Here is a 72089-nt window from a genome sequence, read left to right on the forward strand (position 1 = left end):
CGAGCACTTTCAATTAGGCTAACAATATACTTTTTTGACCGTCACATTATTACGACTCCACGGCTGAAGGACGAGGATGTTTGGTATGACGGGGATTCGAACCCGCGACTCTCGGATTACGAGTCGAGCGCTCTAACCACCCGGTCATGCCGGACCTCCAATAGATTGTGGTCTATGATTAATTAATCTAAAGAAAACTCAAACTCACTGTTTATAAGAAATCAAAATAATTAACCCCTAGCATTTTGTAAGTGAAAAACTATTCATAAACTCGATATTTTGCCTTGAGGCTTGTTGAAAAGGGTGACATATTTAAGACCACAATTTTTTATTGTGATGATAAAAAGTAGCCTCCTGAGGAAGACATAATATGAATCAAATACCACAAACAGATCAAAAGGTTTTATGAAATTGTTGGAATCTGTTTATCCCTATGTCAAGGGTGATAACATTGAAAAAAGGACATTTGCTAAAAGGCTAAAATGTTGGGAATAAAATTTTCAATGTACAAATTGATTTTTTGTTTGTGTGGAATTAAGTACAAACCTACACAATGGGGTATCTGTGCTCTGTCCACCAAGGGTATCGAAACCTGGTTTTTAGCAATTTATTATTTGTTGTTTTTTTTATTTTGTGTAAAGCTACACAAGAGCTATCTGCATTAGCCGTTCCTTATTTAGCAATATTAGACTAAATGGAAGACAGCTAGTTATCACCATCCACCAGTAACTCGTGGACTACTCTTTTACCAACGAATAGAAATTACCATTGGATTAATCAGTACTTTATAACGCCCTCACGGCTGAAAAAGTGAGCAGGTTTGGTGAGACAGGGGTTCAAATCCGTAACCCTCAGATTGCGAGTCGAGCGCTTTAGCCATCTGGCCATACCGGGTCATTTTAGCGTTGTAAGTCCACAGACATACATAACATTGTAGCACTGGGGTGCAGTAAAAATCGAATCGACACACGCGTAAAATAGAAAAGAAAAGAAAACCTTGTGGTATGATAAAATTCCCTACTATAACATTATGCACTATGAGCAGTTTTCAAAAACTATTATTTTACGAAAAATGTTGAATTTCATCATATTTATTATGGCAAAATACCACAATAAGTTTACAGATAATCCTTTTGAAAACATTTGCTTCATGCATTTAATGATTAATTTTATTAGTAACTAAACATGGCCTACCAAGCAGAATGGCATAAGTTTAAACAGTCATTTAAGTTTCAACTAGAAATTAAGTTACAATGACCATTGTTATTGACGAACAAACATTTTTAACTTAATTAGCTCTGAAATCAACTTCTAATTTTAGTTGGCGTTTAGATATATTTGGTTTTCCCTTTAAGTTTTAAAGCAATTACACTTTTCTTTTCAGAAGGCTACAGCTTTCACATTTTTGTGTTCCAACTTTTCTAAAAAAAAGAAAATTATCCCATTGGTACCATTGGTGAAATAATATAATTTGTTGAATTAAGTATCAATTATTAAGTTTTATTTTACATAGCTACTGTTTCGTTGTTTTCCTTGTCACTAATTTGCCGATCGATCTGCTTTCAAACCTATTAATTTCATTACATTTTGCTTTACTTTAATATATTTCGGAAAGTTTTTTTAAGCAGGCTTAAAAAGTAAAGTAAGGAATTTTACAATTGTATTCCTCTTAAGAAATAGAGAACTAGCAAGTTTATATAGCAATTAAATGAGTAATATGAAATTAATTGTACAACATACAAGTAATGGTTTGAGGTATAACATTTTGGAACTGTCTCCAGATTATAGTTTGAAATAGTAAAAGAAATGAAATATATTAATATATATTAAGTACTTTAAAAGCGTTCTTTAGATCTATGTTTCTCAACCACTATCCGTCACAACCATCTTATTGGTTATTGGAATTCATGAAAACAAAGAAACAAAAACTGGCAGAACCTTCATATATGAATTATAATGATTTTTTTTTTACTTGTATTTTAATAAATGCACAATAATGTTTATTTGAACATAATACTTAAAACTTGTACTGTATTAAATTATACCGAAAACATCTATTTAGGATGTTAACTTAAATGGAAAGAGCGATATACGAAAACACTTTAACTAAACACATTTATGAATAATTATTTACTTAAACATGGTGTCGTATTAGTATTGCTGCAAAACACTTTTTACACTTTGAGACACTACATGTGCTATAAGAGTGACAATAAAAATTATTGGACGATTACTACTGTTGATTCGCCAACTTTCTTGTAATCCTTAAGCTTAAAACAAATGAGAACAATTAGTAATATCACAAAGACAAATACTTAAGTCTTAAAATATCAATTTAAGTTATCTCAAATAGTAATAATTCACTGTTTAATAAAAGATTTTTGAAAAGTACTGTCAAGTTTGAATGTTAAGATTAATCCATGAGTACAAACAGGTATGGAACTATATCATACGACAGTCCTTATATTTAACAGATAATGCAAAAATCATAAAAAATTGGGTGAACACTTTGAATCATGTCAATATTGTCTTTACTTGAATATGTAAAAAAGACTGTGGTTGAGTAATTATGGTTAATTCAATTTCATTATTATTAAATAATAATACTATTGTACAATGTGTCGCGTTTATAAAGTTTGATTTAATCTTACCAAAAGTTATTTAGAACATCCGTTATTGGTTAAAATAAAACGATTTTTATATAATTGTCTTAAGTATACTATCGTTCTCATATTATGGTTTCATGTTCTGTTATTTTAACTGGAATTTCTTGAATTTATATACCTTTAATACATTTCCTACTATAAAATTTAAGGTTAGCACAGTAAGTTTTTTTTAAGTTTTCAAACTAAATCACGTCTTCCATATATCTTGTAAGATATAGATAGGGTGTCGATCTGGAAACTGTATTATGATTTCGATTCATGAGGAAAGTCCATAGATTGGTTATTGTATTCAATTGCGTGTAAATCTATTTTCTAACGCATATATAACCATACCTATTGTAGTCACATCGTATAGAATGGACATTAATAGATATTTTCTTATGGATGATGTAAATGATAAATAATGTATTTCTTTCACGGTAACATTTTAATCTTTTATTATAATGACAATTTATGAAGGTATTTGTTTATGTTAATTACATGTTTGATAGGGGGGTAAATTGAAACTAATGTACCATATTGTATTAATGTTTTTTTCATATTTCAAACACGAGTACATTAATTGAACACAATAATATTTGTCGCAGAATCACAAAACAGTTTCATATGATCTATATTAGGTGGTTTTGAACCCAAAACACTGAGAATAATATAAAAAAGAAATTTTCGAAAATTAGTGACTAAGTAATAATCAAAAACGAGTTAACCTTTCATTAGGACATTATGTTGTTGTACATTCTACACTCTGCTCACAGGTTGATGTTTAATTCTAAACACATACTACATACGGAAAATAGAAATTATAATTTTCTTAAATCGATACATATATATCGATGCTTTTAACTAATGTTTGGTTTTTCATTACCATGTATTCTGGGTCTAAGCTGAACTCGGTTGACACAGAAGTTCGTTCTTGTGGCTGCAGCTTGTATAAAATTCCATTAAGACTTTCATTTAGATTAAGAATGTATAGAGAATTAAGATAATATATGACATTGCTCCAAACATGACGAAGAATATAATTGTTTCCTAACTTTTAGTAAAACTCATTAGATCAGATATCATTATCTATTACGTCGTCTATATGTATCTATCAATTTTTACGAATTATATGATTAGATGAAGAAAAGATTAAATAAATCCCTCTGGTGCATATCATCTAAGCCACTCTACTTACAATTATTTCATCTTCAATACGCAATACAGAACATTTACTCGGTAAGATTACATTTAGTGTTCCATGCGCCAAAATACTAAATTAAACAACAACATTTCTACAAGTCAAAGTGTATAAACATCGAAACTGAAAATAAATAAGCTAGTATATAGATTTAATTTTCTTTTGCTGTTTTAATTATCCCGCGATTGGAGTTTCAGGAGTTAATGAAGGTATTATCAATTTTTGAGTCGTAAGCTGAAAAGCAGACGTTTTCATGGAAATGTTATTACAAGTCTTCATTTTAATTTTCTCAGAATAGCTGAATTATTAAAGTTAAAAATAATCTTTACTCAACGTCAAACTTAATTTTGGTTTGTCAACAAATGAGTATCTTGAGTTTTATAAATTACTTTCATGAGTTTTACTGGTTCTATGAATTTGCCTAGTTTTTATTTCTTTTTTTTTACAAATTAGAATAATTTTGAAAAAAAGAAGTCGTTAGTGAGCTAGGATCAGTGAATTTTGAATTAATTTGGTTTTATTATTTTTTATATTTAGAAATTAGAATTGAATACCAGACAATAACTAGATTTAGTAAGGTTGTATACTAAAAGAGTAGGTATAAGCTTTTAATTTAGATTTTAGTAGCGTAACGTTGGACTAGACTTAGTAACGTTCTTCAGGCTTAGTTATAATTCCGCTTGCTGTGAGATTATAAGAAAAATTAAATACATTGCTTTATTTAATAAATACAGTCTAAGAGCTACTTACCTGTGAATCTTAGGCTTAACAGTATTAACAACAGGTTGTCATATTATACAGTGTATATTTTAATAGTATAAATAATATGATGGTTAAGATTATGCTAAGACTAAGAGAATACTGTTGCTTTACACAAGGACTTAAATCATTTAGTGAACTGTGCAAATGAATAGCAAACGGGTTTTAACTATAATAAATGCAAAACATTGTATGTGGGTTATAAAAATTTGGATTGGAATAACTGAGATTACCATGAAAGAAAAGGCATTGTTGAAAAGGATTCAGAAGAGAGTTACTAAAACAGTACATGGGATGAAGAGGATGTCATATGAGGAGAGATTAAGATCCCAAAAAATAGTTGTTTTTAAATAAAGAGTTGTGGGGTACCTGATTGAAGTGTTTAAGATTGTGAAAAGAGGTGATAATGCTTATGCATCAACATGTTTCATACATAACAACGAGAATTATCTAACTAGCAGAAATAGATATAGATTTAGACAAGGTAGAAGCCGTCTTCAGCTGACACAATTTTATTTTTAAATAGGGTGGTTGGTCTGTTGAATGGAGTAGATGCCTTCGGATGGGAGTGGTATTGCTTTTAATGTTGCATAATAGAAAATAGACCTCACATATTTAATGTACCTGAAACATCATGTCTTATGTTTGATAATTTTTCCCGTTACTCAGAGGGATGACTGAGTAAATAATACTTAAAATAATTTTAATATGAACATCAGCAAGTCTCATGACAACCACAACAAATATAAAACCGTAAGTGAGTGGCATTTATTAAAACTTCCTTTTTAATATTGCTTGGCGTTTCATTGGTAATGTGATTCCGTCAGAAATGACGGACATATTCCTTGTTCTTAAAGGAATTTAGAAACAAATTTAGGCACCAGGAGAATCCATAAAGTTTATTTGTTAGGTTTTGGAATTTCACGCAATGTTACTCGAGGAATATTTGCGCTAGTCATCCCGTACTTAAAACCAATAGATTAGATATAGGGTAATTAGTCAACACCACCCACCGACTATTCTTGAACAACAAAAGTGGAGTTGACTGCATACTATAAAGTCCTCAAAGGTGAATAATCGATCCATAAAGAGACTTGCAACAAGTTGATCCCAGTAGTAGTAAACAGAGTGTGGCGTCGTGTAACGTGTGAGAATCTACGAATACGAAGGCCAATAACAATAGCCGTCTACGTGATCCAGATAACGCTATGCAACATAATTAAAAAGGATCTCGTTCTGGAATTGATGCCAATGGGATACAAGTTCACCAAAATAAGACAACCTATAATATTTCACGTTACGTTTTGTAGGAAGGTTTTCATCTTCGATGGTACTCTAATAAGCTGATTGATATAAATCACATTTTTTATCATTATAATAAACATTATTAACAGTATTCGTTTTGAGATTATAGATATATCAAATAAAATTCTAACATAAACAAAAGCATCAGAAGTTTTTACTCGAAGTTAAAAAACAAAATATAACTCTCAATTTTCACATATTAATCATGGAACTGGCACTGCATGCAATAACCAAAAAAATCTTGGAAATGTACTTGAGTATCGCAAATATGTGTGTTTGTGCATTTTCCTTATAGCAAAGCCACATCGGGCTACCTACTCAGCCCACCGAGGGGAATCGAGCCCCTGATTTTAGCGTTGTAAATCCGGAGACATATCGCTGTACTAGCGGGGGACATCGCAAATATACTCTGGGTTATATCATTTGAAAATATAAACTTGTAAATTGAACTATATTATTTCGTAAAAGACATATTCTTATAAGTATATTTTGTTCTAATAAGAATTTGTTTTGTTTGTTTTTGTTTTGAATTTCGCTCAAAACTACTCGAGGGCTATTGCGCTATCCGTCCCTAATTTAGCAGTGTAAAACTATAGGGAAGGCAGCTAGTTATCACCACCTACCTCCAACTCTTGGGCTACCAATGAATAGTGGGATTAACTGTAACATTATAACGCCCCCACTGCTGAAAGGGCGAGCATGTTTAGTATGACGGGAATTCGAACCCACGACCCTTAGATTAGGAGTCGGACGCCTTATCCACCTGACCATCCCGAGATTTAGTATGAGAAATAAGTGTAAGTATAACTGAAACGATGGGTTGCAAAAATTGTAGGTTATAATAATTGAGCATTGTTTTCCTTGTTTTTTTTTGTAATTAAACCACAAGTTACACAAATATCTATCTTTGATTGTGCCTGCCACAGATATCGAAACTCAGTTTTTAATTTTATAAGCTTTCAGACACCAAGTACTGTTTAGTGAAAATTGTTTGAAAAGTGAATAACTCTTTGCTCTTGTTTATTTTTCTTGAAGATTTGTTTTGATAAATTGTGATACACGAACACGCAGATACACATATATACGCGTTGAAGTGTACGTATAATCTTTAGACTGATAAATACTAATTATAATAGACAGGCTTAAACAGATAGAAAAACAAGAAGTTTGAATATATTGAGAAATGTTCTTATGAAAATCGATATGATATCCTCAGCCTGTTTAAATTCTATATGTTACTAAACTCAAGGTATTTCTGGTAATTACAGACGTCACTAATTCATGAAGGGAAAAAGGTTCTTTAGATTTATCAATGATATTACAAATTAAATTTAATGCACCCCTAAACCTGCGAACTGCAGCCATTAATGTACAAGTTTAGTATACGGTACCTCGAATAGCGTATATTTTTCCAAAAGAATTTGTATTTAAATAAATAAAAAAGAACATGATGCAATATTAAGTCAAAGTCTAAAACATAAGTATAAAATAATTTTAAACTTTGTACATTTTAAACCAAAATATTTTAAGGTAAAAGTAATTAAAATATGATATTATGAAGACAAATAAGTTGTTTATTATTCTTTGCACACTTTTATATACTTTGAAATAATTTTTCTGCCTACGGTGGACATTGATTGAAAGAATGTACACATTTGCGAAGTATTATAACGAGGTTGAATGAATCTGAATAAGTGGGTGTTTATCTTTATGTACGTATGTGGATGTGATCGCGTTTGTACATGAATATGCACATTCACTGTGGACATTTGTTTATATGCGAAGTACGTATTAGATGGAAAAGGCATTTATTATTTCAACGTTCTTCTGAGATATAACTCCTAAAGTGAGAATGTTATTTGAAAAAAAAAAAGAGTCCGAGAAAATGTTGTAGCTTTAAAATTGTGAGTAAGGTATAGAGGAAGGAAAAACAAGTGCTATGTAACACGTGACGAGAACATGCTGATTCCTTGTTGTTACCTGTCACTTGTATAACAAATCAAGTTTTTCAAATTGCAGTAAAAACCCCTGTGAAACGCCAGTCTATTTATTGTTGTTGTAAGTACGATCACGGTAACCGGCGTACAGATAAATAATTTTCTTCTATTATAAAGCGGGAAGTGTAAGTGAAATGAAACAGTTTGTGTAACCTTTATGAATTTACAATTTGAAGACTTTGATAAAATTCTCTTATTGCTCATTTAACAGTAACATTTGAACAACTATATTTTGGTGAATACATGTGCACAATACTATAGATATAGAGGTGTAACAAGATTTATTTTGTTATTAAACTGGAGGCCAAATGTTGCAACACAAAACCTGCTTGCCTGGCATGGTTAGGTTGTTAAGGCACTTGATTCATAATCTGAGTGTCGCAGGTTCAAATCCTCGTCACATCAAACATGTTCGCCCTTTAGGCTGTGGGAGAGTTATAATGTTACGGTCAATCCCACTATTCGTTGATAAAAGAGCAACCCAAGATAGTGGTAGATAGTGATGACTAGCTGCGTTACATTTAGTCTTACACTGCTAAATTAGGGACAGCTAACTCGAATAGTCGTCGTGTTGGTTGGTGCGAAATTCAAAACAAACGAACAAAGTTTACTTAGGTCAGCACCCTACCGCTAAATAGAAACAGTCTCGTGATGGTAACCTAAAGGTTTATAACGAAAGTTATGGTAACAATTTACGTTGATAAGTGTTATATCCTCATAATATGGCTATCACAGTAGGTTTTTATATTTACCAGCATGTGACAAAAAGACTATTATAGTCGTTAGAAGCAAAATATGTGTGAGGGGGATTAAAAACTGGAAGTGAATTTGGTTTCTAAGAAATACGCTTACGTAAAATGGAGTGGTTCGAAAGCTTGCTTCTTTATATATATTCACAGTTTAAGTAATGCGTTAGGATGTTCTGTTGTAATATGGTTCAAGGTATCTGATGACATCGTTATCATATACAACCAACGTAATAGCAAAAATAATGTTTTAAGATTTTAATCTGTCTTGTCGGAGTATCCATCAGTTGGGTGGGTGAAATAAAACCACGTTTAGAACAAAGGACAGGAAATTGTGCTTTTATTTCTTCTTAACATAAAACTCATTAAAGTGTAATGCAAATACATAAAGTTAGCAATGCTGACAAAGTATCTTGTAGCACTGTGTCAGTTTGATGCTAATTTATCAAGAAATGTGGAAACTTATAAGGGTGTGCGTGTGAGTGTGTTTTCTTACAGCAAAGCCACATTGGGCTATCTGCTAAATCAACTGAGGGGAATCGAATCCATGATTTTAGTGTTGTAAACCTGTAGACCTGTACAAACAATAATACAATTTATAATAACGGTTATTAAAAAAAACTGATTTATATACAAAAGGTTTTTTTCAAAATTACAAATTATACCGAGTCTTCTATTTCGTCTGGAACTGAATATTTTATCGCCAGTTCAGGTTCACGATGAGCAAATTAATTCTCAGTTGATATTGTTACACCACGCTTAAGCTAGCTTGTTGTTTTTTCTTGGCTGACCTCCACGTTTTGCAAGCTGATTTTTTACCGACGAAGATATTTAATGTTCTTGTAAAAATAATAACGGCCGAACTTAATTTTACGAAGTTGAACGGCTCGTAATGTTCGAGATATATGAACGTTCCTGGTCAACTTTTGTAGTTTTCCGATTAATAAGCGTTAACCACCATTATAGCTTTCGATGCTTATAGTGTACCGACTGTAGCAACTAAACAATATATTCTATAACTATCTCTCGGCTGGCTTTTATACCAATTAGGCGAGATTCTTGAACTGTCAGCAATATTCGAAGATACGCTAGTATTTTCATGAAACACATTGTTGATTATTATTCTCAAGAATGTTCTACAAATTTAGAGAACAGGCGGGATTTGCGCGATATACATCCAACAATATTATTTCATATGCATCAAACTGAAAAAATGCAGCTAATAAAATAAATGTATAGCAGTAAATCCGTCACAAGTGTATAATAAACATTTGTGCGTTTAAGATAACTCAAATACGAATTGCCCTGCAAACATCAATACATTTTGGTTTATTTGTTTGTTCTGTTTACAGTTGTTAGAAACACATACGAAACGTTTTTAATTCTAAGCACAATCTACAGAGTGAGTTATTTGTGGTGTACACACAGTAGTGATTGAACGCTCAATTTTATCATTATAAGTCCTCAAAATTACCATTGATACATCGAAGAACAATAGAAGAAGATATAGTTTCATTATGTTTAGAAGATACGTTATATTTTGAAGGCATCTAGTTTGTTATTTACAATAACAATATAGTAAACTCTAAATAACCAAGAAGTTGTTTATTTTTTGTTTTGTTTTTAATTTCGCACAAAGCTACTCGAGGGCTATCTGTGCTAGCCGTCCCTAATTTAGTAGTGTAAGACTAGAGGGAAGGCAGCTAATCATCACCACCCACCGCCAACTCTTGGGTTACTCTTTTACCAACGAATAGTGGGATTGACCATCACATTATAATGCTTCCACGGCTGACAGGGCGAGCATGTTTGGCGCGACGGGGAAAATAACCAAATAAAAGAGTTATATGACAAACATATGAATTTGCCTTATCTCGGTATACGAAAGAGTTTTGCGAATTGATTATAACTCATAAACGGCTAATGATGTAATAAGATAGATCAACACTCCATAACTGAATCAGAATTTTAATATCTGCACATATCTGCCCTATTAAAATTCTAATATTGGGACACTCCGAAAATAAAGTTTCATGTTAACTGAATATAGTAAGAAATTTAGCAGGACGCTTGAATTTTTCAAAAATTGCCTGTCGTTAAGTGTTAGAAACCGTTTAGTATTTTTAGTGACTTATGTTAGAGTTATTAGTATACTTAACAGCTTTATAGCGTTTAATAAAGTTTAATGAAACACGTAAGTTAATTTTGTGAAGAAAATAATTGGATAGCACACGAAACTCGGGTGATTTTTTTTCTAAGTGAAATGATACAATCGTGCAAGGATGTTTAGCGTAAAGTTTCTCGACTTTTAGATTGAACTCTAACATTGTGCAATATAAAGTTACTATGCAATTCTCATAAACTCGAAATATTTATGGAGAATCATAAAATATCTAAAGATGTTCTAATTTTATGATATAACAGTTCTAATAGTAACATAATTCTTCATACTTTTGTTTTCAAATATGAATGTAATTTAAAGATTTAAACGTTTAATTTTATCTAAGAAAGTAGGCTCAGAAACCGAACATTAGTTCTTTAAAAATATATATATGTATGTTTGAAGGATTTTCTTTGTTTAGTAATTATTTACACTTATCTCTTAAATAATCTCAAGAGATTTAGTTGTATTTTCCTATTGATTTGTGTCATGTTCATATAATTTTAAAGTTTTCAATAGTATCGTATAGTACATCAGTTAGGATAACAACCACATGAAATTAAGCGTTTAACTAACTAATGAAGCTTTCGACTCGTAATCTGAGGGTAGCGGTTCGAATCTACGTCACACCAAACATACTCGCCCGTTCAGCCGGTGGGGCGTTATAATCCCACTATTCGTTGATAAAAGAATAAATAGCCCAAGAGATGACGATGAGTGGTGATAACTACTTGCTTTCTCTCTAGTCTTACATTGCTAAATTAGGGGCGGCTAGCTCAGATAACCCTCGTGTAGCTTTTAGCGAAATACAAAAAAAAAACAAATAAACTAATTAATTTAGTGCTAACACACACAATTTGATTCTTGGTGGGGTATGTTTTTTTAAGTTGCAAGAGTGTTCAATTAGCTAAAGTATGTTTAAGGTAACTGTTAATTATGTTGTATATGAGCAACTTGATTGTGTTGGAAGATTTGTTAAAACCATCAAAAATCTATTATTTTTCTAAATAAAGCAAACGTCATAGAATTCAAACATAGAATCCAAAAATATGTAAAATAAAAGCCTCTGTTACTAGATTTTTTCTTAACGTTATAAAACGATTAGGCCCAACCCTAAAAAAAAAGTTTCAAAATCTCAGTACACTGCCCGACAAATAAAGTCAAGAGGTATTTCAAAAACATGTTTACAATCTAAAGATATGTCTTGTCTCAGCGATGTTTATCACCTTCCATGTATTATCTGCCATCATAAGTACACAGCAGAAACTGAAATAACCCTACTTAAAAGAATAGGAGAAAATAATGACATTGTTTATTAACAGCGTGAGAGAAGTGCAGTTGTATACCATTTTAACTAAACATGGGTAAGTAACAGCGGACTTGAAACCACTATTCTACATACAAATCCTCACCAAAGATACTAAGTACATTGACAGAAAGTTCTAAAAGCTCTTTTCATCGACCAGAAATAGAACTTTTGTTAACAACATGTTGCAGTTAACTATTTCAACAATAAGCTTTACCATTTAGTAGTTCTCCACTAGTACAGCGGTAAGTCTACGGATTTAGAATACTAAAACCAGCGGTTCGATTTCCCTCGGTGGATTCAGCAGATATCCAAATGTGGCTTTGTTATAAGAAAACAAACCACTTAGTATGTGAAAAGCACCTTGTACAAATACATATTACAGATTTGTATATGCAAAAACGGCTCGTTTTCTCAGCCCAAACGAGCCGTTTTTGCATATACATTTCTCAACAAGTGGGTTTCTCGTCATCACTGATTATATTACAGATTTGAAAATGATTTATTATTTAAACCGGTTCATGCTTTGTACTGTCAGTTTTGGTTTGTGATTTAGCGAACCCTCCTGAAGAAGCTGTAAAGCGAAACTTTGAATGAAATGAAAACAAGATTTTGGAGTTATAAGGTCGTTTCTTTTTTGGTATTAATATGTCTTCTATATACCAATATGCACGACAGTAATGAAAAATTCTAGCTTATAAAGTGTGCGTCTGCACACTTCAGCTTAGTTTCTTGGAACCATATTTTTAAAGAAGGTTCGTAAACATTTCAAGAAAAGATCATTTACCCTGAATTTCATTTTAATTACACAATATAATTATAACATCGTACAAAATTATAACATTTAAAATAAGAGTGTATCTAATTGGACAATATGGACTTATTAACATAAACGAATCACATGTTTTGTCACTTAATGATAGTAGATCATTTCATTCAATGAAACATGTAAAACATGTTTTTAACATTATGCAATTAATGTCATTGTGAACATGAGAACTTTGGTGTCGTTATATTTATTGAATGTGGAAATTGTCTAAACTAAAGTAATTGTAGATCATATATGATCAAATGTTTTATGCTTTTGATATATTGCTGAAATAGAGTGTGTTTGTTTCTATGCTATTTATTATCATAAATAATTTACATTAATGTAGGTAAATTTATAGCGCACAGTCAAAATCCGGTAACAAATATCATATTCCGCTTCATCCAAACAAATTGGCGGAAAATAGCAGTACTATTACTATCGATCGAGTTGATACATTTTACTTACTTTTATTTATCCGGAAACTCCAAAAACTCATTTGCTTAAAGAAGGAAAGAGAACATTCACTGGTCATTATTGAACAAGAAAACATATAACTAGGCAACATACTATTTAAACCGCTTTCGTTACACTCAATAAACTTGAAATTTAACTAACGTAAACTTTCCGACGCAACTGATAAGTGTTGAATAAAGAAACTTCAAAGTAAATAAAGGGAGTAGAATATTCTAGAAAAATAAAAATCAGCCGACTGAATCATCGGCTTATTCTTATTTTACGAATATGAAATGCAAAAACAAAAGCTTTATGCGTGTAAAATCCCCAATAATATATCAAACAAATTATAAATAACAATATTTCTGAAGTGATCCTGAGAAATGCTTAGCTTTTCAATATATGCGACATCTTTGAGTAACATACTTTATCATTGTTGTGTTTCATTAGATATTTCAACAGCATGAAAAACAACAAAACAAAATCACATTTCGATATTAATAACAATATCAAATCACAGATAGCAATAATTCACTAATATTATAAAACTTGTGGATTGATATTTCTTCCCTGCTTAGATCACGAGAAAACATCTCATGCCATCATAAATGTGCATAAACTTTTGCACGTTAATAATGTATGTACATTAACGCTGGAAAACTAGCGTCAATTTCTTAATATATACATATTTACCAAAATAAACAAGATTAGCTTGAAGGTGAGTTAGCGTCTTATTGTAACTAAAAATGTATATAAATACTAAAAAAACAAAAGGAATAGTAATTGTATGATAGACGACAACAAAAAATAATACGCTATCTCACAATTTAAACATACAAACACATGTACATAAAATAAAATTATGTAATTTATATCCCATTTACATCCCAAACCAATATTTGCTAATGGAAAATTTTAAATTAATAATAATGCAGTCTCAGTTGCAAAAATCGTCTAGAGGCTATCGCTATAAAATACAGGGTGTAGACGCAAGTAGCAGAATATTTGTATTGATAAATAAGGTGTAGATATATACATATTTAGCAATATTACAATAAAACATATAGTTGAGAAGGTTCGCTCAAAAACATCATCTATGAAACTCCGTGTTCCTACAACGATACATAGATTGGAGAAACGGGAAGAAATAGCGACAAGAATAAAAGAACATAAAGATAACACAAGCCTCATGAAAACACAAAATTCAGCCATTGCAAAGCACTCCATGTTAACTGGACACAGAATAAACTGGGAGAGAAATAGAATAATCGACACAGACAAATTCTGGAAGACAAGAAAAATCAAAGAATAATTTTATATTAACACTGTGAAAGCTTCACTAAATAGTGATTCCGGATCCCACCTCACTTCATCACCTTAATCAGGTCAAATCAAATTACTAGAAAACTTCCACGTAAAAGTAAGTAACCTTCCATGAACGGGGACAAAGAGGAACAACAACGTTCCTGACCGCCCCTGTTGGAGAGATAATTCCTCAGACTTCTTTCTCTCTAAACTAAACCCCTGCCAATAATCAGTGATGACGAGAAAACCCACTTGTAGAGAAAAATATATATGTAAAAACGGCTGGTTTGGGTTGAGAAAATTTATTATGTAGAGGGGTGAACAACGTTTCGACCTTCTTCGGTCATCGTCAGGTTCACAAAGAAAGAAAGAAGTAACTGACCGATAGCTAACCACATGTTTGAAGGGGGTTGTGTAACTGAGTGTAGGAATGTAGAGGGCGTGCTTAGATGTTTGATTATATTTATTAATATAGGTATAAAGGTGTTTCTTTGTACTGGTTTATAAATTTTCTCAACTCAAATCAGCCGTTTTTACATACATATTAAACCCCTGCCAAGTTCAAAGCAAAAACACACACACTGACCTGAAGACTTTCGAAACGTCGTCCTCTACACTTGTGTCACCACAATAGCAGTTGCTATCAATTCTACAAAGTTCATTATAATTTATACTTATATAACCTACAATGCAATATAGCTGAACATAAAAAAGCAAGATATAATCTCTGTAGCTAGATGTAGTTGATAAAAAGAGGGATAAAAGGTTTCATAGACTGATTTACTTTAATCACATTTAAAATAATTTCAAATGCCGCGGCTATTAAAATTTCCCTTTTGTTTATGCGAAGAACAAATTATCACATTATTATAAAATAAGAAAATGTATATATTTGGTGACATGAAAGATAAGATGTAAGATAGCCCTGTGTAGCTTTGAGTGAAATTCAAAAACAAAACAAACAAAAACAAGCTAGCGCAGATAATCCTCGTGTAGCTTTGCGCAAAGTTCAAAACAAACAATATATATATATTTAGAGAATTAACTTCAGGCGTTAGTATTTGTACAAAGATATAATATAACTGCGGCAGTGAGAACCTTATATGTGCCTATGAAGCAGGTAGCTAACTTTTCTGCCAAGTGAATTGTACATTTGTATCAATATATGATAAATTCGTTCATTGTAAACTATTGATAAAATATTCAGTTCCAGATCAAAATGAGACTCAATATTGTTTTTAATTTTATAAAATATTTGTTTATAATTCATTATTTGTAATAAGCAGTTGTAATAAACGTTATTATAAATTATATTGTTGTTTGTACATTAAAATATGTTTGTGTTAAGAAAGTTTTGAATATACATTTTGATGGCAAACCTAGTAAATTAAATATATATCAATATTTAATTAACTTCTAAATTAAAATTAAAAATTTCAGCTATTTTTAATTGTAATACTTTAACATACATAGCATACTAAATTGGAAAGTCGTCCAAGATAATTTATAATACATAACACAGTAAACTAATTTATAAGATCTTGGACGTGGTCCAAATCATCATTCAAAAATATCCGACCTTCTAAGTTCAAAACTGTATTATATATCAGATTGGTCAAGAGGTGACGGAGCTATGAGCTAAAACTTATACTTGAAAAAATCAACAACAACAAAGAAACAAAGTCAGAGTCATTATGCCGTTGCTAAAAAGACGAAGTAGTTGCGTTCAATGGCATTTGGATGCAAAAATACGTAAAATAAAAATCGATAATGTAAGCAGTATTATAATTCAGTAGATCCTATATTATTCACGAATGTTTTTATTGGTAGTGAGTAAAATACAATACAAAACACCACACAATTGTGTTTTAACTTGTATTTTAACTTCTTGTCCATAACTACTGATTATGGATTTAAGAAAATCCTTGTTGTTGTGTATCTCAGTTACAATGGTGAACCGAATGACAAAGTGGGATTCGTATTTCTTCTTAGTACTATATTAAACGCCTTGTATATTGAACAATCCAGAACAATACTACATATTCTTTAAAACCTATATAAATATAGATCACCAAGATAAAGAAAAAAATTGCACATAATGTAGACTGCTCAAAATTAAAATTCAGCTCATAAATAAAATAAAAAGTCTATAATGGACTTCAAACATTATATATATATATACTTATTTGCTTAATGGCTATTAAATCCGACTTGGTGTAGACAGTACTATTTTGGAAAAGCTGTCGTTCCTAGCTATAGATTATGTGTCCTTGCTCGACTCTTCTACAGCGTGATATCACAACACTCGTACGTGTAAATAGTAATTTAAAAATATACGCGCACTTTTAATGCTAATAACGTAATATGTATAAATAAAATAGATTTTACGACTATTTTCATAACGTACATTAAAGCAAATCTACTTAAAAAGGAAGTAATATTTTCTCCGAAAACAAAGAACACATTCAGTTTATATCGAAGATGTTTTCTAAAAACGTTTATAGCATTTTTTCATAACTAGATGGCGCCTCATCAGAATAAATCTCAATCATTGGATTGAATTGTTTGGAATTAAGCACATTGCTCACGTTGAAACATCTTGGCGTTTCCCAATACATGGATTATTATATGAACATAAAAATCACTTAATACGCTCAGTTTTCAGTGATTTTTCTCAAATAACATACACTTTTGCTTTAGAAAATACAATGAGAAATTTTTATTTTAAATTCTTGAAATAATCGTTTTTCGTTCTTCCGACGATTAACAGAGATTTTTTATCATTTCTAGTGAAATGCACAAGTACGTTTGTTTAGGTATACTAAACTATATCTTGTACAGACATGATAAATGTGTTTGTAAATTTTTAAACACATTTAACAAGCGTTTGTGTCAGTACAAGTCTTAATAAATCAACTTTATCAATTAAATGCAACGATGTACGTCGTATTTAGAGGTATATTAAAACGTTATGACACATATCAACGTAGGCACGTGTTTTCATGCTACTAGTTATTCATTTTGAATAATCTTTGTTGATGCATCTATGACAATATCTGTCTTACTACAAGTGAATACTTTACGTGAAAAAGAAAATCTGATAACGATAGAAGCATTTGATATTGCACAACACTAAAAAGCAAAGAAACATATAAAGGTTTGTACTTTCGTGACATATTATAATCTCACTCAACACATTTATGCCACATGTTTTATCTTGTTTGAAATTAGATGTTTAAAGAATGAACGAAAATATAATCTTAAAATGATCTTTCATCAGTTCATTTCAATAATATTGCTTTTTCAAGGTTTAAAATTGCATATTTATAATAATCAAGAAAACAAAAGGTAGATGCTTAGGTTTTAAACAAATAACTGAAACTTATTACTGAAACGAATTGTCCACAAAGAACCAAGAATATGTGCGTACTTATTAAAGTTAAAAGATTCGTTTACATTTTATTCATACAGAAACTGATGTTCCCAGCCTTTGTTTGAGTTATAAACTTAAAACAATTTGGGGTGGATGCTATGATCAATAACACAAATATCTTAACATTCACACAATATATTTTTAACATAAAACATTATCACAGTATTCATATGACTTCAAAAAAAGCTTTATATGAGCTTTAACAACTGAATATTTATATACAGCACTGTGCAAAAGTGTTATATCTCAGGCTACTTTCAGAGAATAATTGGAGACAGATCATATGTGAAATATCAAACAAAAGTTTATTAATCTTCATATTTATCACAACAGAAACGTGGTAAAAGTGTTTGAGTTTAGCAAATAATTAATATTTTATGTGTCTCCCTTTTTTCTTTAATAACAGCAAACGGTTTTAAGGCATTGTTACAACATATTTAATCAAAGTGCCTTTTAAGATTCTACTCTAAATGTCTCTAACACACTCCCATAAAATGTATTTGAAAATAAAGATTGGTTTGTCAAGTTTTGATTCAGCAAATCCCAGATTTACTCAATACGGGGCTCCGTGGGGCCGTTGCATCATTTCAATAGCTACAGCTTCTTCTTTCTTAGCTTAGCAATTTCTGTATAGGTTGGATGAGTATTTGGGGTCATTATATTCTTGATAGTAGAATCCTTTAACAATAATGTGCAAACCATTGAGTATAACATGACGGATCGGTATATGGTGTTACTTGTACTGGTCCATTATTTCATTTATTTTGCAAATATCTCCTGTCACCTCAGCAGAAAAATACTCCCAAACCGTCACACAGCCAAATCCATGCTTCATCTTTCGAGTTTCTTCTTCTGGACATGTTGCTTATCTACACTTTCAACTATTAACTGCTAGATGATGAAGTATTCCATTACTGTGGAGTCTTCTTGATACTGTAGATCTAAACATCTTTCTGCCATTTGGTACATGGTTGTTTATCTCATGCTTCAGATAAGTGGCAATCTTCCTTCTGTCCCGAAGACTGCATAAACGAAGATACTTGACATCAGTACTATTCAGTTTAGGTGTTCTGTCTCCTCCTTTCCTATTTTGAAATTTACTTGCCTCAATCTGACGATCTAGAGTGCATTTGACGAGTTATTTGGGAAGCATTTAAAGTCTGCAGCAATTTGTTGGAGAATCCAACCAGCATCACGTAAAGTTTTATGCGCTGTTTAACACTATATAACTATATAACATATACTAGTACCATATGCTAGCTCCTATCCATATAGTTAAGACCCTGCATGGGGTGCCATGATACTTATTACAGAACCTAAGTTCGTTCAGTATGTTAATTCAAGCAGAACCTTTATGACATACTTTTGGTACAAGCATATGGGAATTTTAAATAATGCTAAATATTTTCACCCTGGCTCATTAAATTGTCAACAGGGATCAATGAGGTATTACCACAGTGTTGAAATTTACATTATGTAATAGCATGGAATAATTTGCCCTATAAAATGGAATAATGATCATATATTCTCTTGTCCTAATACTTTTGCACATTATTGTACTTAAAACATGGTATACACTGTGTGATGGTAAGATGGTAAGGGTGACTTTGACACGTGAACTTTCAACTTCGCCCCGTAAGACTCTTATGTGGCCAATGATCGTTAATTAATTAATCGCATAAAACACTGTGGAAGAACATTAAAAGATGGCCGTTAAAAGAAGATAAAGCACTGCTATCGCCATTGATTTACCTGCTACGTCTTCTCACAAAGAAGTAGAAAGTTGGTACAACTTCATATCAGCCTCATGATGACTGTTTCAGTGGAAACTTCAGCTAATTTTATGTAATGTTTCAATAACGGCGGCCATATTTTCACTACAATCCTCCATACAGAGTGCTAAAGCACTCTCTGAGATATATATATAGCATATATTTGTGTGCCCTCTCTCAACACTGTATGTATCTTGTGTCACAGAAACTATAATTAAGTTATATTACTTCGAAGGAAGATGTGGCGCCATCTATTAATGTTATTAAAGATAACTTATGTCAAAAACAGTAAGAGCTCAATGGGACATTAATGGTTTGTTTGTTTTTAATTTTCGGGGAAAGCTACACGAAGGCTATCTGCACTAGCCGTCCCTAATTTAGCAGTGTAAAACTAGAGGGAAGGCAACTAATCATCACCACCCACAATCAACTCTTGAGCTACTGTTTTTACTAACAAATAGTTGGATTGACCGTCACTTTATAAGTCCTCCATAGCTGAAAGGTAGAGCATGTTTGGTGTGACGAGAATTCGAACCCGCGATTCTCAGGTTACGAGTCAAGCGCCCTAACCACCTGACCATAGTAATAATGGAGGAAGGAAGGGTTGTGAAATCCCTTAACATCTCTCTTCATGCAAATTAACATCCGACATAGGTGGTTAAGATTGGCCTAGTGACGTAGTAGAAGTTAAATAACTGACAAACAGACATACAGACTTTAAAGTATACACACACACACACATATATATGGCCAGTTGGTTAAGGCACTCGACTCGTAATCCGAGGGTTGCGGGTTTGAATCCCGGTCGCACCAAACATGCTCGCCCTTTCAGTCGTGGGGGCATGATAATGTGACGGTTAATTACACTATTCGTTGGTAAAAGAGTAGCCCAAGAGTTGGTGGTGGGTGGTGATGACTAGCTGCCTTCCCTCCAGCCTTACACTGCTAAATTAGGGACGACTAGCGTAGATAGCCCTGGAGTAGCTTTGCGCGAAATTAAAAACAACAACAACAACAAATACATCAAGTATTCTTCGTTTAAATGTAGAAGGCTAATAACACTTTATAAAAATGAGTAACAAGCGATAATGCAGTAGCTTTTTGTTGTACGTGCGAGGAATGGCGTCAAAGGAGACATATGTGGTGTGTATAAATGATTGGTTCACTGGATATTCCTAAACATTCAACAGGAGTGCTGCTAAAGAATGTTATATGGCTGAAAATTATGTCACAGAATTGACCAAGAAAAAGGAAATATTTAAATAGTGGGACCTTTTAACAAGATGTAACGTTTCTGTGAAAGAATCCTTCAGTGGGTCCAGCATGGCCAGGTGGTTAAGGCACTCAACTCGTAATTCAAGGGTTGCGGGTTCGAATCCCCGTAACACTAAACATACTCTCTCTTTCAGCCGTTGGACGCTGTAATGTTTCGATTAGTCCCATTATACGTTGGTGAAAGAGTAGCTCAAGAGATAGTAGTGCACCATAATTCGACCAAGGGTAAGTGGAAAAAGACTGACACTTCAAAATATTAAAAATAAACCTTACATTTCGAACTCACCAAATTTAATAATGCATTTACTTTTCAAAGTGGTGTCTGAATAATCATTGTTGTAAGAAAGTTACACCATTGAAAATTAGATTTTACTAAAAAAAATCTGTTCATAAATGATACTTAAAATGATGAATATATACCTCAAGATCATATTTCTTTACTTCCTTTACATAAACTGAAATATGAAAAATAGTATGATATAACCAGTTTTATCAAAGGACTATGAAGCGAATCCTAAAAATAGCTTAGTCAGTTATCTCACATGACAATGATTTCACTGTATCTACGTCATACATTTATACACATGATTCTAACGACATATCATCAAATCTCTCTCTCCCTTCTTGATGACGAGTAACCCACTTGAAATAAAAACGTATCTCAGAAAGGCTGGTATGGGTATTATTGATAAACAGAGAAGACTTTCCCAGGTCATATTCAGGTTAAGAAAGAGAATTTGCAGCTGACTGTTGGCGGACACATGTATTAAGGACGAAAGTATAATTCTTTCCACGGAACACGAGTTACACACTGTATCAAGTTAATACAAAAATGTAGAACTCTATAACCTGTACACTTTCAAAAAGTAGATTTTTTTTCGTCAGGAACAAACTAAGTTTCGTATGTTCGTGTGAAACTAAGTTACTTATCCTGTGAGCTTTTTTAGCAGCCATTTGAGGTGAAGGAAACAAGTTGATAACATTTGTTAACTGATTACATTGAGTGCTAGTTTATGCTACACTTTTCAATGAGCGGAGAGTTTTAATAAACGTTCATGGTAATGTAAGTAGGTTAAATACTCTTTGAAAGCAGTAAACTAACAAAAGCGCCAGCTAACAATTTGGTTTTGTTTGGATTACGAAAACATAGAACAACAAATTGCGCTCTTCAAATCATTGAAGTCAAGAAGTACTTAATGAAATGTTAACTACTGGAAATAGAATCAAGATTATAATTGTTACTTTCGTTTTTATTGTTATAAGAATTACTGATTAAATAGGAAAAATTTTGTCTGTTTATATAACACGATACACAGTGTTGACAGCTCTTCAACTGACGTGGCAATGGTGTACTTTTCTGCTTTATATTTTAGAATACAGTTTAATTCAAAAGAAATACAGTCATATAAAATATAAAATATTTCAAGATATTTTGTGTATTCACGCGTGTTTGTTTGTTTTGAATTTCGTGCAAAGTTACACGAGGCCTATCTGCTTTAGATGTCCTTAATTTAGCAGTTTAAGTCTAAAGGGAAGGTAGCTAGTCATCCTCACTCACTGTAAACTCTTAGGCTATTCTTGTACCAACGAGTAATGGAATTGACCGTCACATTATAATGCCCCTAAGGCTGAAAGGACGAACATGTTGGGCGTGATGGGGGTTTAAACTCTCGATCTTCAGATTTCGAGTCAAGTGCTTTAACCACCTGGCGACGCTTGTTTCAGTGAAGTTTACTAATATATACCTTATGAATTTAAGTTCATCACAATGTTAACGTAAAAACTAATAAATCAAATGCTTCAGATAAATTATATTAATTAAGACACTTGTAAATCAGGCGTGGCCAGGTGGTTAAAGCACTTGACTCGAAATCTGAAGATCGAGAGTTTAAATCCCCGTCACGCCTGTTTCAGTGAAGTTTACTAATATATACCTTATGAATTTAAGTTCATCACAATGTTAACGTAGAAACTAATAAATCAAATGTTGCTGATAAATTATATTAATTAAGACACTTGTAAATCAGAATAAAGTATATGTACAAATAACACTAACAAATGATTTATACATTTCAAAATTATAGAACTTTTTACAGCTGTCCGCTAAACTTCATAGAAACTATTTATCTTGTATTTATACAATTGGCTTTCAATCAGTTTTATTTTTCATTATCCCCACCTCCCAACCGAAGGTTCAGCGACAAATACATTTATTGATTACTTAATGCTAATTTGTCTCATAGTTTAATGATTAATATTTCTGTAGCTGTATGAAAAAAAGGAAAAAATGACTTATATTTAAAAAAAATTAACAGCATACACTCTTATATCAGTAATAACGCTAAAGAGGAAGCTGAGACAAAACTAAAATGTAAAAAGCAAATTTCTAACATTTTTAAAGCAGTATTGAACGTATTTAAAATAATGGTTCATTCTGAAAATGAATTATAGCTTTCATCAAGTTATGAACCTGTTGCTTCTACTTGAAAAAATTCATTTAAATGCTACTTCTGCTAAATAACAAATTATAACAATTGTAAGTTACGCCTTTTAATTCTGACTTCCTATATAGATATGTATATAACGCATAATAAGATAAAACAGAACTACAATATACCAGATAATGTATATATGTGATTTTTTTTTTTTTACTATCTATGTGTCAAAAATAAAATGAATGTGATTTTCAATAAAGATTAATCGCAACAATGTTAAACGTTTATAACAAAATACTTCGTTTAAGGATGCAGGATAACGTATTCTAGAACTTAATAGATTGGTTTGTTTTGAATTTCGTGCAAAGCTTCGCGAGGGTTATCTCCGCTAGCCGGCCGTCCCTATTTTAGCAGTGTAAGACCAAAGGGAAGGCAGCTAGTCATCATTACCTACCGCCAACTCTTGGGCTACTGTTTTACCAACGAATAGTGTGATTGACTGTCACATTTTAACGTCTCTACGATTGAAAGGCAAAAAAGTTTGTTGTGACGGGGATTCAAACCCGCGACTCTCGGATCGCGAGTCGAGTGCCTTAACCACCTGGTCATACCGGGCCTAACTTAATAGAGATAGTATAAAAAATCTTGTTTGGAATATTCACTTGATAAGCTACAATTCCCTTCTGAATCAATTGGTAAACTTTGAGATCCGTCCCTCGCTGAGACAACGGTATATCTACGGATTTATGACACTAAAATGATGGGCTCGATTCCCCTGGTGGACATAGCAAATAGCCTGATGTAGCTTAGCTATAAAAAATACACACACACACTTTGGGATTTATATTTTTGTAAAGTCGATGAAGTTTTAATCAATCGTTATCAAAGGAACTGATACGACCACCTAGTAACTAATTAGCTAGGTTTTAACTTTGAAATAGTTTTACCATATTTTCGGATGGGAATCCGAGAAGAACTCTTTCTGTGTAGGTAGTAGCCGAAATTAGATCATTGATATTCTTGGTTAAAACATTGTGCATTATCCTGTAGACTGGAAAATGTCCATTAGTAGATTTATTTGGTTAAGGCGAAAAATATTAGAGGGTTGCTGGTCACTCAGACCTGGAGTTATCAGTGTAAGTTGACTGCTAGTTATTGCACACTGCTTACACGATTCAAGAAATTGACTAAATATGAACAAACTATTCCAAACTGTAGAACTTAAGAGTATGTTTCTTGCGAAAATTGCCTTATTAGTGTTGCTAACTCCTTTACCAGCAATGAAATAAAATGTTTTGAGTATTGTAAGAGGAGGAGTCAAGTGTCATATAGATAATCTAATAATTCTTTGTTTATTGAAGTTTGTTTCAAAGACGATCGCAAAGTGTTGTTGTTACTGCTTCTTCTTAAACATTATGTTCGGTAGTGGTTTAGAATAAATTTTAACAGTCCTTCACCACGACGTTAAACAATTGTATCGGAAAGCTACGTCTTATGTTGTTTCTTGAAATACCATATTAAACTGTGTGCATTATAATCGAAATTTCAACGTTTTTTTGTACTTTGATTGCTTACCTTATGGGTGAAATTTAATCTTCTACAAAATTTATTATATATATATTTATTTAATAGTATTCAGAAAAAAAAACATTCATACACACTAATCCATATATTTGTGGTACTTTCTATATATTTTATCATAAAGTCATTGAAAAATAGTATACATTTTATAGAGATGCAAACTAAGCAAATAATAAATATAACAAAGTTCCAATACATAAAATCACATGTATAATGAAAGACCCCCGCTAGTACGGCGGTATGTCTCCGGATTTATAACGCTAAAATCAGGCGTTCGATTCCCCTCGGTGGGCTCAGCAGATAGCCCGATGTGGCTTTGCTATACGAAAACAAACACACACACACACACAGTATAACGAAATGTCTAACATTAATATACTGATAATAACTTTATAATAACGAAAATGACAACAGCAATTTACGTGCTGAGTTACACGAAATAAATTTTAAGTAAACGCTAATTTCACTTTGTATTTTTCACTGGCTTTATTGTGTTTTATTAAGTCCATTTAGGGTACGACAGCTACATTGGAACTATGTTATTAGCATATGGAATACTGCTCAAATTCTTTAAAGCATGTTTATTTCTTTGTGCCACTGTTTCTTAGTATGCACGCCCTTCTTTGATAAACCTTAATTATTTCTGTATTTTGTAGGTTGTTCTCTGGCCGCTACTGATCAGTGAACTTTCTCTTTCAAGTGTGAAACACGGTTGGCTGAGTGTAATTTTTGTGTATTTGTGTGAGGTATTTTAATACTAGCTAAGTGTACTTAAAAGTCAAGTAGGGGAAAATTCAAGCTTTTTAATTTATATTAATGAAGTATACAATGATAAATAGAAAAATAAGAATAAAAGAATCCTAAAACATATTGTAATGTTGCTGACTCAGCGCGACTATTGTCACTTGGACTTCCCGTGTTAGTACGGCGAGCTTGCTAAGATTCTGGTGGTATTTTTGTCACCCCTGTTCAAAGATTTAACTTAATTCTACATGTTCTTCAGGTTCAAAAAAAACTGTATTATCGAACAACCTCAGTTTACAAATTTATTCAAAAATTATGAATTTTCATAACTGTGAAGTTCATTTTCAATAAAAAGCATAATCACTTAAAAAGTTTGTGACAAACAAACAAAGATCTTTTTTAGTTATATTTATATTAAATATATTTATATTTGTAAGTTAGATTATATTTATAGGTTTTATTTTATGTGCAGTAACAGTTCAATTTCGCTCTTTCAAAAACCTTTATAGTGTTCTTACCTTACCAGCAGCATTACAGTTGCTTAAGATATTGTTCTTGATAGTGGAAAATGAATTTCTTCTGATAGGCGCATGTTATGCATGTGATTCCACATAAGATACAAAAATATTTAGGACATTTAAACTCACACGTAAAATCTGGGCTCCTAAATATAAACATTTAAAGCTCAAAAACTTTTAATCTGTATCCTCATTTCAGCTTGGGGGTACACTTAGTGGTAAAACGTATGTAGTTAATTTTTGATTTAAATTAGGAATTTTTTACACGTTTGTAGTAATAACAACGTAATTTTATGGTTAATAAAATTTCCGTGTGTTTGTTTGGGAATAGTTATACCGTTTGAATGAGCATAAATAATATGTTACAATACTTATTGGGAAAAATTAGTTAATTTTAAAGTTTTGTAAGGTTATTATGCAAAAAAGTTATACATGTGCTGGTTTGTTTCCAGCAAAGTTACTCTTGGCCTATCTGCTCCAGCCGTCCCTAATTTGGTAGTGTAAGAATAGAGAGAAGGCAGCTCGTCATCACCACCGACCCCCAACTTTTGGGCTACTCTTTTACCAACAAATAGTTAGATTAACCATCATATTATAATGCCCTCACAGTTGGGAGAGAGAACATGTGGGGTGTGTCGGGGGATTCGAAGTGCCATAACCACTTGGCCATAGCGGCCCTTAATGTTTATGCTCAGTGTAATTATTGTCTTTATGAGGCATTTCTTAAATCGAACTGGTGCAAAATTATTAAAGATAAATTATAAACACGTGAAGTATTTTTCTTTTTATGAAATATTCCATATTAAAGTTTATCTTTTATGATACGATGTCAGGAAATGGAAGCTGGTGATCTTGCTAATGTTCGACTATAAATTTAATATCAATTATTCTAATAGTTTAAAACATCATTCTCGTTTTAGCATGTTTAAAAATCGTGAAAGTATCATCTTTATCATGTCGATCATGCCGATCGGTGACTAAGAATAACATTCATTAAGCTCATTTCATGGAATAAACAAGTTAGCGGGTCAGGGTTAACTACAGTCATACTATCTGTTTAGAGAAAACGTATTATTGTCGCATCGACATTATGATTCTGTGGTGCCCAAATACACACATTTCTGAGTTACATGCTTAGAAAATATCACTTATTTATTTTAATTTTGATATAAAATTTATATCATATTTTTAAAATTTATAATATACTCGAACCTTATGGATATATTCATAACCAAAACTAGTACAGTAAACCTTATTTTCAAAATGCAGACATTGAATTTTCTGAGAAAACTCAAAACTGTTTGCCAGTGTATCCAGCTTTGCTTTATAATTTCAGAAACTGAATAGGAAATTCACTAACCTCAAGGTTATATGTGCCTTATTAACAAAGCTTAGGTGGATAACTTTCCTATCTTCCTTATGAAGTGTGAGAACTCCACATGTGACACCAGCATGAGAATTTGTTCATCTAATTTTATTCACATCATGTTTGTTTTTTTTCTTTAGTTTAAAATTATCTCTGTGATTTAGCTTATCTAGTTTTAGTTGGATATGTGTTAAACTTCACATAGTTAGTTTAATTATTAAATTAACGTTTTATTCATTTGCTTAGTAAATATTATTGAAAATAACCACACTCTTTCATTTGTCTGATTTAATTGTTTCTTTAATTTTATCTTTAATGTTTTGTGGCTCAACATTATTTTTTTCTTATAGTTAGTGGCTTTACTTTCAAATATTACTATTAAATGTTATTAAAGAAATGCAATTTATTAGAATGTTCATATTTTGTTGAGAAATCTGTTGCAGCTGTTATATAAAGATCTTGTAAGAGTTAAGGCTAATCTGCTCAAATAACAATTCACTTTGTCTCAGAAGAGAACTGTTACACTATTTCTGTTTTAATAGAAACTATAGAAGCAAAGCACCATTTTTTTTCGGTTCGTTACATTAGCATTTTTACGGCTTGGGCATGTAGAGGCGACGACTTGTATTTTAAAGATCGAGGATTCGAAACCTCATAACACTAAATATTTTCGTCCTTTCATCTGTGGGGACGTTATAATAGGATAATCAATCCTACTATTTGTTGGTAAAAGAGTAGCTCAAGAGTTAGTGGGTGATGCTGATGATTAGCTGCCTTTATTCTAGTTTTACAATGCTAAACTATGGACGGCTAGCTCAGATAGCTCTCGTGTAGTTCTGTGCGAAACTCTAAACAAACAAACAATTAGTATTTTAATTATATTATTTCATTACTTTGGTTTGTTTGTTTTGTAACTAAGCACAAAGATACGCCATGGGCTATCTATAAGGTTTTCATCAAGTATAGAAATCCGGTTTCTAATGCTATACGACTTCCTATTGTGCCACTGGGAGGCATTATAATGTGGCGTAACAAAGGATTATTATGGAAATTGTTTTTTTTTTATTTTAATTCTCACTGACAATAATTAAGTTAAAGAGCATTTTATCTTATACTGAGAAATGTGAGGTTTATTTATCCAGAAAACCTTGATACGCTTATGTATTACGATTCTCCAAGGATTTATGCAGTTTTTTTTAAATTTCTGATTAATAAAATATTAATTCCTGGTCCAGAAATTCCTAGTCTAGCTTATATTACATTTTCTTTTTATTCTTTGTGATTTAAGAGAAATAAATGAACGAAGCGAATATTTAATTATATTTTTTCTATAGGATATTGTTTTCAATTTCTAGGAAGTTGTTAATATCGCTAAAATTATATTTGTTCAGTAATTTGAAAAAGACAATTCGAAAAGTGTTTAATATATGTTTGATAGTTACTGGTGTAGAGGTATCGGGAATGGAGTAATTAAAGATGTATATGTAATACATATCTTACAACAGTTGCAACGCAAGTTCGTGATAATTATCCTGTCTGTAAGTTATGGTATTTTAGGTATAATTAATTTAAAACATATACTTATCATTTAAGAAATCTGATCCCTCACTTACTTGCCCACTTGAAATTTTGTATAGAAAATGGTTGTACTTTGTACTTACGTACAAAAGAAAATGGATTTGACTTACTTGTCCCGTAAGCAGTAGTATTGCTATGAATTTCGTGTCTAAGAAATATATGTATATATACGTGACATGCGAATATCGAGCTCATTTTTTATTTTGTGCAAGACAAAAATAAAAGTATATGTTAACATGTAACTAACTATCTTTCATTGATTGATCTTGTCCCATTACATTATCACAAATAACTTACGCCCGCCTGTTGGTGTGCTATTGTGTAAGCAAAGTGAAACTATCATGTTATTTATTCTTATAAATGAAGGAAAAACAATCGTGTAATCTCTTGATCAAATTAATCCACGTGAAGGTAACGTGATTTATGTCACATGATTCAATCAATCGTTAAGACACAACTTTGTGTCATTACCTTTTAATCCTGCTTTGAGTGTAATATATTGTAGAATACAAATGATTATTGACATTTTGCAGTTTGTTGACTATTGCTTGGCGAAATGAGTATTTTCAAAACAGACAATAGCGACATTGTTAGTTTATTTATTTGAAGCAATCGTGCAGTTTTGCAATTAGTTGTTTTCAAATTATCGAAATCCTGTTTATGTATGACGTTATAAGGGTAATAGTTTATACCGAATTATCTGTCACGAAATATATTAGTAAAAAACCACAGAATAAATCATGTTGAAGATGTGGAAATATGAGTGCATCGCAAGTTTTACATGTGAGAAATTAACAGAGAATGCTTGAGTGTTTTGGTGTACCAGCTACTCATGTCAGCAATTTCAGATTAACTAGTGTTTTTGATTAACTCATTTGATAAATCAGAACGAAGATTGTCTAGAAACAGATTCACATGACTAAACACGAGATTAGGAATATTTATAAACTTATTTCAGAACAATAAACGAAAAGTTTTAAACGTGTTGGAGGTGTGTTAAGAACATGAAAATAATATGTTCCATAAAAATTAAATTAGACATACATAAAAAAACAACAACTCAGGACTCTATGTTGAAGGCGTGTGACAAGAAACGTAAAATTATCAGTAGTGTCTAAATATTCAATTTTTAAAATGTTTCCTTACGTTTCTGAGAGTCACGTCGATCACTGTCAAAGTTTCCAACAATTGTATAACGTTCATCAAGTTATACTATTAGCTATTGTGCGTAATTATAAACTTATATAACAATAAATTTATGTGTATAGTTATAAGTCTACATCATTAGAGTGTGACTATTTTGGAGTCTCAATGGAGTAATGATAAATTAGAGATGTAATAAGGATAACCACTTGACTGCTTTAAGATATTGAGAAATCTTTTTAATCTCTTAAAGAAATGTCCTCAGGTCACTACTATCAAGTTAACGTAACACAATAAGTCTCTATACGCACACACACACATACATATATTATATAGACCAACAACAAGAAAAGTAAAATTATTTGTTTGTAATTAAAACAATTCACCATTTTGCTGTTTGGGATATAAGAACAAACATTTAGAGACTTATAATTAATTATTAAAAGTTGCTTTTTAAATTATAGTCAATATTTAGATTAAACGTACGAATTACCAATGTCAATGAAATAGCAAGGTCTATAATTCGTAATTAATAACATATTTTAATAAGATCAATGAAAATAAGTTATCTCAAGTTTATTAATATATGCTGACACAAAACTTTTGACATCACGTCTGGGTAAAAGGTTCAAAGTCATTGTTTGTAACACAATGGAGGACGGCAGAAAATCTTGGCAGTTGATATTTGTTTCTTTTATCTTAATATTTTTTGTTCAAGATAATTGTTGAATTAATAGCCAATCAGGAAGAATGTTGTTCGTTTTTATCAGCATCATCATATATTTGCTAACTTTATACAATAGTAGACCAGTTCCATGGGGTGACAAAACTTTAAGAGTGGTGCTTATGTACATGTACAAACTGAGGGTTTGGCCATGAATCTTTCTGCGCTTATACTCACTTTTCATGCTGACGTGGTAAGTTCCTTACATGGTTATAGTGTACAACATAACATAATAATATTAATTTAACAAGTGGCTTTTTGATTTGTTGGAATAAAGCTTCATAAATTATAAAACATGAATGTCGCAAAATTCAATAACATATCGTAATTTTGAGCAATAACGTTATTTACAAGACTATTTTTAAATGACAGCATAGTACAATAAAAAAAGTCAAGAAGTAACTGAGATAAACAATATCCTGTTTAAGCAGCATGTTTTAACATTATTACTCTACTTTGCGACAGTGAATATCGTAATTTTAAAGTGAAACATGTAAGGGGTATATAACAATATTTAAATAAGAATCGGTTTAATTATACTTGAAAATCACTAATACCGGACTACAGCATATTGCAAATGTATATGTTTAAGCTAAACGCTGCAAAATACAAGATTAAATAATATCTCGATGAAGAAATCAAGTTTTTGGACATTATTATAAGCAAAACAGCATAAAAATATATTACACCTGTAAATCAGCGTTTGTAAGATATCTATGAAAGCTATAAACACAATAAATGCTTGCTTATTCCCGTAGATGTATATTTTATTATTCCAATATTATGTTACTATTGTAGAATACTCCAGTATTTCCCAGCTTAGCTTGTCCAAAGTTAAATTAATAATACAATGTTTGTTTTGGAATATCGCGCAAGGCTACTCGAGGGCTATTTGCGATAGCCGTCCCTAATTTTGCAGTGTAAGTCTAGAGGGAAGACAGCTAGTCATCATCACCCACCGCCAACTCTTGGGCTACTTTTTTACCAACGAATAGTGGGATTGACCGTCACATTATAACGCCTCCACGGCTGAAAGGGCAAGCATGTTTGGTGCGAGTGGGATGCGAACTCGCGACCCTCAGATTACGAATCGTACGCTTTAACCCACCTGGCCTTAATAATAAAATGTTCTAGTATTAAACCACACATTATTGGGTGCATTCCTACTGCCTAGTTCAGAGTCTTTGCTTGTTTGAACGCAATGATAAATCGAAACCAGGATTTTAAGGCTCTAAGTTAGTAAAATGACATCTGAACTTAAGAGAACTTCCACTTCATATTTCCAGAAACTTAACCACTCTCCGAGAAGGTGAATATTTGATTTTTCTTTTTGCTAGTTTTGTTTTATTAAACTATCATTTTTAAATCCCTGGTTTGCGAATTGATGTGACCGAATTCGGGAAACTTGACAGGTTACAAACAGTTGTTATTGTTTTTGAATTTCAAGACAGAACCAAAAAATGGTGTTTTAGTTGTAAGATCAGATATCGCGGAGTTTAGAGAATTGCTGGACTGTGTGCTTCTGGAAGAAAATTGAAAAAATGTATTCATTTTGGGGTACCTTGATTGGTGAAATAAAAATACTTACGAATATGAGATCCTAATTGATGTAAAATAGCGATTAACCTATTGTTTGATAATGTATATTAATTTTTCTTGGTGGTGATGCTCCGCTTGTGGGTTTTTTTCTATTACAAATTTATAAGATTTCTTGTTATTGTTTCCAGTGAGTTCGTAGGTTAAGTGAATACAACAAATTAAAATTTTGTTTTATAAAAAGCAAAACAAGACAAAAAAGAAATACTTTGAATACAGGTTTGTAATAATGCAGAAAACTTTTAGAGAAAAACTGTTTATGAAAATGGTATGAAAAGAATGATTTCAAACTATCCAACGCTGATAATTTTGTGAACATTTTGTGTAATATCTTGTAGCTTTAAAACCGATTACCATATCCTTTACATCCACAATGTCTCATTTTCATATTAATGGTAAATGAAAGATGAGATATTCAGGAATGTCGATATGCATTTTTACTTTATTTTTAAATGAAATAAAGTTATACACACAATAATTATCTGCTCATTTTAATCACCATGAAATGTAACACAATTATAACAATCCTTACTGTAAAGGGATAGCTTTTTAGTAGTTCATAAAAGTTATTGAAGGAGAAATGCTGTAAAAAATATCAAACATTAACCTGTGACGATTATTGAGGTGTTTCACTTTGATACTGCTCGCTCTTTCAGACATGGAGGCGTTATATTGTGACGGTCAATCCTACTATTCATTGGTAAAAGAGTAACCCAAGAGATGGCGGTAGGTAGTGATGACTAGCTGCTTTCCCTCTTCTAGTCTTATACTGCTAAATTAGGTATAGTAATTATACTTGAAAATCACTAATACCGGACTACAGCATATTGCAAATGTATATGTTTATATAACATATAATTATATAATATATATTTCAGAGTTGTTGTTTTTTTCTAGAATTATTTGAGATATTGTGGTATGCAGGTATATTACATATTTCTTACTTCCTTAAGTAATACAACATTTTTCAATACTTCTGCAGTCATTATACACTGCTGGCCAAAATCTTAAGGCCACTAAACATAAAGAAAATATATGCATTTTGCTTTGTTAGACTCACCCACTTATTTCAGTAGAGATTCGAAAGTTGACAATAAGAAAAGGGAAATAAAAATTATTTTTTGGCATTTAATAGGAAAAATGTGAACATCATGAAATTAGACTAAATACTAGCTGGTCAAAAGTTTAAGACCATACTTAAACGAAGCGTTAATCGGTAAACACGTAACGAAATTTACTCATTTGTGTTCAAGCATTAGCGTTGTCAACATCTCTCACTGACATCTCCTGTGTTACATTGGATAAAAACATGGCAAAGGCTAAAAAGTTGACAGAGTTTGAACATGGCAGAATTGAAGAGCTGCAAAAGCAAGGTCTCTCTCAACGTGCCATCACTAGTGAGATTGGGCGTAGTAAAAGTGTTGTTGCAAATTTCTTAAAAGACTCTGAGAGATACGGAACAAGAGTTTTAAGTGATCGGCCCAAGAAAATTTCGCCGGCTTTGAACAGGAGGATTCGACGGGTCGTCCGACAAGACATCGACCGATCGACGAACCAGATTAAGGCCCTTACTTATGCAGAATGCAGCCCAAGAACAATAAGACGGCATCTACGAGAGAAAGGCTTTAAAAACCGTTAACGTCTTTAAAGGCCACGTTTCCTTCCACACCACGAAACAGCTCGGTTAAACTTTGCTGAGAAGCACCAAACATAGGACATAGTAAAGTGGACGAAGGTTTTGTTTTCTGATGAAAAAAAATTTAATCTGGATGATCCAGATGGCTTTCAACGTTACTGGCACGATAAAAATATCGCACCGGAGACATTTTCTACACGACACAGTGGAGGAGGTTCCATCATGATCTGGGGTGCTTTCTCCTTCCATGGAACAATAGAGCTTTATGTTATACAAGGGCTTTAAACAGCAGCTGGCTTACGCTGGCATGTTGGAGAGAGCATCTTTATTGACTGAAGGCCCTCGTATGTGCGAATGACTGTATCTTTCAGCAGGACAACGCTGCAATCCACAATGCCCGCAGGACAAAGGACGTTTTCATGGTTAATAACATGATTCTTTTAGACCATCCAGCGTGTTCGCTGGAACTGAACCCCTTTGAAAATGTTTGGGGATGGATGAAAAGGGAAGTCCAAAGAAATGGACGCCAATTCCAAACAGTGCATAATCTTCGTGAAGCCATCTTCACCACTTGGAATAAACTTCCAGCCAGCCTTCTGCAAATGCTTAAATCGACCATGCCAAAGCGAATGTTTGAAGTTATTCGCAATGACGGCCGTGCAACTCACTACTGAGACCTTTTGTTGAGCATTTTCTGCGCAGTTTAGGATTTCTTTTTGGTATGATCTTAAAAATTTTGACCAGCTAGTATTTAGGCTAATTTCATAGTGTTCATATTTTCATTATTATTAAATGCTAAAAGGTTTTTGTATTTTTATTTTCCCTTTTCTTATTTTCATCTTTTGAAGCTCAACTCAAATAAGTGGTTGAGTCAAACAACGCAAAATGCATATTTTCTTTATGTTCATTGGCCTTAAGATTTTGGCCAGCAGTGTATATGCAGCCTAAATACGGAATATCAGTCAAGAGTTTATCTTGCTATAGTTATCTACTAAAATGGGTCATTCAACTTGGGTGTCACATGAAAGTTCTCGTAGGAGAGATTAGTGTAAAGTGGAGTATTCTTTATTGACATAAACAGTGATGTTTATTTTGTAGTGAGAGGGACCAGTCACATTAATAGCAACTATGTCTTGATATAAATTATATTCTTGTTTTTCGTATATAAGAACTTGTTTTCACACTCTGCATGGAGATAACACAGAAATTCCCCATATTTATTTCTTGGGAGCTTTCCAGTGAAGTTGCCATTAAATATAGTTGTGTTTGCCTTTTTTTTTAAGTAAAGGTTGATCCACCATGTTGTGCTTTGTGTCCAGGCTGTTTCAGTACCTCATTTTCAGTTAAAGTTCAGATTCATTTTGTACTGAACTTTCTGTACTAAATCTGTTTTTCTGCTTCATCTGTCCAATTACTTTTAAAGGGAAATCAGTGCATTTAAGAATATCACATTATAATAGCTTTTAAAATTGTGATAATTAAACTTCATTTTTGACAACATATATTTTCTTATTATATGTGTTCTATTCATTTTAATGTCAAAATTTTCAATTTTGTTTTTACTTACACCGAATGTAGCAGTTTTTATATACCATGTGGTCCAGAACAATACTAAATTGACTTCGTTCTAGATATCATTGATCTTTTGTTGTTTTCTGAAAAGAACACCTATACTGCTCATAGAAAATAATGCCACAATGCTGAAGATTGTGCAAAAAATTAAATGACAGGAGTGTTCTTAGAGGTCATAGACTCTACTATGTTGAAGAAGAATGACCAGTCACATTTTCAAATTTTTTTCCATGAATATTATATATTATTTGTTGATAATGATGTCGAATTGTTTGTACTGAATACATATATGTTTTCAGAGTGTATATAGAATCCGATAAAACCATGTTTTTAAAAATGAAAAACCCTATTGCACAATAGGTTGAAAGCATTCCACTTGAAAGATTAAGGGATATTCTGTATCGTAAAATGAAACAATTGTGAATGTGTAACTTGTTTTGTTTCTTCTTGCATCGGCATACACATTTATCGTTTAGATACGGAAGGCTAAGATGAAAAACAAAAAAGCATTATTTCTACACAATGATTTCGTCCAAAGTTATTAATATCTTTATATTATGTAAAACAAAAAAGAGTCCTACACGTTAATCTCTTTTAAAAAGATTACACGTTACTTTAAACGCATTGACAGACCTATTTTCAATGATTCAATCGATCTATACAGGTGCATGTATACTTTATTATATTTGTTTCAGAATTTCGCTCAAAGATATCCCTGAATTTAAAAATATATACTAGAAATAAATCAGCTAAGCAGAACTACCCACTACCAATTCTTGGGCTTCTCTTCTCTAATAATACTTTATGATTTGCCTGTCTTATGTATAGTGTAACCACAGCCTCAAAATGCAAAACACATTTTGAAGCAATGGATCAGAAACCATGGTAACTCGGACTCGCAGTCCAAGTAGAGCTAACTATGGTTGCTTAAATATTAGAGTAATCTATATAATCATATCATTAGAACAAAAATGATATTGGTATTCACATATCCTTAAAATCGCCTTTAAGTTACTTCAATCCCAAGATTTTGACGAGGATATTTGTCATTAATGTTTATAAGTTAATTGTTTTAATGACTTCAGATAAAATGTAAATCCTTCTAGTCGTACAAAGAGAAATACAAAAGAAAGCGAATTAGAAAAGGGTGCTTTTTTTTTCATTCTGAGATCCATACATAAGTAAACACAACAGCTCTCCAGTGATGTCGAGAAAACCCACTTGTAGAGAAATATATGTGCAAAAACGGCTCGTTTAGGTTGAGAAAATATTTTACGTAGAAGAGCGTAAGTTCACAAAGTTTGTGAACCTGACGATGACCGAAGAAGGTCGAAACGTTGTCCGCTCTTCTACGTAAAATATTTTCTCAATCCAAACGAGCCGTTTTTGCATATATACACAACAGATCCCCACAATTAAATATATTCTAGGACTTAGGTTACTCAGTTTAGCACAGCCTACGAAGATCTAATGGTTGTTTTAGAATAAAAATCCATCACCACTCTCAAAAAAATAGGCAAAAAACGAGTTTGATATTTATGGAATTTTAATAATCTATTATTTCTAAATTTTAATACCGCTCACACAATTATGTAATTAATTGGAAAATGTGGCAAATCATTAGATTTATATTCTAATTCAGTTTTACTCGTAATTAAAATTCTACAATATTCAATATGACAATAATATACAATAAGCAATATAAATTTTGTGCAATAATACAATTAATAATATTCTATAACTTTACAGGTGTCTTTTAATAACAATAACTTGCAAAGAATTCCACCTTTACTGAGACATGTTTATGGAAAGCAGGCAAAATGTTTAGACCTGCGTTTTAATGCTCTAAGGTAAGAAATTATTTTATTTATCAAATTAAATCAAATTATCTTTATATTTAACAGGTTCGTTTGTTTAATATATATGTAAAAACGGCTCGTTTGGGTTGAGAAAATATTTCACGTAGAGGAGCGAACAGCGTTTCGACCTTCTTCGGTCATCGTCAGGTTCACAATGAAAGAAGGATCTGTTGGTTTATGTTACTTTCCTATTTCTAAATTATCACTAACGTTAAGATCTAGATTTAAAACAACAACAACAACAACATAAATTTGGGTGATTTCGTTATTTAGCTGCAAACTTAATAAAAGGTGTTATCTGTTTAGATACTCTAAGAATAATGGCTCTATATAACAGGTGGATAAAGCGCCTGACTTGTAATCTTAGAGTCGCGGACTCAAATCTTCGACACACCAAACATGCTCGTCCTTGGAGCATTATAATTTCATGGTCAATCCCACTATACGTTAATAAAAGAATAGCCCAAGAGTTGGCGGTGGGCGGTGATGACTATCTGCCTTCCCTCTAGCCTTACACTGCTAAATTAGGGACAGCTAGCAAAGCTAGCTCTCGTGTAGCTCTGCACGAAATAAAAAATACAAACAAACAAGAACTCTAATAATAAACTCACTTCTACAATTAAAAACACTTATACTTTTATTTCACTCTAGTGAATCTCAGGTTTGAATTTGAATAACTGGTTCTTACGTTCGTTTAACCCATTTATTAGTACTTTAAGATTTTTTAATTAATATTTCTGATACTTTGATGCTTTTATTAAACTTGACATTGGTATCATCTATAGACCTGTATTATCTTAGAAGTTTCCAATTATCATATTATCTCCGAACTTATAATATTAAATTTCTAGGTTCAGTTCTTCGCCACAGATGGTGCGCAGGATTTTCCATTTTATAACTTTATGCTAAAAAAAAATAAAAGCAACATTGTTTTTGAATTTCGCACAAAGCTACTCGAGGGCTATCTGCGCTAGCCGTCCCTAATTTAGCAGTGTAAGACTAGTGCAAGGCAGATAGTCATCACCACCTACCGCCACGTCTTGGGCTACTCTTTTATCATCGAATAGTAGGACTGACCATCACATTATCACTCACCCACGGCTGAAAGGGCGAGCATGTTTGGCGCGAAGGGAATGTGAACCCGCAACCCTCAGATTACGAGTCGCACGCCTTAACACGCTTGGCCATGCCGGGCCAAAGCAACATTTAAAACGACCTGAAAATTTTATACAAACATTGTACAATGTCCACTTTAATATTCTATTTCATTGTTGAAAATATCTGAAGTTATTTTATAATAATATTTACTTCTGTTTATATTATTGTTATAAGTATTAAATAAAATTATTGTATTAATTTCAATATCTTACATTAATTTAAACTTTCTAGATGCAGCCCATTCTTTTGTATGGTATTTTAAGACCATTTTTCCATGTTTCTGAAAACATTAAAACAATAAGTATTATTTAATATATTCAAAATAGGCGAATATTTTAAATTAAATATATTAATTTTGGAGAGAAAAATCAAGGAAAGACAGTACGATATAAATTTATTTTCGTTAATGTCAATTCGTCACACTTAATATATGTTTTTTTTTCTAACTATTATATAAAATTTTCACGCCAGTTTTAATAGTGACGGTGGAAAGCAAATTTCCAAACGCTAGTCGATCAATGCAAAAAATAAATATTTAACAACATTTAATCCTTAAACTGATACTTAGAGTATTAATTTATGTATGTATTGTTCTGCCGTTTTATGTATTTAGAGATCAAGTTGTCTGTTCTCTTTCTCAAAGTACAATACAGTACATATTTTAATACAAAAGGAATAAATAATTGTCCTTACAAACATTATCAAAATTATTATAGGTTAGAGCAAAATGTGCAAATCTATTGTATCCTCTGATTATGCTATTACTTTTTATACTTGAATACGATTTAGACAAACGAACTAAGTTGTTTGAAAAGGTCATACTAACGGGCATCTTACTTTGCAAATCATAACGACGTTTCTACAATGAAATTATGACTTCTTGCCAGACATGCCTTTCAAATACTATTTTGTCGCCATTTCAGTAGTAAACCTTTCACTGGAACAAAATAAATACAACAATAAAACATCAAAATATTAAATTAGAACACTATATTTCATTCATGTTACGCTAGCTATAATGAAGTTTTGACAACACCAACATTTTTGTCCCTTTCACAAGAAACAAAACGTTTTATATTTGTTAATAATAACGCTCCTAGAATTAAAAACACTTGTACTTTTCTTTCACTCTAGTGAGTCTTAGATTTGAATTCAAATAACTGGTTGTTATGTTCATTTAACCCATTCTTTAGTACTTTAAGATTTTTTCATTCGTATTTCTGATACTTTGATAATTTTTGCTTCTATATGGTCTATGGTCATGCCATAAACACCACATGTATTACTTCTGATAAGTTTACCACCAGATATTTATTTAAATATCAATATTATACAAGAGAATGTCCAAGGTATATTTCATTTGCAACACATTTAACAATAATTTTCGAATTTATTACAGCCATAAACTAAAGAAAATATCTGTCTTTGCTGCCGCTACAAGCATCACATTATTGACACAACAACATTTGAATTACATGTTTATCTTCCATATACGTATATATATATATAAATGTGTTACTTACTGAACATCTTTATTAATATAATATAATACATAATATGTTGTGTATTAGTGACATGTTTTCTAGGTTTTATCTCAATTATTTTTACTAGATCTTTAGAAGAGTTGAAACATTTTACAGCTTTAGAAGTGCTAATTATAGACAACAACGAACTTGACGATAATACTCAATTCGTGAGAAACACTCGTTTACAAGAATTGTCACTAAATAACAACAAGGTAATTGAAATATTTTGGTTTTCTATTTTATGTATTTTTTCTCTTTCTCGGATTATTTATTTTAAGCAGATGTGGTATAAAAGACTTAATGTTGACAATAAAATTTTAATAATAGCCAGTACTAATTACAATTATATAACACTCATATTTTAATTATAGTAATATTATTTTAGAGATTAAAACATTTTCTTTTCTACAATATTAATTAACTTACAAAACTTTCGTCTTTAAAATTATTCTACGTTATGGAACAAGATTATTATATTCAAACGATTCGTAATTTTAAATAATGCTACGTTTATATACGTGTCTTATTAGTGTTATTTAGTTCACAGATCTGGACAACTTAATGAACCAGTTATCAAGATGTTATCCGAACATGCAGTATCTTAGTCTTCTCGGTAATCCAGGATATCTAAAAAAGGATAAAGACGCCTATCAACACTTCAGGTAGTTTTCTATACCATGAGTAAACAAATTAAGAGATAAACAGAGAGAGTGCAAAATATGAGGTCTTCAAGATAAAAGTGTGCAGTGTTTCACTGTCTTTATGACAGTGTTATCTTTGTATGATAATAGCTTGTGAGAAAAGAGAAGTGAACTGAAAGTTAGAATAATGATATAATAAATAGTAAAAAAGCAAGTAAATTTTTACTTTGTGTGATTGCGTAACCATTATCATTGACTATATATAATTTAATTATGACTTTTTCGATTTTCTTTGAAATATATCCCACTTGTGTTGACTTGTTTTACATCAGTATCAATAAAGGTTATTAAAGTTGTTAAAAGTTAAAATAAGACATTCTTTTTAATATATGTCAGGCCAGTATATTATACAGATACACAAATATTTCAGTAAGGTTATTCACATTGAATCTCTGTAACAGAACAGAAACTGTCAATTAAAATAACTGAGTTTGTTTTCTTTCAATTCGTGTCATGCGTGTATCTTTGCTTCATTGCGTTTGTCATAAGGACAGGTGGACCACAGTATTTTCTTATACAAAGGTCTTTTTTGTGCCAATATTTTAATACATTGTGCTTCAAAAATCATATTATATGAAGATTAGGGGTTAAGTATTGCAATCTACATAATGGTTTTGTTCTGTTTTTCTCCATTCGTTGTATAGGTATTACGTCATTCACAAATTTCCTAAGCTTAAGTTCCTGGACTACACCCGTGTACTAGCACAGGAGAGGAAAAAGGCCAAGAAAATCCTTGCATTTGAAAACGTTTTGGGGTTTAACAAGAACGTTCTTTGTATAAACAAAATTCAATCAACGAAATAAACAAAAATTTTATAATGTATAACAGTTTATTTAAATTATAAAGATGTTATTTTATCCCTATAAGCTTCTTGATATTACAGATACTATTGAATTATTAGCTAATTCAATGCTTTAGTTCTGATAGTAGTTTCAGTTGAAATAATTCACTTAAATTAGTACTAGTCGTAAAGTAACCATATAACATTTGATTATCTCAAAATACCTTCATTGCCACGTTTCTTTAAGTGTTCGATTTTAATATAGAATTGAATTAGTTGTCCCAAGAGTATAGTTTTTTGTGATTTTAATTAGAAGTTTTGACGTGCTTATGTTATTATGGTTACTAAATTTGTCGTTATTATAAAACTGGCATTTTTAAATTTCCTATGTCATCACAAGTTTTACAATTTTAGAAATTTGAAATCATAGTTAAAAACATTCGAATGTTTCGTTATTACCAAAAATTGTAGCCACCTTCGACAAATATTATATTAAGTTTGCATGCTTGAATTTTAAAGCAACATAATGGTTTATTTGCATTCTAGCGTTGTAAGTCTACAAGCTTGCCGCTGATCAAGTGGAGGGGGGTTACATTATATAACCCAATGGTTAATCATTTATAGGTAAAGAAAATGTCAGTAAAAGTTAATAATATTATTAGATATGTTATACTGTTGCAATGAAGACGTGTTTTTGTGGGAAGCATAAAGGTGTTGATAAGTATTTAAAATATTTTCTAATGTTAGTTAAAAAAGGTAAAGGTATTAACAACTAGAAATATACGTCTAGTTGATAAATAGTAACATACGTACACGTTTATACTGAAATACGAATTTGTGCATAAGAACAATCAACAGCTTAAACGAACTGTATTTAAAAGCCTCATGACTACGTCTACGCCTTTCCAGTTAACACCTAAGAAGAATGGTATCCAATCTGAAAAGCTACAACTTCCTTCATTTCCATAAATCACTCGTGGTAAGTACTGTTGACCACATAACAATTAACATGTTAATTTCAGCATTAAGTTAAATAAAAATATTACTTCGATGCCTAAGTATTCTCATATTTATCAACTAAAATTCCAACTTTTTTTACTTCTTATATTAGTCACGTTATTTCACCCTTTTATTGGTTAAGATACATTGTTGTTTATATTCATAAATTCTAAATCAAAATTTTCTAATATATTTAATTTCACTGTGCTAGTTTAAATTAAATATATGGTCATTCATCTCTTTGTTAATTTGTAACTGGTGCAACAAGCAAATAAAAACAATTAAGAAGTATTAGATGTAAGAATACAAACAGGAAAATTGTTTAATTATGTAAACAATTAAGTTCATAAAATATATGTTAATGTACAAACATTACATAAAGTTTCCAAGTTTCTTTCTCTATGTAATTGCATTTGTGAATTTAAATTATTCACATCATAACACTTTTCTTATATTTACTCTTCGATGCAGAAATGATGCTTTTCATTTGAGAATCGATAGAGAAATCATTTTGTAACGTATCGTTTATTTGCTTCATCCTCGACACTGCATTTTTGGACTTTTCTCTGTTATGAACTTAAAAAACAATTGGTTCTTATATGACTTCACCCCACTTTTTAATATAACGATAGTATTGGGCTAGTTCTTTATTGTTGTTGTTGGTTTTTAATGTGTTGTTGTCAATATAACAAACAACTGACAAATCTTCAATTTAGTTATGTCAAATCGATTTTTTTGTCAAAACAAAACTATAGAAAATAAACTTTACTCCAAGAACATTTATTCATTGCTCTCGACAAAATGCAAACAATAGCCAACATTTTAGGGTATCTGTAATGTTAATATAAAATAATATAGTTATCCTGTATTTCAAAATAACAATACGACAAAAAGGAGGTATTTTGTTTGTTTGCATTTAGTTAGTTTGTTTGAAGTCAAGCACAAAGATATACAATTGATTATCTGTGCTCTGCCCATCATGTGTATCGAAACCCGGTTTCTAGTGTACAAGGAAAACGGTACTAACTTTATTTCTACACTTAATGTTCACACAAAGACCAGTTTTATTGGTGAGAAACTTTTAACAACTCATTTGGAAATTCATGAACAAGATTATAAATGTAAACACAGGACTTAGATTTTGTGACTGTAGATGATAATTTAGTTATATATTACGCTCAACAGAAAATAAAAAAAGTAGAAACGTATTTTACTAATCTGTTCTATTACAGAGACTTTGTGCCTATCATTTCTGTATAAGCTAATGAAAACTTTTCTTATGTTTTGAATATCACGAAATCTAACAAACAGACTTCAAACAGCGTTGTTATTTTATTCAACTTTTTACATTATAAAGAAATACAGCAAATCCAGAAATTAAATTATTTAATCAAGATGCATGTTTTTTTTTGTAATTTGTTTTAACAGAGCAAGTCTTGCTGATTATTAATTATAAAAATAATACTTTGTCCAGTTTTCATCACTCAAAATTTTTTTAAAGGTTATGTTACCATAGTTACCCCATTTTCGTAGTGCTCTATGGAAGAATTTTAATCAGTCATATGTTTCAGTGTGTTTTTCTTATAGCAAAGCCACAAAGGGCCATCTGCTCAGCCCACCGAGGGAAATCGAACCCCTGATTTTAGCGTTGTAAATCCGGAGACATACCGCTGTACTTGCGGTGGGCCCTATGTTTCACAATGGAATGTTTAATTACTTTTCATGGGTAGTTCAACAGTGTGTTTATATGTATGTTAATTGTTAATATTTCACGTTAACTTTTTTCCCAGATTCAAGTACATATATATTTTCTTCGACAATCGTTTGTTTATTTCCAGATATTCATGCAAAGCTACTCGAGGACTGTATGCACCCGTCGTTCCTAATTTAAACTGATGAACTAGAGGAAAATCATCTACTCGGCTACTCTTTTCAGAGCGAAAAGTGGGATTTGGCCGTCACTCCTATAAATCAGATATACGGCTTCAAATTTGTAGTAACGGAACATAAATGATGAAACCACATATCCATAGTCTAACACCGTAACCACTCCACCACATTTTGTTCTATAAGTAGTATTTGTTCTAAACGTAGTATGGTGGTACATATTTTTGAAATATATCTTAATATTAAAGTAATTGTTTGTATCTGTTTGTATTAATTAACTCGTATCGTTTTAAACCTTTCAGTGATGTTGTAGATGACCATTTTAAAACTTTTGTGAACGAGAGGCATACTTTATTAAACAAAAAGTATATTTATGTTAACGATTCTGTAGTTGTAGAAGAGAAACAATCGAATATAAAAGTGACCTGACCCATCGATAGAGTAATCACCGAAATATTTCTGTGTCACAGCCAGTTTAAACGTGAAACTTTAAAACCGATCATAATATTTGTTTCTAAGTAGGTTTAAACATATTTTTCTGAACTCTTAATCTGTATACACCTGAATGAGGTGGTCTTCTTTAATAATTAATAAAACTTAGGTACAAATGTTAGTAAGAACTGTTTACTATCTTATTCTGTTTTCAACATTAAATTTACTGAGGGATACGTTTTCGACATGTTTCGTCAGCTCTCTCTGTACTTTAATATACGTCTATATTGTTACTTACGATAATAGGGGTTGTTATATTTTCTCTTAGAAGTCTAAATAATCTAAAGGAAAAAAGGTAATAACTACCTATCAAAAAATGTAAAAAGAAAATGAACCACTTAGTCTGTTCAGTAAAACATCATTTATAAGTAGGTATTGTATGATGTAAAAAATACAAAATTAATGTTTTTCATACTTCTGTCAGTTTTGGCTTTCACTAAGATAATCTATTTCTCAAACATTCAGTTTAGTGTTTTGTAAATATTGTAGAAACAATCCGAAAGAAAACCAGCTGATGTCATTGTAATATCATAAATGTTTCCAAAGGTCTAAGTCAGTTAAGAATTTAGAAATGGTATTTTACCTTTTTATAATATGCACACAGAATATAATGTTCTCTTTAATAACGTAAACGCTAATTTCTAAATGTTTGACAACTTTATTATTACAAAAGTGAAAAAAATCGAATGAAATAACTACGAAATAGGTACGGGAGCACCGAAAAAGCAAGGAAACAAGGAATGACCTGCAGGTTAACGTTACAACATGTGGTGTTTCTTGATACAGTGCAACCTTAAACTGAGGATAGTTATTAAATATTGTCTTTAACCAAATACAACTCAGGAAGCTTGAAATGTATGGAAACATTACATGCTGCAAATTAATCGGTTTACTGTTGTGAGCTGCTGATACGTAAATGGTGGTTGAACAAAAGGCTTCACAAAAATAAAGCATCTATATATGACCATTTAATTATACATTCAATACGCGACTCTAATGAAAACGTGAGAAATTAGCTTTCTTATGTGATTTTGGTTTAATGATCTGTAACGCATTTATCTGTTCGCTTAATGATCTTTTTATTTGTTTAAATACTTTGAAAAACTAAACTATATTTAAACTGTCAAATAGTTTACGTTGGTAAATTCATTTTTAATTATACGATTATTGCAATAAACATGAAAATATCAATTTTCTTATCGTATTTATTAAATGTACTAATAAATATACACCTGTACACAGAAATAAAAATACAACCACTTTACTAGTGACAGCTAAAAATACCTAAACCAAACGTGATGAAAACTGTGTACTTATGACTCGTATGCTGTTATCTCTGTAAAATTATACACTGTAAGACATAAATACATTAAATATTTGTGCTCTAATTTATGGATAAAGTTTCTACTATGAAATATTAGTATTCTAATTCTAGTATATCATGTGCAGTTTTCACTATTTCGAGCTGATGTTACTTCAAATTATTTATTTAGAAATACTTTTATTTGATAACCGTCAGCCATTTATTTTTATACTAACTAAACAAATTGTACAAAAATGTTTGAAATCATATACGAGACTATTTATTAAAAAAAAAGATCATTACTTAAAACGAATTGCTCCTCTGAATTTTGAGAGTGACTTTAAGTTAACTAAGCAACATCTTCAGTTGATAGTTGTTTGAAGCTATTTAAACAAAGTTAAAATATAATAACAACAACGTTTATTAGAATAACGTGAACTTTCTTCTCTAGAAGTCAGGAAATATATATTTACTTCAAATCATCTTTAATGTGTAGATCCTGCAAAATAGATGTATTGAATTTAACAGATACTCATAGTTCCATAATACGCCATAAATACATTATTTATACTTTTTTATTTACTTTGTAATTAAAGTCATGCTAAGATAATCTGAAAAATGTTAAAAATGTTAAAGATGAGTGATTAAATTGTATGACTAATAGCACTATTTTATGTAAAAAAAACCAACACCAAAAAAGCCGTACTGATGAATACATTTGGTAAAATAAATTATGTATATATGGTCCATAAAGTCAGTGAAAATGATAAAAAATCAGTAAATTTTAACAAAATAAAACGAGGCCTTTACTTAAAAATCCTATTATGCAGAAGTGTAAACAAAACCCTTTTTCTGAAACTATTTGTCTTAGTTGTTAAACACTTTGGTAAGCATTAATATGATTTGACCACAGTCGTCTGTAGTCATCAATATCCCCTGTACCCATTGTACCCGCCGTAAAATCCAGGACCAACACCTCCAATAGGGCCCCCGTGACCCAGATGGCCGCCAATGAAACCTCTATAAATGCCACCCTGACCGCCGTACCCTCCATAACCAATACCATGTCCTCCTATACCACCGAATCTTCCATAACCGCCACCATGTCCTCCTATCCCGCCATAACTATTCTTGTTGTAACCACCTCCACCTCTGGTATAATCATTACCTCCATTGTAATATTTTCTTCCATCATTATAACCTTTGCCATAATAATCATCATATCCACCTCGACCACGCCTTTGATAATCATTACCGTATCTGTTTCCAACGTACTGGTTATTATTCAGATGATTCTTGAAGTGTTTGCCAGTGTTGTGATCATAGTAGTCACGTTGGTCTTTATATTTTTTTCCATAGTCCTTGTCTTCAGCATCGTCGTAGTACGAGTTGTCATCGTTGTACACTTCCTTGTGGAACACTCTTTTGTGACCACGTTTCTTATGGCCAGACGACTTGTAAAAGTCATCTCCATATATATCTTCCCCCTTCCCATGACCTCTGTATTGATTGTCCCCGTATCTATTCCCGTATTGCCCTCGATCGCTAAAATATCCTTGTTTGTCTTTGCCATATCCATCGTAATAGTGTCCTCCCTTCCCATACTTTTGGTTACCACCATAATCATCGTAACCTTTAACGTCTTTAACACCATGGTTATGGGCGCCTCTATAATCCCCGTGGGCATGTTCGGAACCGTGGCTTTTCCCATAACCTCCATGACTAGTCTCATCTACCTTGTAGCCTCCGAGTCCACTTTCTTCTGCCTGTAAGTCAGCGCCATCTTTTTCCCCGATTTCCTTTGCCTCTTTTGCAGTGATCGAAGAAATCACTAACATGCTGAGTCCAACCTGTACCTGTAGAAAAAAATAGAATCTACATGTTTTTCATAGTTGTGTAATAGGACATCTGTAGACGATATGATGAATTAATTCATTGTTTAAGGTAGCATGAGAATAGCATACCTTTTGGAAAAGAATAAATTTGCATAGTTTCATTAAGATAAAAGTTTATATATATATTTATTGTTTCGTATTAAAAAAACATTAACAAGAAAACGAAGCTAAATATCTTTTTCAAGCGAAAGTACCCATTGATTTTTATAATACATTGTATTCTTAGTGATTTACATTTTTAAAAGTTTTAAATAATCGAACACGTATGTAATTAATAAAAGCTATCAACAGGTATAACTGGATATGTAAAGTATAAATTACATAGATGTTTGGAATACCAGTTAGTCTATGTTTCTAAATGCGGAACTTTCACAACCATCATGAAGTAAAAAAGACTTGTCAAGATTTGTAAGTTAAATCATTAATAGTTAATTACAAAAAAACTTTGTTATTGAGTACTGGGCTGTAATATTTGCAGCATACAAATAATAAAAATTGAACTTAATATTCTCCTAATGGTTAAACTTACCCACAGAGCTTTTACTTGCATAGTGATGAATTACAAGTATTAATAATCAAACCTCAAAGAACACCTGTTTCTATATATATGTGTATAGGGATATATCCTTTGGATTATTACTATAGCTCGATTTGGGCACCAGAAACACAACCTCCCAGACGTCTCTCGCTGTGGTCAGGAAGCTTCAACTGGTCTCATTCCAGACCCGGTCTATCCTTAAATACATTTCCACCATCTCTCCTGCATCTGCAGGGTGAAAGTTAGAAATTATATATCTGTGTCAGGTAGGTCTTAGCTCAAGGTAACCAAGTGGCATGCATTAAAAAACAAACAAACAAAGAAAAGCTTCCGTTTTCTAAAGAGAGAAAAGGAGAGCAGAATTTTACGTTTCTGTAATTACCCTGCTATGACTCGAAGAAGGCGTCAACAGTCTCAGGCCAACAGACTGAGGAGAATCGTTCAGTCTGTTTACTCGACTGTAACAATGTAAAGTCTTTTTTTTTTTTACTTTTCCTAATTTTCTATTGATAACTTTCCGGTCGCCCTAACTCTGAGTGCGTTGTTGCTTACTTGTATCATGAATTAATCAATGAAAGAGATAAATCGTTTGAAACCTACATTTTCTATGCAGTTTCATGAGATCATACATTTTTCATGTTGTTTTCAAGCTTGCAGAACTCGGATTACTCTAATGTGATTTGTTCCAGTAAAAAGAAAGAGAGATCTTAAATATAAATTTATCCACATACACTTATATATATAGAGAGAGGTAAATGTCTTATAATAGTATAAAATTTTTGTTAAGGCCAAACAACGCTCTTTTCTATCTCGAATAAATTAAGCTAAATACCTAACACCTAATCATAGTTCTCAAAAACTCTTTAGTTGACTGTTAAGAATAGATAAATCTTATTTACTCACATATTTATAAATGAAAGTTTAAATCTAGAATTTAGTTTATTCTTTTATTGCATCATTTGGTGTAAACAATACTTTTTTGTTATTGAAATCCATTACTTTATCTATAGTTGAATAAACTATTAATATTAGTTTCTTAACAAAACAAGCTGAGCTACAAAACGTGATAGCAAAACGAAAGCCGTTAATGAGTATAGCTTATTGCCTGCTCTTGCATTCTTGCTCGTAAATATTAGAATCAATTGGTTTATCATTTGGATACTCTTTGTGCTGAGTGATATTTTCGGCTGTAAATCAAAAAATATTTTATGATATTTTCTAAGTTTAAGAACGTTTAGTTAGGCCTAAATATTTATAATAATCTATCAATGCAAGTAATCCATATAATATAAAATAATAATCACAATTTCAAGTTTAAAATATTTCGTTATACATCTGTAGAGACTAAACAATGTTACAATTAATAAAAATGTTTAGAATGGTGAAATATGTTCTATGGAGTAATACAGTGAATTGAATATTTCATACAAACTGAGATTTGAATTTTTAGAAACTGTTCAATGTGGTTGTGTAAACAACAACAATAATGACAAATCAGTCATCACCATGTATTTTAACCTCAAAAGTTCTGAGTTTCATTTAGTACAGATGTTTCATAACTTCATAATGTCGTATATGAAAACAAATTAGTGTCTACTTTTTGTAATATTCTGCGTAATCATTCTCATATGAAATCACTCGTTGAGGCTGAAAGGGAAAGCTTTATTCAATCTTTTTAAAAATACTTAATAGGAATTTGATATAGGCGTGTTGAAGTACTACTAAGCGTTTCTATTTTGATTTCGGCTACACCCGTTTCTCAACATAATATTACACGGTATTGTAATACGAGCTTTTTTGAAGCTGCATTAACCATTTAAGAGTTCCATCTGCTTTCTTTTTGGAAAATGAAATGCTACTCCCGAAACAATGTTCATGAAGAACAAACAGTACTGTTAAGAAAGTTTTGCTTAGGTCGGGTAGAAGCTATGATTCTATAAACAAGTGTATATCACCGTTTAAAATTGCTGGTAAACAACTTTATATTTGATTTTATCTTCACTATGATTAACCCATGGATGCCAACAATTTTTCTTTTAATTTTCCATTGTTCATTCGATGAACGTACAGTTTACTTTTGGTTCCAAAAATGCCAAACATTGACTCATTGTGCAAAGTAATCTTCTCTGTATGTTTATGTTATGGGGTTTTGAAAACTTACGGCTCTTCTGTTTGTTGCCTATCTGAAACAAAGGTTTACTGTTGCAGTGCACCCTGTTAGTACTTTACAACGCAATTTGTGTCGCACTTGATAATGGTTATCTTTAATGACAGTGGTTCCTCAATGCTATTCAGCAAAACATCTGCTATATTTTCATTTTCTTCTGAATGAAATAAGCCTATGGTTTTTCCCTCGAGGCAGCAATCATTTCTAAATCAAGGGTGTCTATCGCAAATATTCCTCAAGCAGCTTTGCGTAAAAATTCAAACAATAAGCTTGTCTTCAGTGGTACTAGTTACATTAGTTCCATTGACTACTTTTGAACCTCAGTTATTAAAAATTTTGTTTTTGTAAATATTTCTTTCTGACCATAGCCCTTTTTTAAGCAAAACTATTATGCTCCGTCTTACACTAACAGAAATCATCATTAACTGTGCGTATTGGAACCATATTCTGTACTTTAAAATAGAACAGTCATGGTAGAACCACAGACTGAAGGAAGCTTTATCAACTGTTTATAAAAAACAAACGATAAATATGAAAATAATTTTTTACAATATACAAGTAATGAATGTGTAGAAAACTATTTGATTTTAGTTATCACTATAATAGCTATAGGATTATAAGATGTAAATGCTCCACGTCCCAGTTTTTAGAAAAAAAAATAATAACTGTTGCAATTCTGAGAACTTTAAGTGTAATGTTTTAGAAATCATTTAAACCATACATATGAATTAGAAGACATTTAAACGACTAAGAGATTTCAATGGACAATATTTCTTTATTTCATCTTGAACTGCTATTGTAAGGAGACTGAATTACAGCTTCTCATTTATAAGCAGAAGAGTAAGTCTTATATTTTGGACAATGATGTTTCTCTTGAAATCTAAGCTTTTGCCTCAAAGAGCACAGATTATGTGTAACATAAAAGCTAATATTTGTTTTGAATCATTCATAAAATATACTCGTTTTCCTTCAAATTTCCCATTATTTTTGTGTATTTTGGAACTTATCTTAAAGTAGCACAAAATATTTATTACTTTCATGATATATTAAAATATCGATGTCAGTATTTTCGAACACAAGCTTCGTTTAAATAAATTAATTTTGGTACTTTATTACATTACCAAAAATAGTAGTAATTTTCTCAGGTAAAAAACAACATATGAAAGAAACATGTATAAATAAGTCTTCGATAGAAGAAGACGCGTGTTCTTTTATAGCAAAGACACATTGAGCTGTCTGCTATGTCTACTTTGTGGAATCTAACCCATTACTTGAGTGTTGTACATCTGAAGACTTATCGCTGTTCCGTCGGGGGACCTGTGGAATAAATGCTATACTCAGTGTCAAGTTTGAGGGCTTACATCTGGAGTTCAATATTTGTCGTAACAGATCACAAATATTTCATTGTTCAGCTTTTTTGCTAAAACACAGACAACCGACCTCGAATTCAGTAACACAAATGAAGAAAGTAATTTTAGTATATAACCCGAATAAATCATCTATAAATGGTATTTCTTTAAGTTTCTTAATTTCTTATTTATTCACTACCATAAATAATATAGATAAGAGTGTTTAACGATAAGTAATGTATAACCTTTTTAATTTGCTTATTTTCCTAAAAACATAAACAATTTTATACGATGTTCTAGCCATATATCTTGATTAATTTTTAATTTATTACTTCTAAAGTAAGCAGCTAGTATAATAGTCCTGTGTAACTGAAATCGTATCTAGAACTTCTCATTATGAACATAAAAAAAATTGCCTTACATACTTTAGTGCCAGGTTTGATTGTGATTATGATACACTTTAATGTATTTTTTACACTTATATTTACGTACTCCATTTACTAAATCGTAATTTAAAGTGGTTAAGGCTCTCGACTCATAATTCGAGGGTCGCGGGTTCGCATCCCCGTCGCGCCAAACATGCTCGCCCTTTCAGCGTGAGGGCGTTATAAGTGACGATCAATCCCACTATTCGTTGGTAAAAGAGTAGCCCAAGAGTTGGCGGTGGGTGGTGATGACTAGCTGCCTTCTCTCTAGTCTTACACTGCTAAATTAGGGACGGTTAGCACAGATAGCCCTCGAGTAGCTTTGTGCGAAATTCAAAAACAAAACAAACAAATTTACTAAATTATAAACACACATAGTACACAGCAATGATGAGAATCAATATATTTTGTCGACGTCTGTATCTAGTACATTTATTCCCAACGTGAATGACTCAGTCTTCAAGCATGGAAACACTCATTAATCGCAATTAAACCTCAAACTGCAACTTTAAAGACTGTTAGTTGAGGATAAGAATCAAAGGTATTCAAGACCTTTTCATGAAAACGCACACATGTCCCACACCCATTATTCTTTCCCACCACCAGTTTAAATTGATTAGCCTTTTGTGTGATTTTCGAGAACACTTTAATTTATTTCAGCCATGACAAAAAGGAAATATGACGAACGTGCATGGTGAATACTCTTAACTTCATTCAGTACGTGAATAATCAAGAATTTCAGAAGATTGGTTTTTATTTTCAAATTTTACTATTGCTTAAACTTACTCAATTCAAATTCAGTTTTTCACAGCAACATGTTGTATATCCGCTCCAAACAGTTCACCAAATATATACTTAAACTATTTTGTGGGTCCTCAAACTTCAATGCAATTATGAACATAACGTATATTATTGAAAATATAAGCACAACTTGTAGGTGAATGAAATATTGTTGTTCGTTTAAAAATGTAAATATGAATTTTAATTTTTTAGGGATAGAAAAATTCAAGTAAACTTGTACGAATATTTAAAATGTTTTAAAATACTCAACGATTAAGGTTATATAATATACAATTAAAAGTTCATTTAAAAACCGATTAACATTTCCAAAAAAGGCACTTTACGTCATCCTCAAAAGTGTAAAAGACAAATTTTGTGTAATATGTAAATACAAAAATCCATAGTCATGTGACTACTAGTTTACATATTTGAAAAAAAAATCACGCCACCTACCTACTTTCTGATTTCTAACCTTTTGTCCTTATTTAAGAATACATTATTTTGGTGTGTTTCATTGTTTTCACAGTTTCTATAATACTTCTAGATGTTATATTATTCGGTTAAACTAAAATAACAGTTTTTTATTCTTTTTCTAATACGACCAATATAATTTCCATATTCAGCTACTATAGAGTTTTCACTTTTGTTTTTAGCATTTCTTTTATATTAATTGTCTCCCGCTAGTACAACAGTAAGTTTACGGATTTACAACGCAAAAAAGTTTGTTACTCTCGGCAGATAGTCCGATGTGGCTTTGCTATAAAAAAAAACATACACTTATGTTAATCTACTCTAAATTTCTTCTACTTTTAATTTCATAAATACCCGTTTTCTCCGGGAATAAGGATTTTTTAAATTCACGAAAAAAGGTTGATATGATAAACCTAGGACGTATGGTAAAATAAAATTTATTTTTTATCTATTTTATGAAATGTCAATTTTTGTTTACTTTTTGGCCATCATTTTTCATTTTGTTAAATTTGCTCACAGCTATGTCAACAATATGAGATGAGAAACCCCTATCTAATGCTGCATATTTGATAACTAACAGTTATGTTTTTAAATTCTTCTAGACGAAATCTTTGTTTTAAAAACCTGTAAACATATGAATTAAAATAAGTCATATGCTGCGACTTTGTATGACATAATTATTTATGTAGTGGCATAGCAACAGTTTTAAATGATTTTTGTTTTACAACCAAAAATACGACCAAAAACGGTAAACTATTATTTTCTTGTACTTCATGAGTAAATCGAAGAGTGAGTTTTATATTATACAAAGAATTAGCAAAAACTAGCAAATTTTCTTTATCATGTCGCCACACCAGGCAAGTAATTTTTGTTTTTGAATTTCGCGCAAAGCTACTCGAGGATTATCTGCGCTAGCCGTCCCTAATTTGGCACTGTAAGACTAGAAAGAAGGCAGCTAGTCATCACCACCCAACGCCAACTCTTGGGCTACTCTTTTATCAACGAATAGTGGGATTGACCGTCACATTATAACGCCCCCACGGCTGAAAGGGCAAGCATCTTTGCGACCGGGATTCGAACCCGCGACCCTCGGATTACGAGCCGAACGCCTTAACACACTTGACCTTGCCGGGCCTCAATAAAACATAAATATCAGTATCAACTATGTAAAATAAGTGAATCAAGAAAAGAACCAGAAAAAAATTGAATGACAATGCCTAAAAAGAACAACAAAACAATATTCCAAAATCACATTTAGATATTAATAACAATAGCAAGTCACAGATAGCAATAATTCACTAATATTATAAAACTTGTAGATTCATATTTCTTTCCTGCTTAGATCACGAGAAAACATCTCATGCCATCATAAATGTGCATAAACTTTTGCTGCATTAATAATGTCTGTACATTAACGCTGGGAAGCTGGCGTCAATTTTTTAATATATACATATTTAACAAAATAAACAAGATTAGCTAGAAGGTGAGTTAGCGTCTTATTGTAACTAATATTGTACATAAATACTTAAAAAACAAAAGGAATAGTAATTATATGATAGACGACAACAAAAAATAATACGCTATCTCACAATGTAAACATACAAACACATGTACATAAAATAAAATTATGTAATTTATATCCCATTTACATCCCAAGCCAATATTTGCTAATGTAGAATTTTTAAATTAATAATAATGCAGTCTCAGTTGCAAAAATCGTCTAGAGGCTATCGCTATAAGATACAGGGTGTAGATGCAAGTAGCACAACAGTTGTATTGATAAATAAAATGTTGATATTTACATATTTAGCAATATTACAATTAAACGTATAGTTGAGAAGTTTCGCTCAAAAACATCATCCATGAAACTCTGTTCCTACAACGATACATACATTGGAGAAACGAGAGTAAAACTCGCGACAAGAATAAAAGAACATGAAGATAGTACAAGACTCATGAAAACACAAAATTCAGCCATTGCAGTGCATGGATCAGCCCGGGCAAGGATCACCAACATATATAACCCATATTTCTGTTTTAATTTCAGTTTAGTATTCTGTAAAGCATCAGTTTCAAACCTATCTATAAAAATATCACACTGCAAGAAAGATACCAGAGAACATGTAGCTAGACCTTCGGTCTGTTATTTTATTCAGGTTTAATTCGATGTAAAGTTTGTTTGGAATTTAGCTCAACAAGTGTGAAGTCATATAATTTCCTAACACTGTAATTCTCAGCTAATTTGGGCACAGAAGATTTTAATCAATATGAAAAATACGTTTTATGTTAAATTAATTTTAATGTTAAATATTTATTCCATATCTGTGGTATTAATGCATTTCAAATACTAAGTAAATATATTACTATTTATTGGTGTATTGAGAGCCCCTAATAGCACTAGTACAGCAGTATGTATACAAACTTATATTGCTAGAAATCAGGTTTCAATAGCCATGGTAGACAGAGTACCATGGGTAACAAAATACGATTTCTAGTGTTATAAGTCTGCATAAATAACGATGTGCTACTGAGGGGTGGTTGCGGAAAACGCGATAACATGCCTTGTGGGATTCAAGCTCATAATTATGCAGACTACATGTCAAATGCCTTAACAAATAGGCCATAAAATTTAAATAAATTGTCAAAGAAGCGTTGAAAGAACCTTAAATATCATGTGAAAAGAAAAACAAAACTCGAACTTTTATTTGAATTTGAGGCTATTTGAAGCAATAACAAGATAAAAGTTTCTAACTGACAATTTTGACCGCTAACCAAATTTTTAAAATACTTTCACAGATAGGTTTAAGTGTCTCACATAAATATATATGGTAAAACCTGCGTTCAACACATATTTATTTTGATATTTGAATGACAGAGTAACGTAATCTAATATTAGTAATATTATTTTAATTACAGTTGTTTTTTACCTGTTTAATGTAATTACAGATTCGATTTTTATTGTTGCTTATAAAATTATTGTTAATCATTACAATTAGAATGAATCAAATATTATTATGATTTCTTTAAAATACCGTTTCGTCGATTATTTTGTAAAAACAAATAACAAATATTAGTTAAAATAGTGAAAGGACTTGGTTAGCAATTACACATTTATATGACAGCTAGAAACCTGTATCTGTTGTTATGTTTTAGTTGATATTAATATTATAGAGTTTTTTTAGTAGTGCCTACTGTAGAAATAAGAATTTGGTTTGAATGTCGCATAAAGCTCTACGAGAGCTATTCGAGATAGTTGTCCAAAATTTAGCAATGTAAAACTATCGGGAAGGTTGCTAGTATCACTACCAACAGCTATTTCTTGGTCTACTTTTTTACCAACGATAAGGTGGATTGATCGTTACTTTATAACGTCTCCACAGCTTAAAAGGCAATCATGTTTGATGTGACGACTATTCGAACCAGAAACCCTTAAATTGCTGGTCAAGCGCCCTATACACATGGACATACCGGGCCAAGAGTTAATAATTTGACTCACAATTATGATTCAAATAAATACTACAAAATCAGGATGACAGAAATGAAGGTAATATTTAAGGGGGATATATGTTGTTGTTTTTAACACAAAGCTATGCAATGATCATGGTATCGAACCTCAGATTTTAAAAACATAAGTCTGCAAATTTATCGCTAATCCACAGAGAGGCGGAAAAATATAATAACATTACATTTTTGAAAATAACAATTGGTTTTTTCATTATTTGTTGTAATGGTATATCAACAAAGAATAAGGCTAAAAACGCTAAATAACATCTTGTGCATCCATCTATATTTACAATAGTGCTATTAGAAAACTACTTCAGAAGAAACATTGAATAGTAAAATCTATATTATTCTCTATCAAGAAAAATGATCTGATAATTCAAATGATAACAAGACAACATGGATCTGTCGATTAACTGAAACATTACTTTTTATTAATGGAATCTCAAGGCATTTGAAATGTCTTTCAGCGGAGACTGACAAATGACAAATAAATATATACACTGCTGGCCAAAAGTTTAAGACCATACTTAAACGAAGCGTTAATCGGTAAACACGTAACGAAATTTAGTCATTTGTGTTCAAGCATTAGCGTTGTCAACATATCTCACTGACATCTCCTGTGTTACATTGGATAAAAACATGGCAAAGGCTAAAAAGTTGACAGAGTTTGAACATGGCAGAATTGAAGAGCTGCAAAAGCAAGGTCTCTCTCAACGTGCCATCGCTAGTGAGATTGGCGTAGTGAAACTGCTGTTGCAAATTTCTTAAAAGACCCTGAGGGATACGGAACGAGAATTTCAAATTGTCGGCCCAATAAAATTTCGCTGGCGTTGAACAGGAGAATTCGAAAGGTTGTCCGCAAAAACACCAGCCGTTCGTCGAACCAGAATGCAGCTCAAGAACAATAAGACGGCATCTACGAGAGAAAGGCTTTAAAAACCGTAAACGTCTTCAAAAGTCACGCCTCCTTCCACACCACAAAACAGCTCGATTAATCTTTCCTGAGAAGCACCAGACATGGGACGTAGAAAAGTGGAAGAAGGTTTTGTTTTTTGACGAGAAAAAATTTAACCTTAATGGGCCAGATGACTTCTAACGTTACTGGCACGATAAGGATATCCCACCGGAGACATTTTCTACACGACATAGTGGAGGAGGTTCCATCATGATGTAGGGTGTTTTCTTCTTCCATTGAACAATAGAGCTTCAGTTTATACAGGGGCTTCAAACGGCAGCTGACTACTTTGGCATGTTGAAGAGAGCATCCTTATTGACTGAAGGCCCTCGCTTGTGTGAAAATGACTGTGTCTTTCAGCAGGACGACGCTGCAATCCACAATGCCTGCAGGATTCTTTTTGGACCATCCAGCGTGTTTGCCAGAACTGAACCCCATTGAATATGTCTGGGATTGGATGATAAGGGAAGTCTGTAGAAATGGACGTCAATTCCAAACAGTGCATGATCTTCGTGAAGCCATCTTCACCACTTGGAATAATATTCCAGCCAGCTTTCTGCAAACGCTTATATCGACCATGCCAAAGCGATTGTTTGAAGTTATTCAAATACGGCCGTGCAAATCACTACTGAGACTTCTTGTTTAGCATTTCCTACCCTATTTAGGACCGATTTTTGGTATGGTCTTAAACTTTTGGCCAGTTTGTATTTTGGCTAATTTCAGAGTGTTCACATGTTTCCTATTAAATGATAAAAAGTTTTTTATTTTCATTTTCCCTTTTCTCATTTTCATCTTTCGAAGCTTTACTTAAATAATTGGTTGAGTCTAACAACGCAAAACGCAGAGGGGAAATATTTAACAGGTTAACGCAGTAGCTTAATATAAGAAGACTATCCTGCAAGTTAGAATCGAAACAAAATAGTCTCTTGTTTCTTTATTAATAAATACATTTTATAATTATTTAATTAACTCATCTAAATTTAAATTTTTAGTTGTACAAAACAAAGACACACGAAACACAACTAAACAAAATACTACTAAAAATGAAAAAAAGCCAACACAATTTCACAAACACTTTATTCCTACCTACGCAAGACCGTAACAAAATATGACATTCCATTTAATACCAAATTTATTCAAAAACCAGGCACAAAACTGAGGTCTATACTATGTAAAAACTACACTGACAAACACCACACCAACATTATTTATAAAATACAATGTGATAACTGCCACGACTTCTACATTGGAGAAACAAGTAGAAAAATGGAAACCAGATTCAAAGAACATAAAAAGTCACCTTCACACGTTTTTCGAACACTGCAAGTCAAATAAACACAACATAACCATAGGAAACACTCAAATACTAAATAAAGAAACAAACATAAAGAAACGGAAAATTAAAGAAGCCTTACTTATACAACTGAAGCCCAAAATAAACCAATACAAAGGAACACCTTTATACCAATATTAATAAATATAATCAAACATCTAAGCACGCCCTCTACATTCCTACACTCAGTTACACAACCCCCTTCAAACATGTGGTTAGCTATCGGTCAGTTACTTCTTTCTTTCTTTGTGAACCTGACGATGACCGAATAAGGTCGAAATGTTGTTCGCTCCTCTACATAAACAATTTTCTCAACCCATACCAGCAGCTTTTACGTATATATTTTTCTTTATAAGTGGGTTTTCTCGTCATCACCGTAAGTCCATAAATTTATAACAATAAAATCAGGGGGTTCGATTCTCCCTCGGTGGACACAACATATAGCTCAATCTGGTTTTGCTATAAGAAAATAAATATATTTCAGACGTTTCTAGATTTGTAAGGAATTTTTGCTTAGTTGTAAAAGCTGCAATAAAATTCTAATTATGTTTGTATTAGTTTCTTTTTTTACGTGGGTGTGGCATGGCCCAGCGCGTTAAGGCGTGCGCTTCGTAATTTGAGGGGCGCGGGTTAAATGTTTTTTTTAATTATTTACAGTGAAATAACACACTTAAAAATAATTTAAGAAAAGTTTGTGGGTTAAGTCTAAGGATTTCAACCTTTTAGTATAAACTAATAATACTAGATAACGAAAAATATTTATATTTTCATGCCTCTCTTCAATGCTCGGCATGGCCAGGTGGTTAAGGTACTCCACTCGTAATCCGAGGATCGGGGGTTCGAATCCTGGTTGCATCAAATATGCTCGCCCTCCCAGCAGTGGAGGCGTTATAATGTGACGGTCAATCCCACTATTTGTTGGTAAAAGAGTAGCCCAAGAGGTGGCGGTGGGTGGTGATGACTAGCTGCCTACCCTCTAGTCCTACACCGCTAAATTAGGGACGGCTAGCACAGATAGCCCTCGTGTAGCATTGTGCGAAATTCCAAAAAACAAACAAAATTTTTTTACGTTTTTTGCTATAACTAGTTTTGAGTGATGCATACATTTAATATTTCATTTATACAGAGTAATAATAGACAAGGTGTTTCACTGAAGAAAGAAATTGTATTCAAATTGGCAGTAGTTCACATGAACCTTTTAACTAAGATAAAGTCATTGACACACCATTAATTCCAAACTATGTTCTTGACTGGAGAAGCTGGGATTTTGGCGTGAGAGACGAAAAGTAACGTCAGAAAAAATAGAAGAGTTAGAAACGACGATAACTGAACAAAAATGTTCACATTACTATTAAAGTTCTTTTTGTTGTTGTTGTTGCTCCTGTATTTACTTATCCTTACAAACTTATTTTCCTTTAAGTGTGTTTTTTTTTGTGTGTTTTCTTAAAAGCAAAGCCACATCGGGCTGTCTGTTGAGTCCACTGGGGTGAAAATTTTCCTTTGAAAGAATCATTAAAACAGGTGGAGAATATGTCTATTTTTCCTGTTATCAGTTGCGAAAATACCCCCCAGTGGCTCAGCGGTATGTCTACGGACTTACATGCTAAAATCCGGGTTTCGATACCCGTGGTGGGTAGAGCACAGATAGCCCATTGTGTAGCTTTGTGCTTAATTCAAAACAACAACAACAACTTGCGAAAATTATTTTAATGTGATGGTGAGAGAACAAAAGTAGCTTTGACGAGTTAAGTGAACGCCATTACTTTTAAAACTAACCTTCGATGTACCGTAGTATTTGTACATCTCGTGATATATTAAAATGCATCATAAATTTTTCTCCTTTTGTACAGTAATACACTATATCATATTTTTAAGACATGTTTTAGTTTGAATTATTAGGTGCAGAGATTATTTTGGATATTGATTTATTTTGCTTTTAATGAATAATTTGTTAAATTTGATAGGATAAATTTGATGTATGAAACGTAAATAATGCTTATAGAAACCTTATGAATATTATTCCTATGATTTTATTGATCCGGCACGAAATTCAAGAAGGGCTGGCACAAACCACTCCCAGAATCAATCCTATTTACAGTACTTATATAGTGAACCATCTTTACAAAACATCTTTACTTCCATTGGTTTCAACATCGAGCTAAATATTTATAAACGCCTAGTTTTTTGGTAGTACAAACGTAGTATTCAAGTTTATCTCTTTCATTATGTCCTACCTTACATTGCTGATTAATCACCTACTTTAATGTTTCCTGTTCCTCCAACTATACTTTCTGTTTTACTTATCACGGTTGCTTTCGACCTTATGTCTGAGACCTCTATAGGTTCAGCCATGCTATCGGAAACGCTTAGTTTGTTTTGGTTTATTTCTCAGTTATTACAGAGCAAATAAAAAGGGTTCTAGCGTTCACTAGAGTAGGCGAAGTTCCGTTGTGATAGAAACTCATTTGACCATAAATACGAATACAGTGCGTATCAGTACAAGTAAACTGAAACGTAACGAGGAAGTAGTAAAGAATAATATAAAACGAACAAATTAACTTTGTAATTGAAAGCGACCTTGTATTAATAATTCCTATAATCTAGAATACAGTTTAAATAGCATTACTCAAAATAACAATAAGTTAAACCCTACATATCAGTGATAGCAATATTAAATTGTATAAGATCGGTGTAACTCTACTGATAAATTTATATTTATTGTTATCAAAACACAATGTAAATGTTACGCCTCAAATGTTGTCCGCAAACATGTAAAATGAGTATAATTTATTATACAGAGTTGGGAATATTTGTGTTCACACCGGGATGCTCGATTCTGACAATATTTAGATATTCTATGTTTAAAAAAATGTACATATAATTTCCAGTAAGTTGTCGCTAATAAAATGTTTAACCAACGGACTTCAGGTAAGAAATGGTTTATTTGTGCTTGAACGTAAAGCTACTCAGTGAGATGTCTGCATTATACCCACCACAGATAAAGAAATTCAACTTTTAGTGTTATAAATCCATTCAGCTCATCATCAAGGCACTGAGAAGTGTGTCTTCAATGTGGCTTGTATCTCGGCAGCAGAACCAGTAAACTCCATATCGACAACGAATTTCATCAGTATCATTGTCTGCTACTTGTAAATATACTAACATAACAGCTACTGCACTTGTTCGGGACTTATATTTCTATGTCTACATATATGTCCAAATACTGTTTAAATCTAATAATATTTCGTTGCGAAATATAAATTTGTCCGCACTGTGCATAATGAACGGAATTATCCTTAAACATACTTATAAGTGCATTTTAAAGACCACTTCAATTAATATATGTGAGGCTATAAACGAAAAAAAAACTAAAAAGAAGAGAAATAATATACATATAGAGTAAAAGTTGACGTTTTATTCAAGTGGTAAAAACTACTTTTCTAATGATTAACAAAATGATGCTGACCATAAGTTTAGTAAGTTAGAAAGGCAAAATAAAATTGTACTTGAAAGTGGGTGACAATACATGAACAATGCCATTTGTATTATAAAAAACTTAGGCAAAAAATTATACATTGTAGTTTTTCATATGCAAAATGTTTGACTAACAAGCATTACTACTTATGAATTTATCCTAATTTAAAAATAAAATTGTAATTGGGAAAAACCAACGTTAGGAAATCGAACCCCTGATTTTAGCATAGTAAATCAGAGGACTTACCGCTGTTCCACCGAGGAACCCCTGAGATAGACTTTTCTATATAAAAAGTTAAAGGTAGTGTTTGTGATTTATGGAAAATAATGTAGTGTTAAAATACATACTTCATTGCCACCTAGTGGCACAGCTGTATGTCTGCTGACTCACGCTGTTAAAAATCGAGTTTCGATACCGGTGGTGGGCATAGTACAGATAGCCCTAAGTGTTGCTTTGTGCTTAATTCTAAAGAAACAATAAACTTCAGCTTTAAAGACTAGTTATTATATTTCATTTCTCTGTGACAACTATTCATAAATAGTAGTCACTCATTTATTCATATGTATACAATATCAACTGGTCTAAAAATTAAATAACATATTCATTGGAATAATCATTATAAGATGTACTATTTGTTGAATAACTTTTAGAAAGTATATGCTTAAAAGGTCAGTTGTTTGTTTCCACAAATTTTGTTTGAATTACAGAGAACCATTGCTTGTTTACTCAATAATTATCTGAAGCACCCAACCCTGGACGGAAGTTATGGAAATTCATGATTAATGAAAGGTCATATTAGGACATTAAACGTTGCTTCCAGTATACGTAATTGTAAATAAACGCCAAAAAAAAACTGCAAAATTGCAAATTTATATGTATTTCCATATGGACCTGATAAGCTTCCACACCAAATTTGGTGAATACCCATCTATTGCTTCCTTAGTGGCACAGCGGTATGTCTTTGGACTTATACGACTAGTGGTGGGCAGAGAACAGATAACCATTGCATAGTTTTGTGCTTAATTCCAAACGAACAAACAATATACGAAGAATCGAAGTAGTTGTAAAAGTGCTTAAGACGCCCATAAAATCGCAAAACCGAAAATTTGTGTATAACCCCACATGGGCTCAATGAACCTCCACTTCCATTTTGGTAAAGATCTATCCACATCTTGCGAAGTAGTTACATTTACACAGAACAGACAGAATTTGAACGTTCTCAATAATGTCAATAATTGCAGCAAATAAACTAGGTTGTTTATAGTCAAGCAAAATGTTACGTCGAAAAACCTTGACACTATTTTTCTCTACAACTTGACTCACGCATAGAGGCGTGGTTCTCATAAAATAATTTGACAACAAAACCATTATCATTATTATAGCGACTTTTCAAACCTAAAGGAGCTAAGCGTTTAGTGAAGAAACCCATAGATATGCCAAACCCATACGCTTCCTAACAAACCATTTTGTGCTTTTTTGTTAGCGTTTATTTCTTTATTTTTTTACTCGTTCCTTTATGGTGTTTTTTTATTGAAGTAGTTCATGTGAACGTTTTCATCGACACCATACGTCTTTGTTGAAAAGAAAAGAAAGACAAACTTTGTCACGAAACAAAACCACCTTCGTTGAATTACTAATGTTTCTTTAAAAATATATTTTAACACTCCTACGAAATTTGGGGCCTAATAGGCCCCAAAGCAACTTGAAAGGTTATTAATATTAGGCTAATAATTTTGTATTTAAATGAAATTGCCATTTAAATCCATTAATGAATGGATTAACGAGATTCCCACTGTCCCTATCTATTATCTAGCGAAACCACAGCCAGGGGAACGAGCTTGAAGAAATCAGGACTAGAAACGTCTTTTCGTAAGAGTGTTAAACGTTTTTACTTAGAAAGTAACAGCTTAACGGTTAACTATACTGGTGTTTTTTTTTAATTCTTTATTAAATATTCAGGGTCTTTAACCTTGACATGACACACATTAATAGTTCCAAAACAACAGAGAAAATTCTTGTCACTGTTCAAGTTCAATCATATATCAAACACAATGTTTTGGATGTGTGTATTTTTTTATATATTTAAATATTTTCCGTTACTTTTATATACGAGAAAAGTATTGAAATCACGTTAAGATTAAATTACATTTCGAAAAATGCTAATATCAAAACAAAGAACAAACATATCTTTTTTCTCTTTCTTTCGTAATTTTGTTTGAATTGTCCAGTTGAATGTTAGAAATAATAGTGTCATTTTTTGTCGTAATACGAAGTATTAAGTTTTATATATTTAATATTTCAAAGCCCTGCTTAGGTTCTAAACATGTTTTTGTACGTAGCTTAGTAAAAACAAAATAAAACTCACTTTATGAGACTGGTCTTTATATATGTACGAGTAAAGATGTTCGCCATGGAACATCGAGCGACTTATTTAGAACATAGGTTTCAGGTTAAGTTCCCAGAAATTCAATATTTCAATGCCGCTACGGATTCCTTGAATTATGAAGTGCGATTGTTGTGATTAAGGCTTTTTATAATGTAACAACACATTAAATTTAAATTTTAATACATTAATATTTAACTCGCAAATGGCGCTCGACTCGCAATCTGAGAGTCGCAGATTGGAATCCCTGTCAATACAAACATGCTCGCCCTTTCAACCGTGGGGGCGTTATAATGTTTGGTCAGTCCCATTATTCGTTGATAACAGAGTAGCCCAAGAGTTGGCGGTGGGTGGTGATGACTAGCTACCTTCTTTTTAGTTTTACACTGATAAAACTCGCAAATGGAAGATGAATGTTGAAATCAAAAACCGAATAGTCTTTGTTGAGAAAACTTTTACCTGAGAAGCTTGCTGGACTTAAAGCAAAGCTGTCCAAGAACTATTTGTGCTAACCTTTCCTGATTTAGAAATGATAGGATAGAGGGAAGAGAGGTAGAAAACATTACCCAGCTCAAACACTTGGGCTACTCTAATCGAATAACGGAACCGATCGTCAGAGCGAGCATATCTGAGGATGGATTTTGTACCCATTACTTGTCGATTACGATTCGATCGCTCTAATTACAAAGTTTCTCTGCCTGTAGATCTAGGATACATTGCCACCTACATTTTGAAACTTTGTTAAAGGGGCAAATTCAATATGCAGTTGTGATTGCTTTTCAGGAGCTCTAAATTGAATCTTTGTTCATGCAGATGTACTATAACAGTTTTCCCAACATAAGATGTACCGTTATCAGTTTGTTTCCCAGTGGATCAATGACAAAATATAGATTTCGATATATCTAGTGGATGAGTACAGATATCCCATTGTATAACTTCGTGCTGTACGACAATCAAATGAAACAGCTATGACTTATAATGTATCTGTAATTTTATGAGTGTGCTTGTATATTTATTCATTACACCCCAAAAAGGAAATATATTATTGAAAAAGGAGCCTGAAGCTATTCTTTCACCTCATTAACCAGTTATAAATAAAGTGTAACTTCTCACCGTAGACTAAGTTTTTGTTTTACTCCCGTGAGTATGTGTGTGAACAGAACACCTAAAAAGGTATTCATATAATTTTGACTCAAAATGCAATACGAAGGTTGTCGTCCAAGAACCAGTTGTTTATTTTTGAGTGAATATAATTGAAGAGGTGAATTCGTACTGAAGGCTAAACTTTTGCATTATAAGGGTAAAACATTGAACAAAGTGGTCCTATATGGTGATCTTGGCACATCGACCTAAATTTCTGATGGCTAAGAGATATTTGGTGTGATTTGGTTACTGAATGACATAACAATTTTGCTGTAAGTTTACGCTCTCTCTTTGTCTTTTTAATTTTTTGTCTTTGTTGGCCTATAAGCCAAAGGAAACGATAAATGAGTCACGTGTATGTGTTAATTATTCGCGCGAATAGTGGGATTGACCGTTACCTTATACACCCCCACGACTAAAAGATCGAGTATGTTTGATGTGACAGGGATTCGAACAAGCGACCCTCAAATTGCGTGTCGAGCTGGCCTGGCCTGGCCATACTGGGCGTTTTGCGAGTTAAATAATAATATCCTATAATTTAAATTTAATGTATCGGGACATCATAAAAAGCCTTAATCACAACAATCGCACTTCATAATTCAAGGAATCCGTAGCAGCATTGATATGTTGAATTCCTGGGAACTTAACCTGAAACCTATGTTTAAATAAGTCGTTCGATGCTCCATGGCGAACATCTTTACTCGTACATCATTACATACCGAACAAAATTAAAAAAATCAAACAAGCATTGTTAAGGTGACGGTTTGCAGCCGAAAGCATGTAATTGCGGGATATTTCAAGGTTAAGTGCCTCATGTTATTTCCTTCATATTTTTACTTTCCCACTCGTCTAGACTTACTTACTTTCTGCTCTTTGCACCTAAAACACTAACGTTCTTGTTTCTTACTTGCATCAGAGTTTAAGTTTGTTAGGAATGTTTTATTTTATTGTATTTGTTTTAAACGCATAGTAACAAAAAAGCGACATCTACTTAAATGCCTAAATAAATTTACAACAAATACATTAATTAGAAATAAATGTTTAACCTTAAAGACGTTATATTTTCAGTTCACTAAATGTTTCAATTAATAGTGTGTTGTATGCTATAGCAGTCAAAAGTTAACAAACCGATAAATACCATAACAATAGAAACTCACCAGTGAATAGTGGTTTTATATAAGCTCTGTTAAAGCTTTTTGCTTGTGAATGACAGGGTGGCGAAATTATCCTCAGTTGTGTATTGTTTGACTAAACTATTTCTTATCCAATCTTTGCTCTTATTTTAACCTTTTGTAAGGATTTAATATCATTTTAACATCCATCTGTGTTTCAATTTAATATATATTTAGAAATGAAAGTAACTTATACTGTTAAATGGCGTGAAACAAGAAGTCAAAAATAGACGGCTAGCTATCTTAAGCGAAGTGTTACAATATCAACTTAGAATTAATTCGCTCGTCGTGGACCTGAACAGTCGACAAAAATTCTGACCAAGACTAGGTAAAACACTGAATATTGTTTTTGCGCTTGTAAAATTTTTGTATATAAATCATTATTTGTAATAAACGTTATGATAAATTGTATTGTTAGTTGTATATTAAAAAATACTTGTGTTAAAAAAGAAAGATTTGTACATACATCTCGTTGATAAATATCATAAAATCAGTATGTATCAACATGTAATTAACTTCTGAATTAGAATTAAAATTTCCGGCTTTATGGAACTGCAATACGTAATGTACGTTACATAATAAATCCGTGGTAAATTATAATACGTCACACCTTTATATATTTATCACTTCTTTAGCCTTTTCTCGAAATTTCAAACACAATTAAGCGAACAATTTGAAATTTTTTATAATTTTATAACTTCAAATTACAGAAAAAACACAGTGATATAATGTTTTTTCTTTTGAAACAGAACTGTGTATAACGACAGTAACACGTCTATATCAGTAACACCCTATAATCTAACGGTGAGGGTGTTATAATGTTCATTAAATTCCACTTTTTGTTCTGTCCCAAGAGTTGGCAATGTGTGGTTGTTGACCATTTGCCTTCCATCAGATCCATAACTGTTAAATTAGGGACAGTTATCGGAGATAACCCTCGTTTAGCTTTTCGTGAAATTCAAAACAAATCAGACTAGTACCTATAACGAAACAAAATCACGTTATCTGTACCAACGTATTTTTGAATATTTTATAAAACGAATTGTATGATGTGTATATATATATATATATAAGATAACATCAGTGATGACGAGAAAACCCACTTGAAGAGAAAAATATATATGTAAAAACGATTGATTTGGGTTGTGAAAATGTTTATGTAGAGGAGGGAAAACATCTTTTGTATACGAGAGATATACTATTACATTCAGTTACGCTCTTATTTTTCTATTCTGTGTGTTTTCTTATAGCAAAGCCACATCGGACTGTCTACTGTGTTCACTGAGGGGAATCAAATCGCTGATTTTAGTATTGTAAATCCGTAGACTTACCGCTTGTACCAGCAGGGGAATTTTCTAGTTTAATTGCGTTATGTTTAAAAAATGTAGTTTAAAAAGACGTCGGTAATCTGTAGCTGATAGTGGATCTTTATGAATTTGACTAGACTTGTCTATATAAAATGAAGAGAAAACCTTTAATAGGCGGTGCACTTTAAATTATGTTAGGAAGAATTAGAGTAAGTTAATTTATACTACTTTTTTTTTTCCTATTTACTAACTATATTTTTGTGCTACACCTTTACCAAGTATGGGGCGCGTTTATGCCAAACGTATATAAGCGTAAAAAAAATGCAAATAGTTGTATATAGCTATACAATAATAAAAAGTACTACATTCAATACTGATGTACCACTAGCACAGCAGTAAGTCTGCAAACTTATAACGATAAAAATTGGATTTTGAAAGCTGTGATTATATAACTTTATGCTTAACTTCAAACAAAGAAAAAATAAATTTTTAAAGTATATCTTCGTATCCACTGTTTATATAAAATTATAGCACATATAATAAAGTTTGCTCTTCTCATCATCGTGAGTAAGTTATGTTGTCGAATAATCACTTGAATGTACACATTTAGAAGAAAAAACTTCGAAGTTTCACGATCTTTCTGTATATATATTCTTTACAAACTCTAAGCTAAAATAAAGAAACCTCAATTAAGCTATAATAGAATAAAAGCAGCATAAACAGTTTTCATTCATATTTTTGCTTAAGCAAACTAACATTTATGTACCAAACCATATTCATAGAATACTGTTCTTTCATTACTTGTAACGGAGCAATATCCAGTACATATATTTATAAACCGTTTAGATTTCACTTAACTTAATTAATTCTGTTTTCAGAGAAGGTCATTTATTTCTGCTGTCTGCTAATTCTCATTCCTATTCACTGTACGCGAGAAATGAATACATAACTACAGCGACCTTCAGAGGTAAATTGTATAGGATTTGATCATTTGTGTATGGAACAAAATAAACTGTGTGATAAACGTAACACATTGATAAACGTTCTAAAAATTATAAAAAAATTAATATACCTCATGAATATAATTTTCTAAAATTCGGTATTTTATTTTAAAATTGAGAATAATTTAATAAGAAATAAATTAACTATAGATAAGACAAAAAGCGTTTCATATTGACGTTTCAGAATACACGATCTTTAGCGTGTATGTTTTTATATATCAAAGCCACATTAGACTATCTGCTGAGTTTACGGAAGGAAATCGAGCCCCTGGTGTTAGCGTTGTAAATCCATATACTTACCTGCTATATTAACGGGAAACCCATTTTTAGCAAAAATTAAAATAGAAATGAATACAGGTATAACGATAAATGACGATTCAGTAATAAATTTTAACAAACGAATATTAGAAAGCAATAATATAGTCAAAGGAAACACACACACATTCACATATATATATATCCATATATTATAATAACTTATTAAAGAATAACTAGTTAAGTGTATTAATTCTTTGTTTAATGTAAGAGTACAATGTAGACAAAAACGCTTGCCTTAAATAAAGTATTAAGGAAATTTGTTTACCTGTTATTCTAAAATATGTAATTATTATATACGGTATCATTCTAATTAATGACCCTTGGAACGATAAACAATTGCAAAGGAAGTAATAGTTATATATTTGTGCGGTTCTGGATTCTGTTTTTGACATGTGATTTGTTTGTTTCAATGCTAATAAGTATGTGTTTGTTTTCAATCTTTTTTAGTAAATAAAAAATACGATAAAAACTTGATTATATGCTGGATTACCATTGCTGTCACACCAGGTAACATTTATAAAAATACCAATTGGAGCTTTAATTAGGGGCAATATGGTACTGTACTTTATCATATTTAAAAAAAATCTTTTTTAACGGATATACTGTTAATATATATTTAATATTGATATCTGTTTTAGTTAAAGATATATTTAGAAATGTATTGTGAAAGATCCGCCTATTCTCTAAATTTGTAGAAGGTTCTCGAGAGTAAGAATCAATAGTATATGTTTTACGAAAGTACTAGCGTAGCTTCGAATATTGTTTCTAAGTGAACTTTCAATAATGTCGCCTTAAAGTTTACAGTTCAATACGCCGAGAAACAGATGTATACAATATTTTTATTTTGCTACAGTATATTATAGACCTCGGAACATGTGTAAAAAATTGTAAAATACTATAATTGTCAGTACTGTTGTCAACTGAAATTTCGAGAACCTCTCCTAATGATTATAAAAGGTAGCCATTGCAACACGCGAAGAGAAAGTTTAATATTGTTGGTTCACTACATTTAGTATACTATAAACCTCGAAGCAATAACTGTGATAAACACTTATGAATTGGAAAACTACAGATATTTGAGCATGAAAATTTATAGATTCCGAT

The 72089-nt window shown here is 31.8% G+C and overlaps 2 protein-coding genes across 6 annotated transcripts; one reads left to right on the top strand and one right to left on the bottom strand.

Moving 5' to 3' along the window:
- The first annotated feature begins 31339 nt into the window (after window positions 1-31339).
- On the top strand, window positions 31340-45587 carry LOC143252803 (leucine-rich melanocyte differentiation-associated protein-like). Of its 5 annotated transcripts, XM_076505520.1 has the most exons (8): window positions 31341-31451; window positions 33511-33580; window positions 37812-37912; window positions 40691-40817; window positions 41146-41267; window positions 41951-42126; window positions 42998-43067; window positions 44926-45587. In XM_076505520.1, exons 2-6 carry the CDS (start codon window positions 33575-33577, stop codon window positions 42108-42110), a joined length of 516 nt encoding a protein of 171 aa, XP_076361635.1. In that variant the 5' UTR covers window positions 31341-31451; window positions 33511-33574; the 3' UTR covers window positions 42111-42126; window positions 42998-43067; window positions 44926-45587. The 5 variants fall into 5 exon arrangements, with proteins under 5 accessions (XP_076361632.1, XP_076361634.1, XP_076361636.1 ...); XM_076505517.1 differs by lacking the exon at window positions 33511-33580 and having other exon boundaries at window positions 31340-31451; XM_076505519.1 differs by lacking the exon at window positions 33511-33580 and having other exon boundaries at window positions 31340-31451; window positions 41951-42081.
- A 127-nt stretch (window positions 45588-45714) lies between these two features.
- Window positions 45715-49417, bottom strand: LOC143252802 (uncharacterized). The gene is made up of 2 exons (XM_076505515.1): window positions 49194-49417; window positions 45715-48625 (listed from the first exon to the last, which is right to left on the bottom strand). The coding sequence occupies exons 1-2, from the start codon at window positions 49212-49214 to the stop codon at window positions 47696-47698; spliced, it is 951 nt and encodes a 316-aa protein (XP_076361630.1). The 5' UTR covers window positions 49215-49417; the 3' UTR covers window positions 45715-47695.
- Between the last annotated feature and the right edge of the window lie 22672 nt (window positions 49418-72089).

Source organism: Tachypleus tridentatus, chromosome 6, assembly GCF_004210375.1.
Source record: "Tachypleus tridentatus isolate NWPU-2018 chromosome 6, ASM421037v1, whole genome shotgun sequence".
Classification (NCBI taxonomy): Eukaryota; Metazoa; Arthropoda; class Merostomata; order Xiphosura; family Limulidae; genus Tachypleus; species Tachypleus tridentatus.

What these genes read in the sequence shown, in the direction of transcription:
- LOC143252803 (XM_076505517.1), top strand. Translation starts at nt 31,410, where the DNA reads ATGAATCTTTCTGCGCTTATACTCACTTTTCATGCTGACGTG. An exon ending in TCACTTTTCATGCTGACGTG is followed by an intron (nt 31,452 to 37,811) that starts GTAAGTTCCTTA and finishes ATAACTTTACAG; the next exon opens with GTGTCTTTTAATAACAATAA. An exon ending in TGTCACTAAATAACAACAAG is followed by an intron (nt 40,818 to 41,145) that starts GTAATTGAAATA and finishes AGTGTTATTTAG; the next exon opens with TTCACAGATCTGGACAACTT.
- LOC143252802 (XM_076505515.1), bottom strand. Translation starts at nt 49,214, where the DNA reads ATGCAAGTAAAAGCTCTGTGG. An exon ending in TGCAAGTAAAAGCTCTGTGG is followed by an intron (nt 48,626 to 49,193) that starts GTAAGTTTAACC and finishes TTTTTTCTACAG; the next exon opens with GTACAGGTTGGACTCAGCAT.